The 72089-nt window shown below is 32.3% G+C and overlaps 1 protein-coding gene across 1 annotated transcript; it reads left to right on the top strand.

Moving 5' to 3' along the window:
- The first annotated feature begins 26771 nt into the window (after positions 1-26771).
- Positions 26772-56358, top strand: LOC134277254 (uncharacterized). The gene is made up of 6 exons (XM_062759572.1): positions 26772-26865; positions 27630-27710; positions 27860-27937; positions 28160-28177; positions 55504-55576; positions 56012-56358. The coding sequence occupies exons 2-6, from the start codon at positions 27675-27677 to the stop codon at positions 56131-56133; spliced, it is 327 nt and encodes a 108-aa protein (XP_062615556.1). The 5' UTR covers positions 26772-26865; positions 27630-27674; the 3' UTR covers positions 56134-56358.
- The last annotated feature ends 15731 nt before the right edge of the window (positions 56359-72089 follow it).

Below are 72089 nucleotides of genomic sequence, written 5' to 3'. Positions count from 1 at the left end.
AAAATGCACCCTTTAATTTATCGCTATACGTCCCCATTAAGGAGTTGAAGGGTTGGCCCCTAAATATTTCTTTTGCAAATAGCTCGAAAACGAAAGAGAATCTCTGAATAGTTGTTGAACAAAAAGTGTTCAAAATCATGAGAGCTTTAAGATGAGATCAAGAAAAAGGGACTGGGCACTCAAATTAAGGGCCGAGAGGGGCCAAAAATCATTTTTCGACAACTCTTTAGCAGTCAATATTTTGTTATACATTACTGAAGCTAAAATGTTTATCTCAACAATCTATAACTATACATTATGAATTGAATGTCGTATGGTGCATAATAAGGGACCATAAGGGGCCGGAATGCTAAATCTTTGACGCTTAATATTTCAAAAGTTGGAAATATTTTGATAAGTAATATTGAACAAAAGATGTTCAAAATAATGTTTTGAACAATATGCAACCTTTAATTTTTCGCTATACGTCCCCTTTACGGAGTTGAAGGGTTGACCCCTAAATATTTCTTTTGCAAATAACTCGAAAACGAAAGAGAATCTCTGAATAGTTGTTGAACAAAAATGTTCAAAATCCTGAGAGCTTTAAGATGATATGAAGAAAAAAGGGCTGATCCCTAATATTAGGGGCCGTGCGGGGCCAAAAGTCAAATTTTAAAGTCTTAATGTTCATACTGTTTACAGACTATGGAGGTAAAATTGTTTTTCTTCACAATCTTTATCATTATTTTAGAATGAAATTCTCAATCAAATTCTCATCTTATCAAGAATCGGACGGAAGACCCACTCGTTGCTCGCAACGAGATCGTATCTAGTTAAGGTCTTCCGTTTCAGACGGAAGACCTTATAGTGATTCTACTGTTTTTTCCACTATTTTTATTATTATTATTATTATTATTATTGTTTTTTTTTCTTACCGATTTTGTGTACACGATTTCTCGGAAACGGCTCGTTCGATTTTCATGAAACTTTCAGGACTGATAGAACATCAAACAAACCTGATATATAATTTTTTGTTTTGATGACGTCACTTCCGGTTTTGAGATTTCAGCGATTTAGTGATTTTCAGAGGGTCTCATTGTCCATCATTTTTCTCGAAAATGCCTTAAGACAGAAACATGAGATTTTCAGCGATGATAGAGCAACGTGTGCTCTTTTGTCACACACCACTCTTTTTCTCCGGAAGTGCCGCACGTCGGCGCTCGATATGGCTCGGAAAAAGTTCTATCAGGGAATTAGAAATTTTTGACACCTTTTCTGCAATATCTTCTTACATGTTAACATTTTGTAAAGACATATAGAACAAAACTTGTTGAGAATGTCACAATCTTTCGAAAGATATCAACAATAAGGGGCTGGCCCCTATAATAAAGGGCTGAAAGGGGCCGAAAGTTTTTCCTTTATATCTCAAAAAGTATTAAGAATTTGTAATACGTCAAAGAAGCAAAATTGTTAAAAATGTCAAGCTTTATCTAATGGGTCCGTCAAAATTCGTCCGGCGACGTCATTTCCGGTCAAACCGGAAGTAGTTAAAAATTGCTTATTTTTGCCGTTCTTGACAGGTTTTTGGGTAACATATGTCACTGGAAGCTTAAATCTTAATTTTCCGTCCGTTGACGTCACTTCCGGTCAAACCGGAAGTAGCCAAAAATGGCTTCATATTGCATAAATTAATATAGATTTGGAGGATTAAACCATTTTTGAACTCGATTACTCTTTTTTTTTTAAAAAAAGAAAGTTACAGATGCACTTCCGGTCAAACAGGACGGAAGACCTACTCGTTGCTTTGCAACGAGCTCGGCTCTAGTTATTATTATTATTGTTTTTTTTCTTACCGATTTCGTGCACGCGAGTTCTCGAAAACGGCTCACTCGATTTTCATGAAACTTTCAGGACTGATAGAGCATGAAAAAAACTAGATATATATTTTTTGGTTTTGATGACGTCACTTCCGGTTTTGAGATTTCCGCATTTAAGTGATTTTCAGAGGGTCACTTTGTCCGGCAGTTTTCTGAAAAAAAAAACTCAACACAGAAGCATGAAATTTTCAGTGATGCTAGAGCAACCTTTGGAAAAGTGAATTTCGTATATTAGAACCACCGGAAGTACGAAGTGCCGACGCTCGCTATGGACCGAAAATAGTCCTATCGAGAATTTCAAAATTTTTGACACATTTTCTACGATAACTTTTTACCTAGAAATATTTTGTTATAGCATGTAGAACAAAAAAATTATAGAATTCCAAGATCTTTCAGATGATACTTCGAAAAAAGGGCTAGCCCCTTTAATCAGGGGCCGAGAGGGGCCAAATGTTTTTCTTTTATAACTCAAAAAGTATTTAGAATTTGTAATACGTCAAAGAAGCAAAGTTGTTCAAAATGTCAAGCTTAATCTATTGAAGTCGTTAAAATACGTCCTCCTTCGTCACTTCCGGCCAAACCGGAAGTAGTCGGAAACACGTTTTTTTGCCGTTCTTGACAAGTTTTGGGGTTACATATGTCTTTGGGAGCATAAAAAGTAATTTTTCGTCCGTCGTCGTCACTTCCGGTCACTGGAAGTAGTAAAAAATGGCTTATTTTGAAGGTTTTGACGCAAAATTGAAATTTTAAAGTCACTGGAGACTCATTAGTTCATTGCTTTCTTTTGATCCGTCACTTCCGGCACTTCCGGTCAAAACCGGACGGAAGACCTACTCGTTGCTTTGCAACGAGCTTTGCTCTAGTTATTATTATTTTTCTCCATACCAATTTTTGTGCAGACGATTTCTCAGAGATGGTTTGGTCGATTCACTTGAAAATTTCAGAGATGATCTCTAATAATGTAAACCTTATTCATTTTTCTTAATTTTTGGAAATTTACTTCCGGTCACAAGTTATCGCCCTTTAATCGATTTTTTTATGACATTTTTGTCCGGACAAAAACTCAAAAACGATAAACGCTAGAACGCTGAAATTTTCAGGAGTAATAGACGACATATTGAAGATGTGCACCTATGTTTTCAAAATTTCCGGAAGTGCCTAGTATGGAAGCTCGGTAGGGGTCAAAATTTAGGACACGAATCATGACTGATTTTTTGAGACATTTTGCATCATATCTTTTAAACTATAATTATTTTGTTAAAACATATTGAACAATATTTGTGCAGAATAATAAGATCTTTAAAATGATATCAAGAAAAAAGTGCTGACTCATCACATGAGGGGCCAAGAGGGGCCAAAATTATTTATTCGATAACTCTTTAGCAGTCAATATTTTGTTATACATTACTGAAACAAAAATGTTTATCTCAACAATCTACAACTATATATTATGTTATTTATATCGTATGGTACAAACTTAGGGGCCACGAAGGGCCACAATTCTAAATCTTTGAAGCTTAATATCTCAAAAGTGGAAAATATTTTGATAAGTAATATTGAACAAAAGATGTTCAAAATCATGTTCTGAACAATATGCAACCTTTCATTTTTCGCTAAACGTCCCCATTAAGGAGTTGTAGGAGTGACCCCTAAATATTTCTTTTTCAAATAACTCAAAAACGAAAGAGAATCTCTGAATAGTTCTTGAACAAAAAGTGTTCAAATTCCTAAGAGGTTTAAGTTGAAATCAAGAAAAAGGGGCTGGACACTCAAATTAAGGGCCGAGAGGAGCCAAAAGACTTCAATCGATAACTCTTTATCTGTTAATATTTTGTAATACATTACTGAAGCAAAGATGTTTATCTCAACAATCTACAACTATGCATTATGATTTTTATGTCGTATGGTACATAATAAGGGGCCACGAGGGGCCAGAATGCTAAATCTTTGAGGCTTAATATCTCCAAAGTGAAAAATATTTTGATAAGTAATATTTAACAAAAGATGTTCAAAATCATGTTCTGAACAATATGCAACCTTTCATTTTTCGCTAAACGTCCCCATTAAGGAGTTGTAGGAGTGGCCCCTAAATATTTCTTTTTCAAATAACTCAAAAACGAAAGAGAATCTCTGAATAGTTGTTGAACAAAAAGTGTTCAAATTCCTAAGAGGTTCAAGACGAGATCAAAAAAAGGGCTGGGCACTCAAATTAAGGGCCGAGAGGAGCCAAAATTCTGAATCAAAATCTTATCTCATCTTATCAAGAATCGGACGGAAGAGATTTATCTAGTTGTTATTGTTATTTTTCTTACCGATTTTGTCATGCGAGTTCTCGAAAACGGCACACTCGATTTTGATGAAACTTTCCGGACTGATAGAGCATGAAAAAAAACTAGATATATATATTTTTTTTATGACGTCACTTCCGGTTTTGAGATTTCCGCGTTTTAGTGATTTTCAGAGGGTCACTTTGTCCGGCAGTTTTCTTTAAAACCACTCAATACAGAAGCATGAAATTTTCAGTGATGCTAAAGCAACCTTTGGAGAAGTGAATTTCGTATATCACAACCACCGGAAGTACGAAGTGCCGACGCTCGCTATGGACCGAAAATAGTCCTATCAAGAATTTCAAAATTTTTAACACCTTTTCTACGATAACTTTTTACCTAGAAATATTTTGTTAAAACACGTAGAAAAAAAAAGTATAGAATTCCAAGATCATTCAAATGATACCTCAAAAAAAAAGGGCTGGCCCCTAAAATCAGGGGCCGAGATGGGTCGAATGTTTTTCCTTTATATCTAAAAAAATATTTAGAATTTGTAATACGTCAAAGAAGCAAAGTTGTTCAAAATGTCAAGCTTAATCTATTGCAGTCGTCAAAATACGTCCGGTGTCGTCACTTCCGGCCAAACCGGAAGTAGTCAGAAAACGCGTTTTTTTTTTTTGCCATATTGACAAGTTTTGGGGTTACATAAGTCTCTGAGAGCATAAAAAGTAATTTTTCCGTCCGTCGTTGTCACTTCCGGTCAAGCCGGAAGTAGTAAAAAATGGCTTATTTTGAAGGTTTTGATGCAAAATTGAAATTATAAAGTCAATGGAGACTACTTAACTCATTGCTTTCTTTTGTTCCGTCACTTTCGGCACTTCCGGTCAAAACCGGACGGAAGACCTACTCGTTGCTTTGCAACGAGCTTTGCTCTAGTTTTTGTTCTTATTCTGCATTTTGCTCATTTAGTCTTTGTTAAGGACTTTCGTTTCCAACGGAAGACCTTCTACTGATTCTGAAGATTAAGATTATTGAGGTCTTCCGTTTCCAATGGAAGACCTTCTACTGATTCTGTTGGTAAAGATTATTAAGGTCTTCCGTCTCCAACGGAAGACCTTATTGTTTTCGTTCGGTTTCTTTTTCCTTTTATTATTCCAACCGATTTTGTGCATGCAAGTTCTCAGAAACGACTCGTCCTAATTTCAAGAATCTTTCAGATCTGGTAGGTATTGATCTGAACCTTATTGGAAAATTTTTTGCTTGATGACATCACTTCTTATCTCGAGATATTTAGGATTTTCTGATTTTCAGAGGGTCGGCTTGTCCAGGGAACTCCTCCGAAACGACTTAAGATATCGACTTAAGATTTTCAGTGAAAATAAAAGAAGGTTTGGTGAGTTGTATTGGGTCTTCATATCTTTTTAGCGCAAAAGGTGCCGGAGCTCGGTGGGGATCGAAAAAATGTATCAGAAATATCTCACAAAATTTGACACATTTTGTTTCATATCTTCATACCTGTTCATAATTTGTTAAAGCATATTGAAGAAAAAATGTGCAAAATAACAAATCCTTTCATTTGATACCAATAAAACGGGGCTGACCCCTCAAATTAGGGGCTCATGGGGGCCAAAAGTTTTTTATTTATAACTCTCTAATGATCGATATTTTGTTATATGTATATATTACTGAAGCAAAAGTAGTCATTTTAACAGTTTGCAACAATATCTGATAAAATTTTGATCATATGTTACGTAATAAGGGGTCACAAGGGACCAGAATGTCAAATCTTTGACGCTTTATATCTCAAAAAGGGGGAATATTTTGATAAGCAATATTGAACAAAAGATGGTCAGAATAATGTTCTAAACAATATCCATACTTTGAAGTTTTGTAAAACGGCCCCATTAAGGACTTGTAGGGGTGGCCCCTAAATATTTCCATTTAACATATCTCCACAACGAAAAGAAATCTCTGAAAAGATACTGAATAAAAATTTTCAAATTCACAAGACCTTTCATTTGATACCAAAAAATGGGGCTGACTCCTAAAAAAAGGGGCTCAGAGGGGCCAAAAGTCTTTTATCTATAACTCTCTATTGATCAATATTTTGTTATACATCACTGAAGCAAAAGTAGTCATCTTAATGATTTGCAACAATATATTATAAAATTTTTGTCATATTTTATGGACGTAAGTGTTGCAAAGGGCCAAAATGCTATATTTTTTATGCTTTACGTCTCGAAAAGGGGAAACATTTTTATCAGCCATATTGAAGAAAAGATGTTCAGACTATTGTGATAAATATCAGAAACTTTAATTTTGATGAAGAAAAACTTAATGTCTTTCTCTTTTAACTAATATCTCAGTCAAATTCACTTCTAATCTTATCGAGAAATTCAACGGAAGACCTACTCGTTGCTCGCAACGAGATCTCACCTAGTTAGGGTCTTCAGTCTTCAGCGGAAGACCCTTCTATTATTCTTCGGTTTCTTTTTAGGGTCTTCTGTCTCAGCGGAAGACCCTTCTATTATTCTATTGTTTCTTTTTCACTTTTATTAGGGTCTCCCATCTCCAACGGAAGACCCTTCTATTATTGTATTGTTTCTTTTCACTTTTCTTTTTCTTTTTTTTTCTTTACAATTTTTGTGCAGAAGATTTTTCGAAGATGACTCGATCGATTTTGTTCAAATTTTCAGAGATTTTTGTGGTTCTATCTGAAGTCTGTACCCCCATCTCAATTTTGAAAAAAATCACTTCCGGTCGGAAGTTATTGCCCTTTCAGTGAATTTTAGACGGTCTCCTTGTCCATAAGTAAACTTAAAAACGACATAAGCTAGAAAGCTGAAATTTTTAGCAATGATAGACGACACCTTGCTGAGTTGCACATTGGATTTAAAATTTTTCTGAAAGGTCCAATATGGAAGCCCGGTAGGTGTCAAAATCTAGGACACGAATCATGATTGAATTTTCGAGACATTTTGTATCATATCTTTTAAAATAAAATTATTTTGATAAAACATACTGAACAATATTTGTGGGAAATACCAAGATCTTTCATATGATATCAAGAAAAAAGTGCTGACTCATCACATTAGGGGCCAAAAGGGGCTAGAAGTCTTTTTTTCGAAAACTCTTAAACAGTCAATATTTTGTTAGACATTACAGAAGCAAAAATGTTAATCTCAACAATCTACAACCGTATATTATAATTTTAATGTCGTATGTTAAATAATTAGGGCCATAAAGGGCCAAAATGCTAAATCTTTGACGCTTTATATCTCAAAAGTCGGAAATATTTTGATAAGTAATATTGAACAAAAGATATTCTAAATAATGTTCTGAACAATATGCAACCTTCAATTTTTAGCTATATGTCCCCTTTTAGGAGTTGAAGGGTTGGCCCCTAAATATTTTTTTGCAAATAACTCGAAAACGAAAAAAGAATATCTGAATAGTTAATGAACAAAAAGTGTTCAAAATTACGAGAGCTTTAAGATGAGATCAGAAAAAGGGACTGGGCAATCAAATTAAGGGACGATAGGGGCCAAACTTCTTTAATCGATAACTCTTTAGCAGTCAATATTTTGTTATACAATACTGAAGCAAAAATGTTTATCTCAACAATCTTCAACTATATATTACAATTTGAATGTCGTATGGTGCATAATAAAAGGCCATAAGGGGCCAGAATGCTAAATCTTTGATGCTTTATACCTCGAAAGTGGGAAATATTTTGATAAGTAATATTGAACAAAAGATGTTCAAAATAATGTTCTAAGGAATATGTAATCTTTCATTTTTCGCTAAACGTCCCCATAAAGGAGTTGAAGGGTTGGCCCCTAAATATTTCATTTGCAAATAACTCGAAAACGAAAGAGAATCTCTGAATCGTTGTTGAACAAAAAGTGTTCAAAATACTAAGAGCTTTAAGATGAGATCAAGAAAAGGGGCTGGGCACTCTAATTAGGGGCTGAGAAGGGCCAAAGGTCTTCAATCGATAAATCTTTAGCAGTTAATATTGTGTTATACATTACTAAAGCAAAAATGTTTATCTCAACAATCTAAAACTATATATTACAATTTGAATGTCGTATGGTGCATAATAAAAGGCCATAAGGGGCCAGAATGCTAAATCTTTGATGCTTTATATCTCGAAAGTGGGAAATATTTTGATAAGTAATATTGAACAGAAGATGTTCAAAATAATGTTCTAAACAATATGCAAACCTTCGTTTTTCGCTAAACGTCCCCATTAAGGAGTTGAAGGGTTGGCCCCTAAATATTTCATTTGCAAATAACTCGAAAACGAAAGAGAATCTCTGAATCGTTGTTGAACAAAAAGTGTTCAAAATCCTAAGAGCTTTAAGATGAGATCAAGAAAAAGGGGCTGGGCACTCTAATTAGGGGCTGAGAAGGGCCAAAGGTCTTCAATCGATAAATCTTTAGCAGTTAATATTGTGTTATACATTACTAAAGCAAAAATTTTTATCTCAACAATCTAAAACTATATATTATGTTTTGAATGTCGTATGTGCTAAATATTTGACGCACTATATCTCAAAAGTGGGAAATATTTTGATAAGTAATACTGAACAAAAGACGTTCAAAAAATTTTCTAAACAATATGCAACCTTTCATTTTTCGCTAAATGTGCCCATTAAGGAGTTGAACGGTTGGCCCCTACATATTTCTTTTTCAAATAACTTGAAAATGAAAGAGAATCTCGTAATAGTTGTTGAACAAAAATTATTCAAAATCCTGAGAGCTTTAAGATGATATGAAGAAAAGAGGGATGATCCCTAATATTAGGGGCCGTGAGGGGGCAAAAGTCCAATTTTTAAGTCTTAATGAACAATGTCTGTTTACAGATTATGGAGGCAAAATCGTTCTTCTTTACAATCTTTATCATTATTTTAGAATGAAAATCTCAATCAAAATCTTATCTCATCTTATCAGGAATCGGACGGAAGACCCACTCGTTGCTCACAACGAGATCGTATCTAGTTATTCTTTTTTTTCTTCTGCTTACTAGACCGCAACTTTGAGGCCTCATATCTCACTCATTTCTCAATGGATTTTGCTCAAATTTTCAGAGATTATATACGTTAATAAACTCTATCAGAATGCTGACTAAAATTTCAAAAAGTCACTTCCGGTTTTGAGTTATCTCCCTTTAAACGAAAATTTATAGGCTTTCGTTTCCAGACAAAGGCTCAGAGACGGCTAAAGATGGAGCAGAAATTCTACTGATTTTAGATAATAGAAGGATTGAAGTTGTGCGCATTGTTTTTTTTGTTTTTCGATATCTCTATTCAAAATGGCGCTATTTAGGGGTCAAAAATTAGAACGCTCAAAAGAACCAAAAATTACTCATATTTTGCTTTTTATCTTCTAAACTTAAAATATTTTGTTAAAATATATAGAACATAATTTGTGCAGAATTAGAAGATCTTTAAAAAAATATATCAGAAAAAGGGCTTACCCCTAAATTAAGGGATCTAGAGGGGCCAAAAAATATTTTCCATATATCTAAAAAAGTATTGAGAATTTGTTATACATCAAAGAAGCAAAGTTGTTGAAAATGTCAAGCTTAATCAAATGGAGTCGTCAAATTACGTCCAGCGTCGTCATTTCCGGCCAAAGCGGAAGTAGTCGGAAAACGCATATTTTTGCCGTTTTTGATACGTTTTGGGGTAACATATGCGTCTGGGAGCTTAAAAATTAATTTTCCGTGCCTCTTCGTCACTTCCGGTCAAACCGAAAGTATCAAAAATGGCTTATTTTTGCATTAATTAACATAGCTTTAGAGGATTCAAAGCATTTTAGGGCGTTATTCTCATATTTGTTAAAAATGAAAGCTACTTCCGATCAAACAGGACAGAAGACCTACTTGTTGCTTTGCAACGAGCTTTGCTCTAGTTCTTATCATTCTTTTTCTTTTCTTCCTAGACGCCAACTTTGAGGCATCATATCTCACTCATTTCTCAATGGATTTTGCTCAAATTTTCAGACATTATAGACGGTAATAAACTCTATTAGAATGCTGTGTAAAATTTCAAAAATTTACTTCCGGTTATGAGTTATTTCTCTTTAAACGAAAAAATATAGGCTTTCATATCCAGACAAAGGCTCAGAGACCACCAGAGCTGGAGCAGAAATTTTACTGGATTTAGATAACAGAAGGATTGAAATTGTGTACATCGGTTTTTGTTTTTCTATTTCTGTATTCAAAATGGCGCTATATAGGGGTAAAAAAATAGAACGCCTAAAAAAGCGAAAATTTACACATGTTTTCCTTTTTATCTTAAAAACTGAAAATATTTTGTTAAGATATGTTGAACAAAAGTTGTGCATAATTGCAAGGGCTTTCATATAATACTATTTAAAAGGGGCTGGCCCCTATGATACGGGATTTAGGGAGCTTAAAAGTTTTTGCTTTATAACTCAAAAACGGTAAATATTTCGATCTGGATTATACGAACAAAATTGTTTTTTGACACCTTTTTAATCTGATGAAAATGTTTTGTGTTCGATTATACCGGGGGTATTGCGTAATATGTAGTTGAAAGCAGGCCAGGTAAACAGGTAGCGTTTTTCATTTGGAACGGAAATCAGACCTCTTCATGTGTATAATTTACACAAAATTCCTTTCAATAATAAACCCTATGGTATTTAATGTTAATTTTCTTCTAAATAGGGCTTTATACGTGCTTTACGGTTCACTATTAAATTATTTATAACGATTATTCCTTCTTGTTTATTTATTATTAATTAGTTTTATAGTGAACACGTCTTCATAAGCGGAATATATTAAATCTATCTTTCTACATTGATTATTATAACAATTATAAGTTATTTTAACTTTATGCATCGAATAATTCACGATCATTAGTTGTATACATTTGGCGATCTCCAAGATCGCCTAGATGTCTGTAACAGTTATGTAATCCAACGTGCGAATCCCACGCTGTCGATCGAGGTCACTAGTGTACCAGCCACCTGTCGTAAACAATGCAAGTGTCTGTGATCGTGTTTAAAATCTATTGTGTACAAAGATCTATCCATTTATAGAAAATCATGTTTTAAATTTATCGAATCAATAAGAATACTTCACCGATCTTTCATTTAATCTTAATTCAAAACACTGGTGCATAAAATCATTTTGAATTGTGATCGCTTTCTTTGGCCTGTTCGCGCAAAATTATTTCTCTATTCCGTGATAATGTATTTTATTTAAATTGTAATTGAAAAGGGGCTTCGGCAAATAATTATAATTAGTGATGGAAGTCTTGTGATACGTAATGTACTATTATGTACGTTCTATTTTTACCATCACTCTTTTGTTTCTCCATTATTTTTTTTTTCAATATTAATAAACATTGAACGTTAAAATAATACTTTAAAATATACTATTATTCACGTATTTGTAATAAACAGTTTACATCCAGCTTCGCTTTGTGTCTAAAATTTTTTAGACCTGTCCTAATTTACAAGCACGTGTCCGCAGATAGCAGCGGGTATGTCGATTTGACAATCCATTGTGTACTCCGATAGTTACAAATGGAAAATTGGGTTTGAAATCATGTCGACCCCTTTCATATCATTCAATTTCACTCTATTTCAGCTTGTTTTAATCAATTGTTATCGCTTGTGCATTTATTCATTTCAAGTTTTATGCCTTTTGATAGCCGAAAAAAAAACCATGAGCTAGGTTTACACCATTTTTTCCTGTATTTAACGAAGTTGTAATTGTTTAATGAATCTTAAACTACATGTACGCATGCATGATAATTGTAAGTGGAGTTAACGTTTCTAATTCACAGGGGGAAATCCATCATGACATTAGGCACTTTTGAGTTTGTAGTTATTTGCTACTAAACTTAAAATATTGTACAGAATGGTATACTATTTCGTCCAATAAACAGAATATTTTACATACCTGTACATGTACAATAACAGTACGAATTTAATTGATGCAAAGCATCAAATTGGCTGCAAGGAAAAAAATTCTTTCACATGCAAGAAAAGCACGTCAAGATATTCAAAGCTGAAATAGTTTTTCAATTCTATTTCAGGCTGTTTTCAAAGCAAAATAAAAAATAATTTTACCGCATTAATATTTTGCTCATAAATAAAATTTATCGTAGTTAAAAAAAATCATGTTCATTGATATATAAAAAGAATTTATTGTCATCATAATGAATGTGTAGGCCTGTCCGAGCCTCGATACCCTGGATCTTGATTACGTGAAATTGCTCATAGTTTCTGCAGAGCAGGCTATGCTGCAAACCGCAGTGCAAAATTAAAAAAAATATCTTCATGATCTTTGTGTCATTTGTAGATGTAGAGCAAATTCAAAACATTTTTTACTAGAAGTTGAAAAACTCCTCATTTTTTTATTCACCATGCACTTTAACCACATATTCTTTATCCGGAAAATCAGAGATTTCTTTTCAAATCTTACACACTCTCAGGCCTGGGTGTATCTGATGTAAACTCTTTTTATATGGCCGTAAACTATCGATGATCATGAGATATTAATGACAATGAAATTAAAACATATTTCAACATTTAATAAAGTCGAAGCAAGTTTTTAAAATATTTTACGCATGATTTTTACTTGTTATAATTTACGAATAATCTTATTGAAGTAATAAAAAAAAATGTCTCATTTCCCCATGTGCACCCTCTAACAAAATCACAAAAAGATTGGCCGCTACCGCAGCCGATAATAATTACATGTTTTATATGTATGAACTTTTACATAGAAGAGCGCCAAACATGTACATCCAGAGCTTTCAGAATACGATTTTATAAAATTAGAAAATTCGTTATTGCCTATTTATCATAAAATACAAATTCAACTCTTTCCTTAATTATTGAATTCCTATGTAACTAGGTACTTAAATTATCGATTCGCTCTGATATTTGGTTGTATAATGATTACAGTGTATATAAACGTCCATCTGGTCAGTTATTGTTGCTTGATGACGTCTTCTTTTCTCCTCTCACATTGGTAGCGCATATGAACAGCGGTATGAACACAAGCTCGTAAACAAAATAAACGGCAATTCACAAAAAAGGAAAACCAGAAGAAAAAAAGTGTCTGTAGAGATAAAAAAAACACAACTCATTAATTTGTTTTTGAATGACCCCATACGTGTTTTTTCTTTCTCCCATGCATTTCGACTATAAGGAAAAAAGATCACTAGAACCTTTGGTTATGTTGGACCTTCAAACGGCACTATAACCGAACAGCTAATATACAGCCTATCAAATATATCACGGCGTCAATAAAAGAATTATTAAGATATTTCAAAAAATACTAATTTCATTCTAAGAAAAGCCACGAAGATGTATACAGACATTCCAAAATAATGTTTCATGGACCGAAAGGTTGTTAAATTCCTCTCATTACTATAAGTATTCCATCCCTTAACCCCTTACATGGCATATACGCATTTCTACGCCTCTGACTTGAAGAACAAATAAAGTGTGAAAAAACATTCATAACGTTGTTAATAATAGACATATCAGAGTAAATCTTGCACCGTTGAAAAGAGAAAATAAATACGGAAAAATAATATACAGAAAATATTTTAATTGGCTGTACCAGTTTTTTGCCAGTTTGAGTAAAACTTTGATCACTATTTGAGCATTTTTGCCATTCTCGAAATCAATGTGGTAACACATTATATGTAAAAATGCTAAATTCTGGTACACGTTTACATCCCAATCCTACCCATCCCCCCCCCCCCCCCAAAAAAAATACTTAAAATTGGTTAGTAAAAAATGTACAACATGTTCATAATTTTCAATGTCCACAACAATACAATATTTTTTTTTATATATTTAACTATGCAAAAAACAAGAATGAAAATCATTGTTTAATTAATGGAAATTCTAGCATGATTATGGTGTATTTCATTGCCATGGCAACTGAAATGAAATTTTTATAATGATTTTCAGAAACAACACAATACCTGGTTTCAGAATATATGTATATATACATTGGTATGTACAAAAATTACCAGAAATACCCCCCCAAAATGCATTGAAATCTTAATATAAAGTCTAAAAATGCTTAAAATCTTTGCCATGGAAGGGGTTAAAATGAATACGATGTCTTCCTTCTTAGCAGAGAATGTCAGTCGGTTGATTTGTTTTTGTTCATGCATGTATACATGTAGTTTAGGGGTTGAATTCCGAGACTGAAAGTTACGACCTATTTTTATGTTAACCAATAATCATACATGACATGTTATGCCCTGCCATGAATATCCTTCCTACTTTCTGTCTGAGCTAAAGCTAAATCTGAACTGAGCTGAAGGCAAAGTGTGACAGAAGGAGAGACTGAAGGTCTCTCCTTCTGTCACACTTTGCCTTTAGCTCACTTCAAAGATCAGTTTAGAACAAACTATCAAAGATATTTTTATCAATATTTATATACTGATAGAAATTAATTAGAGTTATGCAATTGCATTAACATTCTTTTTAACTTGACTTTATATACATGTATATACCTCACTTTTTCTTAAATTAGTGTTTAGCTCAGTTTTAAACATACCATTCAAAATGGTGTTATCAAACTTCACATGTTCATGCATACTGATGAGAGCTATTTAATGGCATCATCATTTATGAACTTGGCCTTTCTTTTGACCTTGACCTAACTCTTTTTGTCTCAATTTTAGCTCTAACGAGAGTTAGTTATTGCTTAGCACAAGGTCATTTGGAAAGATCAAGGTCACACATACTAGTATTCCATTACAGTCTTTTTCCTAGCGAAACATTGTAAGTTGCTTCTCTTACAAGGTTTTTTACTTGTATATCTTTAGTATGTGGCGTTTGACCTCGACTCAAGGTTACGTCTTCTAGTCCGTAGCTCCACCGGAAGACCTATTCGTTGCTTTGCAACGAGCTCGGCTCTAGTTTTTATTGTAATTATATGCCACTAAATCAGGTGGGGGGAAACGTACATGTAAATTCTGCTAGAATAGTGATATCTTATCATTGTTAACAAAAAAAATGGGGGAAAACTGTTCAAATAGTAAAAAATGTTTTGAATATGTTACAGCAGCGATTGATACTAAGATAATTTTGTTTCTACATTTTGCACAGCGCCGTGTAGCGCTAGCACAGTAAACATTGTCATTATCACGTGATAAAGATCGACGGTATCTGCACGTGGATTGGTCGTTTTTTATTTTTCAGACTGTCTTCACAGGAATATAAATATTTTTTTTGAAAATGCTAATAAAGATTTTTATGCATTCGCTCATCAAATAGATTCTTTGTTGTAATAAAGTCAATGATAATTTGAATTGGAATTTATTTCATTGAAAATAAAAATACATGTATACGCTTCTCAAGAACTTAGTTTAGCTTTTAATATCTTGTACTTTTTGAAATGCTAAATTGTTTGCTGTCGATTTGGTGCTTTGCAGTGTGAAGTCTGAAAAAGTAATACTTCTAGTGTGATTTTTTGCGATATACTTTCATTTCATATGAATATAATTAGATACATGTATATATATTTTTCGGAAAACAAGAAAAAAACCGGAAGGTCCCTTTTTTAGAACATCGAATTTTACCTATCGCATAAAAAACGTACTTTACACATATCGTGTTTTATATTCTTCAAAGTGAAATACATCTTGCAATACAGGTGATGCATGTGTCTGGTTTCAATTTATATTTAATGCAGCCAACATTTACTTGATAATTGATAAAGTTTAAATAGATATTGTTTTTGTTCGATTTTCATCCGACTATATGTTTCAAAATATTCTCGACTATCGTCTCTATCACTTAGACGCATGTCTTTTTCACACATATTGGAGCAGTTTGATTATCAAGACTCATTTCCATTGTTTACTTTATTTATAACCCGGGCAACAATTGATGGTTACATCAATGTTTTCTTGTCATTAACTGATGTGAAAAGCTCATGTCATACTGTGCGCACTCTTCTACATTATGTCGATCCACTGTTTCTATTGCAAACACGGGTATCCTCGGCCTTTATATGAGCATAACGTATTTTCATTAAAAATTTATCGTCAACCATCATTATATGCTAGATAAAAATAGTGTTACTTTCTATTTTCGCTTCATTAGCAATTTACAATCCCCCGATGAACTCAAGAGATGTAAGCAGTGAACCATGAAAGAATATTTCCGATTTCAATATAATGGATACAATAACCCCTTATGACAATGTATAAATTTAACTTTTGATGTCTCTTCATCTCCATTTTCAAATATCTTTTTAAATTTTATTTCAGCCTATAATCGTACACAATAACAAATACATGGTACATAAGCTTTCCAATTGAAGTGAAGATTCATTAGAATTCCCGCCCCCGCCAAGTTAATTCAAAAACACCTTTTTCTGACTTTTTCACGAAAATATTTATATATCCAAATCGATATGTCTACATATTCATTTCTTCATATCGACAATGCAACATGTATATTGACAAGATAAAATATCTTGTTTCGATCGATTTTTCGAAATTAATATAATATTTCAGTCGATAAAACTTAAAGTAATAAAATCTATTAAACAAAAGTAGTTGCCTTCAATTATGTAAATACATCTCAATACAATTAAAAATATGTGCATAAATAAGATGGTATAACACTTCATATGTTGATAAGTCGATAAATTATAAGACAATATACAAAGTTATAACACGACAAGTGTAGAGCGAATTACGCTTCCGTACATAAAGATAAGATGTGTTCATCTCACATCATAATGCTCTCACCGTAAAATAAAGATAAATCCATATCACGTAATAATGCTTTGATATAATAGAAATATACATACTCAAAAAGGAATGGATTTTTGACTTCATGTAATGATAAGTTTAATTATAAAACACAATTTACTTGACGCAATGCAATTTTGACCTCGCATATTAAAGAAATGAAAAGATGTAAACGAAACATTCATTTCACGTAATAAAGTTTTAACACAATGTAAACACATTATCACTTCACATAGTGATTTTTTTACTTCAAGTTATGAAGTGCTGACATTATGAATGGATGCATTTACTTCATGTAATGCAGCATTGATATGATGTTAAAATATGTTTACATCATCTCATAAAAAAATGACATAACGTAAAGATATGTTTACATCACGTAATGAGAAATTGACATAATAAATGCAAAGTTGTATGCTACAAGGCAGTGATGGCGTTCCATAGTTTCACTTTGAACTTTTTTCATTCTGTATTTTATCCTTAAAAATTAAGTTTATGTTGCTTTATCAAAAAAAATTAATCTTCTTTTTAAATGATACAGGTTCTTAAATAAATAATGATGATATTAAAAACATTACAAACGCAAAGTTAGTCAGGCAAACAATGAGTCACATATAACTAAGACATTAGGTCCACTACTGATGTGGATTTTATGCAGCTTTTAACGCAAGGTGGCATGATGGTAAAATTCGGTTTGCTAACAAAAGTAAACCCGGGCCGGGAAAAAAATTGTGTTATTCGAGAATTTTACATTTGTCTGTATAAATAATGCATCAAATCGCATTCAAATTTTCAAATTATGTAGATATATATATATATATATATATATGTATAAGCAGTGAAATTGCCCACAAAATAATCATTATTTTATATTTTCTTGGAAATTATACTTGAACATGGAAAATGGGCAATCTCATGCAAATGCTTTACGTGTTTTTGACAAATACATGTGACTAAATAAATTGGTAAAGAATTCAGATGTTAAATATTATGTATGAACTTTTATATATGAACCATTTATATGCCTTTCATGAATTTCAATTGTGTCTTTGTTGCTTAAAAACACATCATTTGTTAGAAATTCTTAATTAAAACCGGATCCGATCATCCCAAACAGTAATTAAACTACAAAATGATTGTGTATTTTCTGTCACCTGAGAAATATAATCTTTTTTTTCAAATTATTTGATGGATGATTTGATTTCTGTTTTATTGATATTAAATTTTTTAAAATAGTTTGATTATTACACCCTAATATTGCATGGTTGTTTTAAGTACCACTTTTTATTCTTCCTTTCTTTATGATAACAAGAAAACATTAATGTAAGCATCAATTGCCGCCTGGGTAAACAATGGAAATGATTCTTGATCATCATGCCGCTTCGATATGTGTGAAAAAGGCATGAGTCTGAATGATGGAGACGATAGTCGAGAAGATTTTGAAAACTTCGGATGAAAATCGAACGATACTCTTAAACTTAGTCATTTCCTCAAGTAAATGTTGGCTGCATAAATATATATATTGAAACCAGAACATGCATCACCTTGATATTAAAAAATGTATTTCACTTTGAGAATATAAAACACGAACTGTGAGTACGTTTTATATGCGACATGTAAAGTTCGATGTTCTAAAAAAAAAGGACCAGTCGTATTTTTGATAGTAAATGATAAGCAACTTTATATATTAAATGTGAAAAACAAATACATGTATACTTTTACAGATTAACTTTATGGGAGTAAATATATTATGTATACGTATCTCGTAATTTATAAAAGGAAAGAACATTGTGATTAAAATCTTTTTAATGTAAAGAAAACCTTTCATTCTGAATAACTTCTCTCAGCTCAATCCACATACATCAACACTTAAACTTATATGTAAAGAGCAGCCCGGTCCTCCGATTTTTTTTTTCAAAAGATATAAAAAGTACACTAATTAGTCTAACAGTAAAGAGGTAAATGGAAATGGACTTGTGAAGTTTATGTTCAATTGTATATGCTTAAGATGTTTTAGGAAAGTGAACTTTTATCTGAAATCTGAAAAAATAAATAGTATATAAACGTAGATTTATGAAAATAACAAGATGAGCTTGTGTGTGAATTACTATGAGAAAGAAAGCTAAAAAAATCTCTTTTAGCGTAGGCCACAATCAAGGTCATAAGGTTATTGACATTGATGTCATTTGTAAAAAAAGATTAGTGGTGTGAGCATACCAAATATGAAGTCTCTATCTGTAAGTTATACCAAACGTACGAAAGGTTGATTTTAGCCATAAAGATCACATTCAAGGTCATTGACCTTGTTATTATTTGAAAGAGCTAAATTATTGGAGTGTGAATACTCAGTACAATAGTTCAAAAGTTATGACGAAAGCTTTAAAAAGCTTTTTAGCGTATAGATTAGAGTCAAGGTCACAAGGTTATCAACCGTGTTTTCATTTGAAAGATACCAATTAGTGGAATATGCATAAAAATGCGAAGTCTCTTTCTCTCACGGTTCAAAAGATATGGCGAAGGTTAATTTTGACAACAGATAAACAAACAAACAAACAGGACAAAAACAGTATACAGTACACCCCAGATCTATTGATCCAAACGTATAATTATTCAGAAGACTAAAGAATGGAGGCGTACAATGCGAGGACAATTCCCCGTTCTAAGAATAGACATTTAAATTCTAAAATTTCATGAAAGCTATATTTACTGTAGATTGGCAAATAATCACGATGGTTTAAATTTCGCTTTGTTTGCGATTTATCATGCGGGTATGTTAAGGAAGCATATAAGTCATTTCTCGTGAAATTTAGACTTTATAAAGAAAAATAAATTTGATAAATTACCAAAACCGCTGATAAACGTAAACTGTTATTAATTAGTGCATACAGATAAAGGAGTGTCTAATACAAAGACGTGCACCAAAGCCAGGGCATCACGTGATTTCTATTCACAGCGAAATTTTCCTTAATAAAAAAGCTAACAGAACGACAATACCCCGGGATTAGATTATGTCTTTGTTTAAATTATATAGTTGAAAAACATCTATTTTCCTTAAAAAGTGCTGCGAGAATCCCATTGTCCTGTCAGTAAAATAATTAATCCACTCATTCGCACGATACCTTACCCTATGTTTTAAAATTCATACTTGTGAACCGATATTTTTCGTAAAACCATGCATAACCTGGGATTCTAGCAGCACTTTCTAAGTTTGTCAGAAGGCAAACTTTCCTCCTGTACAAATCTTATGTTTTCAAATATGCAGCTTATTGTAATTTTGTAATTTTGTAATTTTGTACCAAATTTGTTTTACATGTTTATGTAATTATGATTACATAATCATAGGAAAAGCTATATTGTAGAGGAATCTTTGAAAAATTAAAAATTTCGAAATGCCTTTTTCGGCCAATAGCGAGCTTCGGTGCGCAGCAATTTTGGTGTATATGAAAAACGTTCAGTACATCTACATTTATTGCTCTTTTATCTTTGAAAATCTCAATTTTCTATCTTGAGCTGGGATTTTTATTTTTAGAAAACTCGTGGACAAACTCACCCTCTAAAATTCATAAAAATGTTAAAATATGAACCGGAAGTTATGTCATCAAAATTTAAACCACTATGTCTAGATTAGTTCATGTTCTATCAGACCTGAAAATTTCATGAACGCGGGTATGTTAAGGAAGTATATAAGTAATTTCTCGGGAAATTTAGACTTTTTGAAGAAAATTTAGTTTAATAAATTACCAAAACCACTGATAAACGAAAACAGTTATTTACTATTGCATACAGATAAAAGCAAGTCTAACGCAAAGACGTGTATCAACGCCACGGCATCACGTGACTTCTATCAATAGCAAAATTTTCCTTAATAAAAAGGCTCACAGAACAACAATACCCGGGAGTTTGATGATTTCTTTGAGTGTGTAATATAGCTGGAAAACATCTATTTTGTCTGAAAAGTGCTGCTAGAATCTCACAATCTTGTCCGTTAAATATTTATTCCACACATTCGCACGAAACCTTACCCTTTGTTTTGAATTTTAAACATTTGAATCGAGATTTTTCGTACAACCATGCTTAACTCAGGATTCTAGCAGCACTTTCCAAGTTTGTCAAAACACAAACTTTCAATCAATACAAATCGTATGTTTTAAAATATCCAGCTTATTGTTGTTCTGTTGCATTTTTTGGTCAAAAATGACGGACGATAAGCCGATCGGGATACGTAATATAGCTGACTGTCTTCAAAAGAGAATATAATCGATGAAAATAAATTAGCATACATGTTTAATTAATTGAACTCCATATGAATTTAACACAATATTTCCGATATTTCCTTTTAAACTCCATTTTACGTATCTTTGTACATGCTGTCTAGGCCAAATTCTCTTTACACGACATGATCAATTTCCAAGTTACTTGATGTACACATATGACGTCATCGGTGGTAGATTTCAATCATAATGACTGTTACAGCATAACAAAATAAAAACATTTTATTTTTGTTTATGTTTACACGTTTCTAATCATTCTCTAGAGTTAAATTACATAGCTAAATACCAATATTACGAAAACCTAAAATTGACGTCATTTTGCCTTCTATGACGTCATAATGCAGCACTGATTTAGCCAAGGTAGAATATTTTGTATGCTTTCTTATTCCCCCTGCGAAAATCGAGCGATCCGTTTCCGATAACTCGCGTGCACAAAATCGGTAAGAAAAAAAAGATTAAAAACTATGGAAAAGAAACCTAAGAATAATAGTAAGGTCTTCTGCTGAAGAGGGAAGACCTTAAATAGTGGAAAAGAAACCTAAGAATTACACGATGGTCTTCCTCTGAAGACGAAATACCTTAATAAATAGAATAAATAGGTAGGCAGGAGAAGAATGAAAGCAAGATACATATTCTTTTGGTGTTAATTTCCCTCCATATAAGCCATCCTGAATAATTCAGTTTGACTCCTTGTACACTGTATTTCAACTCGATATTTTATTGGCTACGTTAAATACTTACTTTCAATATGTCTTAACGTTTGTCATTATGCACCGAAGCTATAGATCGGGGAATTATATAATATTTTGATGTCTGTTTGTTTGTCTGCAGACTTTTACATTCGCCATAACTTTTGAACTATGAAAGACAGAGACTTCATGTTTGGTATGCATACTTTACTAACTAAGCTTCGTCAAATGACACCTAGATCTATGACCCTTGAGACATGGACTGTGACCTTTATGCTAAAGAAACTTTTTGTCTGCAAAATTTACCCTTCGCCATAATGTTTGAACCAAGAAAGGTAGAAACGCCTTATTTTTAAGGATACTAAACTAATTAAGCTCTCCCAAATGACCATGTGAAATTGACTGTGACCTTTATGTTAAAAGTACCTTTTTTGTCAGTAAACTTTAACCTTCGCCATAACTTTTGCACTATGAAAGATAGAGACTTCATATTTAATATGCATACTCTACTAATTAGGCTCTTTCAAAGGCATTTTTAACCTTCACCGTAACATTTGAACCTTAAAAGATAGCGACTTCTTATTTTATATGTATACTCCACTATTTGAGTTCAAACGACAGCAAGGTCAATGATCCTGTTACTTTGACCATTAACATGTACATGTATATGCTAAAAATATCTTTTTCGTACCTTCACTATGACATTTGGACCATAAGAGTTAGAGACTTTATATCTGGTATGCATACTCCACTGCACAATTTCTTTTCAAATGACAAAAAAGACATTGACCATTTGACTTTGAGTAAATGTATATGCTAAAACACCTTTTTTTGAATGTTGTTGCCGCCGGGCACATTGCGTTTCACAAACACATCTTGTTTTCAACTGAAATCAATTAAATCTCCTCTACTTTATAAAAATAATCGCTCTACTGCTCTCTGTTCCCAATAAAAGAGGAACCAGAGGATTATTTTTAATTGTACATGTATTACAGACATGCATGGCCCTTTTCTAATTGGTGTTTATATTGATAGGCTTTTGAATATCAATTCTGACATATGATAATCATTTAGAAAAAATGGTTATTGTTACGCGTATTTCACAAATTATTTTGAACGCTGGTTTTTATTGGTGGATATGTTGCAAATTTAAACTCAGTGCTTGACAACCACTTCCTCGCTCTCACCATCACAGCATTTCAAGACTTAAAGGGGCCGACTATAGTTCCCATTGCGCAATATTTCGCGCATCATCATGGTAGTAGAATGAAGCGTATTTACTGCTTTAATGCAACTTTTTTCGCTTAATAATTACAATTAAACAAAATTAAGAAATTATAGGTATAAAAATGTAATTACAATTTGATATAACTGATTTTTAACCAATTTTGCAATTGATAATTAGGTTGACGTCGTTGCGTTTTGACGTTATGATAAGCTGTAGCTCTTAAGGAAAGGGGTAATACAAATATTATTAAAGAAAAAGTAATTAAGGAGGAATGCCACACCAAATTTTTATTTTATAGATCTGTGAGTCAACCTTTTTAAACAATGGTTTCGGCATTGAAAGGCCGACATTAGCTCTCAATTATTTTATATAGAATTTTTTGTATTTTTTCAAAGAAAAATGAAAAAAAAAATATTTCCATCAAAATAAGCTGCTTTTTTGTAAAATTTTTGCTGTAAATTAATGCATCACATTAATATCTAATAAAATATGTGTAGGAAAGCCGTATAGTAATTATATTTTTTTTTTTTAAATATTTATGAAAATAAAACACATAATTTGCGAATACTTTTTAAATTTGTGGTTAAAATTTTCTTAAAACCAGTCACAATTGGGGAAAACATGTTCGTTAATTATATTTTTTAAAGAAATTGAAACGAAATGGCCAAAATTTAGAGAAATTATTTTTTTTTAATTTTGGCTGATCCCAATCAAAATTAAACCGATCCCAACATAATTGTATATTTATTGGAAATATATACATTTCCCCAAGAACACTAGTATGATTAAGTTTAATAAGGATTAAAACATTTATGAACTTGACAATAAAATAGATTTCTTCATTGTAAATACAGTAAATTAGCATTTTATTAATCTTGTATTAATTTTGATCGGGATCAGTTTAATTTTGATCGGGTTAGGTCCAAATATTTAAAAAAATAATTTCTCTAAAATTTCTCAATTTCGATTCAATCTCTTTTAAGAATATGTTTGACAAACATGTTGTCTTCAGATGTGAGTAGTTTTATGGTGATTTTAACCATAGGTTTAAAAAATATTCACAAATAATGTGTTTTATTTTCATAAATATTTTTTTATAAAAAAAAATTAAAAAGTCTAACAATCCTTTCTTTACATATTTTATTAGATATTAATATGATACATTCATTTACAGCAAACTTTTAACTCGAAAACATCTTAGTTGAATTTATTTAATTTTTTTCATTTTCTTTGAAAAAATACAAAAAAATTCATCTAAAATAATTTAGAGCTAATATCGACCTTTCAATTCTAAAACCCTTGTTTTAAAAGGATGACTCAAAGATCTTTAAAATAAAAAGTTGGTGTGGCATTCCACCTTAACATACGCTCTTGAAATTTAAAACATAGAAATTTGAGAATATCTTCAATATTTTTATTATGTTTTCATGTGAATCCATTGTGTACGTCAGATTTAGTAATACTCTATAAAATAGTAAAATTTGCTAATTCTTTGCATGATGAGAAGCCCCCTCTAGAAACAAGACGGTAGAATTTTGCGCTTCTTACATGTATTGTATAATGTAGTTTTACTCATCAAATATTATAATTTGAATAAATGTCTTTTGTAGTATTTGTATAATTTGCTTTAAAGTGCTAAAAATTGGCATTTTCTTATGTTATAATCCTATAGTAATTGTACCTGTATTTTGAGACGGTCCCTTAAAAATACCTAGACGGTAGATTTCCCCCAAACTTTGCATGAACACTGAATTTAATATAAGTTATATATGGTATAAAAATGAAGAGTTTCGCTGTTGTAGTTTTCACACAATAAAACTATAGTCGGCACCCTTAAATCTGTTCTAGAATCCTAACATAACTTCTCGCTTTAAATTTGTTTTCTTTGAGCTTGCCTGTAGAGTAAATTCACAATGCATCTAACACCCTTGTACTTCACAACAAATTTTAGCGATATCGCTACCGATGGAAAATTATCAAAATGGAACTTACATATTAGATTAAGTATGCGACCGTGTTTCAAAAATCGAATTTGGTTTGGAAACATTATATTTGAATTAAAAAAACTCAAATGTTAAAATTGTTTCGATATTTAAAGTATGAATATTTGAACTAAAATTCTAAATTTCTAAGAATCTGAAACGTTTCCAAGCTTATGTTTGGATGTTGAAGTGAATTTATGATAATCAAAAGACCAAAAAATAATCATGAACTTTATATTGTAAGCATAAGGCGTCAACTTTCTGAACAAACGTTAGATTAAAAATTAAAAAAAAATGAATGCAAAATCATTTTTCTTAATTTGAATTTTTAATATTTAAAGCAAAAAAAAAAAAAATAGATAAAATCCTGTCTGGAAATTTGATAATTACAATTTTTGAATTAAATATAAAATCTCAATATACCAAATCAGTTTTAGATATTAAGAAATTTGAACTAATTATTTATTTTTCAAAACTCTAAATCAATTTAGAAATTAAAGTTGTTAAGTGTTACACGGACCGGTATGTTATCACAATATAGTTTTGAGAAACAATTGTATTGTATTCATTGAGAAAACGATATTTTTGATGACTCAGAATTCACCAAGGACAGGACATTTTTATGCATATTGTCCCCGTCCGGTGTAACAGGACTGTCCCTCTGTCTGTCTAACAGTCTTTTCGACTTGGTTTTCCGCATTTACTGTTCAAAGCTCGCAGTTATTGAGCTGACTTTGGTACGTCAGTGAATCTTGATAAGGTACAGATCAACTTTGCATTTCATACCGCTTCATTGATTTTGAAGGAATTATGGCAATTTTAATTGTTATTTAATCGGGATCGTACTGCACTAAATCTAATGTTTCAAACAAGATTTTCATATTGACAATTATTGATTTGAAACTTGCTGACTAATTATTAAATTGATATAAGTCCTACGTATCGGGTTTAACGATAGAATGCGATCTTTGTTTAGACAATTTTATGATACTTTAACAAATTCTGTATTATAAAATGTCATTGTGTACCTCTGTTGTTGTTCATAAACAGGTAACAAATTCTTAGTATGTAATAAAACATACACAGATTATTTAACTTCGGTTGCTACATGTAGCTATTAACTTTAAATTTCTCACAATGAAAAAATAATTGTTACAAATTTATTCAGCGTAAAAAGTATTAGAATAAGAATCCCTGATACATTTGCATTGTCAATAATGTAGAGTTTCGAATATTTTTTTTTCACATAATGAATAGTGACAAACAACGCTTGCAGAAACTTTCAGTTTCTCTTCAGTTGACAAAATAAAGAACTGCAAATAAGTTAAATTCATAAAGTGGACATTACTACCACAAATATCTAAATTAAATACATGTATTGATTGTGGCACGAATTGATAGCATTAAACTGGGTTAAAACCAATATTTTATGAAAAAGAGAGTTTGCTACATGTACATGCAGCGTGTTTCTGTTGAATTGTGCAAACGATAAAACTGAATCAAAGTTGAGGACATGTACTTTACTGAAGTGGCTGTATCCATTAATCTATAAGTAAATTAGGCTATGGAAACTTTAGTGGAAAAAATTAATAATAGTACTAGTGACTGTGATGAATTTTGATAATTAATGTTTAACACGTCAAATATTTGTGGATCTGAAAAGTTTTATGAATTAAATTTATATTTGTTTCGTTTTAGTTTTGACATCATTTAAGTTGCCCTCTTATTTTCACTGGCATCCATGGGATATATATGACAAGGCTAACCATTGGACACGAAATTTAATAGACTCATGGGTAAGATGTCATGATTTAATTTGCAGCAATGACAAATGAATTATGGAGAAATGACTATTTGTCTTGTGTAATTTATATATGCAACGTCTTTCAGATATTATTCGAGTTTAGAACTTCCTATATACTTTACACTGAAGAGTTTTGTTCTGAAGCATTTTATGCGACTATCTGTGTAAAACAACTTTATCACTGATCTCAACTTTTTAAAGTTCAAATCTATATACATGTATAGAGTTGTGAATCAAATTTCGAAACTGCATTTTCTTTTTCTATCCCAGCCAAGGCATACTTTTTAATATTTTCATTGCTACATTGTATACTTTCTTTGCGAGAAACAAAATACCCCTGGGTTGATATCATTTAGGGTATGAATGCAATTACCATCTTGTAGTTGACATTAGTTGAAACATAAGTGCATCCCGTACTTATTAACCTCATCGAAACGTAGATAACACTTGTGAGCGGTTTTAAATTTCTATTAGTTGCTGATGTCCATTAAAATATGGAGTCATTAACTTGTATACCGGTATTTCTTATAAATGAGCGATCCAAAATCAAAAAGGAAACTAAATTACATATCAAGAATAAAAAAAAATGATGAAAAAATTGTATTCATTTTGAGAAACTGAAACATTTCTTTGCCCGTTAATGAAGCTTATTAACTTTTTACAGTCAGGAGATGAGGATGTGTACAGTTTTTATTTTCTCCTGACGGGTAATTTTTAAAAATTAAAACAGCGTTTTGATATTTTTTTTTACAAAAGGACAGAAAAACGCCAGACAGTCCAATTGCATCCCTTCTACAAACAATGATTTTTTACGACCGACAAGGAAAGCCACATAAGGTAGAGTAAAGTTTTAGATATCAGCATGGTTTAAATTTTTATATGAATATTTGCAGTCAAATAAATTGAATTGAATAATTATGTAACAATTTGTTTTAAAATCAACTGCGACAACAAAATGTGACAAATAAGCACTATATTTTCTTTAGCCTTCTGGAATAAACCTAGCTGCCAGGAGATCATTTGAATGTTCAGTAAAGAGGCCGCATTTACCGGTATATCCCGAGGTAAAACTTATTAATATAATTTCCAGCAATTCAAGGACATTGCATGTTAAAATTTATAGATATTATATGAGTTACTTAAAGTGTATATAAAGCCGCTTTATCTGCGTATAATAGTCACATTCTTTATTCCAATATATTTTTTTAACATTACTTTCAGACGATAAATCAGTCCAATGTTTTTTTTTTGCAATGGGTGATTTTTTTTCATTTTTCTGTTTTCAGAATCGGTCGACTAGAAGGGTAAGTAACATATCCCGAAGAATTGAATACATTTATGTTCATCTCTCTTAAATTCAAAAAGGCTTACACAAGGCTTACACCTCATAATTATTCATACAAACCAACAAAAACAATAAATTAGGACTAGATGATGGTGTCGTGTCAGAAGCATTTCATAGTTCTTTTGGCAATAACATTAAAAGGTAGAACCATATTCCAAGCAAATATGTCTTAGCTAAACAGAGATGAGGTTTTCAATATAGGTAGTGTAAACTTTAAGCTCTTTATCACTGTTTGTGAGTAGAATGTATCTGTAATACTTTTCACAAGGATATTATACAGTTATTGACTGGGTATGAGGGCAACATATGATTTGTTAGACCTGAAGGTCGCAGGCCAAGGGCAACATTTTCACCTTTAGGTCCAACAAATCATATGTTGCCCGAATCCCTGTCTATAATTGTTTTGTTATACCCTTCACTGCTCACTAAAGATTGATCAATTTAATCAATACACGCTATATTATCAATAAATTTAATATGGAAAATTATGGCTGTAGTAAATATAAATCATCAAGATGAGAAAGAAGAAAATCAATTATTCTATTGTATCTCAAAAATTATACACAAAACATACTCTTCCCCTCTTCCTTATCTTGCTGTAAGCAGCAACTCTTGTAGTTCTTAACTTCGGCTATTTTCGCATTGGACGATGATTATTAATTTTGACGTAATAGACAAGAGACGTTGCGGTCTAACAATTCTTATGTAAGACTGGTCAATATTGAAACATTTTACAATTTACATTGTTATACCCTTATAAATATCATTCTATATATTTATTACTAATAAAAAGTCCAACACAAAAACTGTTTATTACATCGGTCTAACAATTTCACTATTGACCGGTCTTACATAAGAATTGTTAGACAGCAACGTCACTCGTCTGTTACGTCACAAGTAATATCAATATCGGCGACTCGAGAATAGCCGAAGATAAAAGCTACAAGAGTTAACGTTATTGCTTACAGCAAGGTTAGGGAAGAAGAATATGTTTTGTGATGAATAATTTTTGTGATACAATATATAATTGATTTTGTTCTTTCTCGGCTTGATGTTTTTATATTTACTGAAAAAGCCATTATTTTCCATATAAAATAATTGATAAAATAATTGATAACAAAACAGTTATCGACTGGTATTCGGGCAACATATGATTTGTTGGACCTGAAGGTGAAAATGTTGCCCTTGGCCTGCGGCCTCGGGCAACATTTTCACCTTCAGGTCCAACAAATCATATGTTGCCCGAATACCCAGTCAATAACTGTATAATATGACTCTGTTTTGATTGCAATTTAGGTTAAGAAGTCATTATTATTTATAAGGCATCGTCATCATGTTAAATTGTAACATCGTAAAAAATATTTATGCAAATACACTGACATTACTGTCAATAGTTTTGCTTCGTTTGATATTGTAAAAACATGCAAAATGAAGAGAATTTGAATTGAAAACTGTTATCAATTAACAAATACAAAGCAAAAAAAAGGGGGGGGGTGCTGAGCTTGCGGATATAGGTAGCACGCATATGAAATAAATTTGTTTAACATTAATCTCGTTGATATTCGAGTAGTTTTAAACAAATCTAAGAAGGTTTTTGTAACTCATAGAAGTGATATAGAAATGATTCTTCTGGAATTTCAATCACTCAAATTTTAAAGAATTGAAAATGCATTTTAAACATTTTTGTGACGTATGTAAAACCTGGTTCAGTAAATTTCTTATTGTCCTGCACGCGGTCCAGTATTACCTGTAGGTGTCCAATTTAACTTATCGGACAGGTAAAGGCAACCTTCAAATAAGAACAAAGGGCAAGTTCAAATCATGTTTCTTCTCCCTAACCAAAATATTGTTACATGGGAAACATTAATAACATATAAACATTTCAAACAAATTGGTTAAAAATTGTAAAACTAATCATTGATTAATTAAGATTATTATGCATTTTGTGATTTTCGTCACATTTCGCTTTTGCGCAGCTTTCTTCATGGTTAAATTTTCAAATGTGGAGAACCCTGAGTCATTTACAGTTTTATTTTGCGGGCCTGGAAGTTCCAGAATTCAAGAAGTGTATTTTTGTAATTACACACATGTAAATATTCCTATTATTATATTACCAATTCATGGAATTATGCACTCTATTTACTTATAAAGGAAATATTTAAAAAATCATCAATAAAAGGAATTTTATAGTTTTCACTATAATCAATCAAAGTTCCAAAGTTTTAACTATAGTAGTATGTCAAAGATCTAAAGTTTTCACTGTAGTAAATCAAAGTTCCAAAGTTTTCACAATAGTAAATCAAAGTTTCAAAGTTTTAAGTTTGGTACTATACTAACAGTACCGACCGAACACAGCTAACACTAGAGCAGACCCTGGGTTCGCTTCCAGGGTTCACTCGGGGCCGTTTTGGGTTCGCATTCAGAAATTTTGGTACCGTTCTAGTGCGCCTTCTGTGCGCTCCGGGTTCGCTCCGCGTTCGCTTGGGCTCAGCTCTGGGTCAGCTAGAGCGAACCCGGCGTTCGCATTATGGGATCGCTTTACGCACTCATGCGTGAAGCGGACCCCGCATAATCTCTCCGCCATTAAGCCCGGTCCTTTGTATATTCCAATACAGGAATGGAATTGTGGAATCTATCATTTTTGTTTTGGCGGCGATCGATATATATACACTGTACATGTATACAAAAATGTCATATAGTGCCATTATGGAGAGACATTAATAATTTTTTCAAACTTCAGGTGTACATTCGACGTAGATTTATAATTGATTTCCTTGATTTCTCCAATCTCGAAATTTCGATCCAGAGAAATTCCAAGTAATTAATAGCTGGCTATTAGGCATTTATTTCTCTTTATTTATAACATGTATAACGTGAAAAAAAACAGAAGAGGAAGAAATAGGTGAATTGATTTTCAATGTATCGAATGGTGTACAAGTGAAACTGAAGAAAGCACCTAAATATAATACCTTTCAAATTCACGCGTGATGTAGTTCAAAATTATATTTGTTAATCCTTATGTTTTGTTCAATTGTAGTTTAAATATCTATATGTTAGGATATGTTTTTGTATTTCTCTTTTGTAGGGATTTTTACTGGGGTTCAATGAACAATTATTGTCGCAAACGTCTTAATGGAATCCTCTCTCTTGAATCACTCGAAACAGCAAATAAGTTAAAGAAATTAGGGGATGTGAAGCCCATTGAGGCCAATTTAGAAAGAAATGTTCTTATTGTGATTAAACGCAATAATTATTGCGATTAAATGCAATAAAGAAATTTCTCTCTCTGAGTGACTTCAACGGGCTTTCGTACAAGTATGTGTGTGGTATTTTTTTTTGCGATCTGCAGAAACAACTGAATAAAAGGTAAAATCAATACCCGGTAATTGAATAATTCAAAAATTATAACAATCTTACGGTTTTCGAAAAAAAGGTTGCATATCGCTGTAGTAGAGGTACTTTTATTTAAAATAATAAAAGTTGGAGTGATTTTAAATGGAATAAAATAAATAAAAGATATAAATAATATAAATTAAATAAACTAAATAAATTATTAAATAAGTTATAAATGATAGTTTTCCGTTAAAGCTTTATTCTTTCTATTCTTTACTAACTTGGGTATTTAGTTATATAGATATACGCCCCTTTGGATCCACACCTGTACATACACTTTTACATGACCACATACATGTACATATCTATTGGTCAGTTTTTGAAATGCTTAGTTTTCATTGGTTAGTGTTTTGGTCTTTGTGGTGTAGTGAGTTTTATTCAGTTTAGACTCTAGAATTCTGATTTTGAATAGAGAAGATATAGTTTACTTCGTTGCTGACTTTAAATCTATTTCCTAAGACTTGAGACCTTGGACAATTCCTGAAATGTATCTCCATATGTAACAAATATGTAAACTTGATTTGGAGAAAGTTCAGTTCCATAGATTGGACTTCGTTATTATATTCCATTATTCCAATCAGCTAAAGATATCATCAAAATAAACGTATAAATTATCAACTGGTGTTTTCCATCATACTGCCGGGAATACCCGCTACAAAATGGCGCCCAACGGAAAATCCACTTCATAGGCCTAGACTCGAGCAACCAGACCATTGGTGATTCCGGAATATCCGATCAACCAAGCTCTTTAGTGACACTGATCAGTGACTGCGAGTAATTCATTCGAATTTTCTCTATTGACATTTCACGTGAGGACCACCTGCGCAGACCATCAACAACGCTGGATTAAAGTAAATTTATTTGATTAACATTATATTTAGTATTTGTTTATTTATTTATTCAACAGGATACTATAGTTAGTGTATAAGTCTATAAGATAAATCTAAGGATTTGCTCAAATCTCAACTTATACTGTGAGAACAATATAAGAAATATTGGTGGAACGGCGGTTTAGGAAAATCTCAGGTGTGACAGAAATCCATAGCTAAGATTTAAGGTGAGATCATTATATATGTTGGTGGCCCTTAAGTCTGGTCACAAAGAGAACATAGAAAATCTCAAAAATACTTTTTAAAACATCGTGATGAACCTACTTTATGAATGAACAATATTAAGGGATAAACTCAAGAATAATTTTTTATCTTATTTAATTGCATTGAAATAAAAGATTAAGTCATCATTTCAACAAAGATAGGCTTATACACCCAGTATATTTGACATCGATGAATCTAGCACTGTCCATCATCTCTGATCAGTAGAGCTAAATAAAAAATGCAGCTACATGTATTAGGAGGACAATTTTTTTGGAACCTCGATCTTTTCACTGGCATCATGATTTCATTTATAAGGAATTCTGTGGAAGAGTACGCCAGGCGATGGACAAAACATGAAAAGGTTGACATTGGCACATTGTCTAAATTAATGGTTTAGTTGTATACAATGTATGGTTTAATCTCGCATTTAGGATTTCCATCCCTTAAATGTCCATCAAGTATGTAATACCCTGATATTAAATTAAAGCATTTTATAATGGAAAAGGATTGACCACGAGAAAACTTTTTAAAAGTCATTGATAAAGCAGTAGTTAATTAACAAAAACTGCATTGAAGACTGTTAGGACAAGCGCTCTTTTTTTTTTTAATAAAAATTCAAATAATTTGAATATCGATAAATACTGCGGTGGAAAGATGCATTGAAACATTAGAATTAGAATGATAATTGAGAACATTTTTTACCGGCTAAATTTGTTAGAATTAATTTTTATATTAGTTACAAAAAGGGGGAGAAAACGATTACCAAAATTCAAGGTCATAAATTAAGACACATCTCACTATACATACTAATAGTAATAAATGGGAATTATGTCTAAATAAACTGAGTATTCAATGCCTACATATCCTTACTTATGCAGCAATATACAGTACCAACTCTAACAAAACCTAAGTATTTATCAAATGATCATAAAAATATATATATATTTTACCACTCTTTTTATTCAGGAGTTAGGTTTTATTTTATAACACAAGTTATCAAAGGAGTATATTTATTTCAGATTCCCTATAAATCAAACAAACAATATGGATGTTATTTTGCTTGTTTAATATGGCGCTTCTGGCCGTGGTGATCAATTTGCTGGGGCTACCACAGGGCTGCCCCACAATCAACAATCAATACAACAAATGTTACGACCCAAATCGGGCGGATCATGCACTGAGTAGGTCACAAGTGCATGAACGTCACCAATGCAATAATCAAATTCAATCAATCAATTATTAATCAATCAGTCAATCAATCAATTCAAATATCAATCAAGTCACTTACTTGTCAATCAATTAATTATTAATCAATCAATCAATTCAAATATCAATCAAGTCAATAAACATTGGAATGAGCGTAAGAATATGTGTTGCACTTGTCCAATTGCATTGAGGTGCGACGGAATGCGCAAACACTAAGAATTCCAAACACGATAAGGCTGAAGTGGACGGTATTCCAAACAGCCAGTCATCACGGTATAGGTAAAACAGAGACTTCATCACCGCGACATTGGTTGATGCAAACGCTGTGCCCAACAGGCAGTCTTTGAAGAATACGTAATCATACAGAATTCACTAATGCAACACAAGTTGATGAAGACGCTGGACCAAACAGGGCACTATTGAGGAATATTGGAGCACACGATTATCACTGCGACATGGGATGTTGTGGACACAGGCCAAGCAGGAAGTCTTCAGCTACACTGACAAAACAAGAACAGCTGTATTTGTTCTAAAACAAGAGGAGTGTGGGTGGGGAAAATTAAAACATTGCAACAATTCAAATTCACAAAATTTTCCATGACCTTACCATCAAGAAAGGAAAAGGAGGAAACAACGAAGTATTAGACTAGTATATGTAAATGGACCTAAATTTCCCGGATTGATAGGTTGGGACTGAAGGTACATATAATTATATATCTATAAGGGCTTAAGATATCCGGAATGGAAGGACATAGGGTTACTGAAATAAACTCACCTATCCGAGACCAGGCTCGTATAAGTGGTATTATTTCAGATTCCCTATAAATCAAACAAACAATATGGATGTTATTTTGCTTGTTTAATATAGCGCTTCTGGCCGCGGTGATCAATTTGCTGGGGCTACCACAGGGCTGCCCCACAATCAACAATCAATACAACAAATGTTACGACCCAAATCGGATCATGCATTGGGTAGGTCACAAGTGCATGACGTCACCAATGCAATAATCAAAATCAATCAATCAATTATTAATCAATCAGTCAATCAATCAATTCAAATATCAATCAAGTCACTTACTTGTCAATCAATCAATTATAAATCAATCAATCGATTCAAATATCAATCAAGTCAAAAAACAATGGAATGAGCGTAAGAATATGTGTTGCACTCGTCCAATTGCGTTGAGGTGCGACGGAATACGCCACTTGCAAGGGCCATGACTCCTCGTGTATACTACGAGTAATCATGGAACTGCAACCGCCACCGATGGAGTGCCAAGAACCATGGTGACGGCGGCAGTACCTCAGCGCAAATGGTCACCATCGACCAGGGCCTGCTCATTCAGCAATAAAATATTTACAGAATAAGTGATTACACAAGATTTACAAAAGGAGCCAAGGACTTGTCCGTATAAAACAAATACTATTTCCTCTAGCATTGTTGATACTTACCGACACTGTATCTTTCCATTTGTTACTTGTATAATTTACTTAAATAGCTGTCACTCTTTATATGGCTTTTAAATCATTAAAATACCTCTTACCAAGTTTCCTTGCGTCACAAAGTAATATAGAACTTAGAAAAATATAACTATCTTTGCAAGTGAAGCTTATAGCTGTCTTAAAGGATTTTGTACTGAAACAAACCAAAATTGGAAATGGACAAGATACTGTCACGGTGTCACCTCTTCGCTTAAGGTACTAAGCTACTTTTAAAAACTTTTAAGAATAACAATGTGTCCTAATAACCCCCTCCCAACCGATCCCTTGATATACCTATCTATATAGATTAAGACCCTTCTGTAGTACTTCACAATTTATGAACCAACTATCGATTAGTAATAGGGAAAAAATAGAATACCAGTAAAGCGTGTAAAAATAGGTGAACACATTCATATAGTAGGCCTAATATTTGGACTCGAAATGGCGCAATCGGCTATTCGAATAATCGGCAACACTGATACCAGAAGGCTGACAAACTTACTATTGGATTAAACGGGATCCACTGTACATTTATTAATGTTTCAATAATATGCTTTTGAAAAGCAGGAATTTTCAAAATTATAATAATAACCTTGTCCTCCCTGTTGCATTCTGATGGAAAATGTGTAGTAATTGCTTCAGTAATTGAAGTGAGCGAGATTTAATATTCATCCTACAAAAATGACAAATATATTTTATAAACTATCCAATACTGTCTAAACCCGCCCACAATTTCTGTTAAAATGGGGGTTGACCCAAACGTCCCATTCAACCTCTCATACAAATCTTCGATTAAAGGAACCGTATATTTTAGATTTATATTGCGTCTTGTCAGACGGGCAATTTAACTCAGTTAAAACAAAAACAAGAATTGTAAGAATGTTGACTAAAAAATATTGTTCGAAGAGATTAGTTTCCCCTCAGAAATGATGGTAATAGTAATTTATATCAAGTTTACGTCCTTAACGTTAAACCTAGTAAATGCATATTTGGTAATTAAGGAAAATCCTAACTTAAACGAATCTGGTTTAAATTATTTTATATATGCCTTTGTTATGTTTACTTGAGATTGTTGATTATATGGAATTTGGTATATTGCTATATTCATGCGGAAATTAAAATTTGCTATCTGCAAGTTTGATTAACTCAAGCTAGGTCGATCATTGTATGCTGACACACAGAATGATACACCCAATTCTTAGTTGCCTTAACACTAAAAAGGAATTGTTTTTATATTTATTTTAGATGTATTATTCATTTCAAGAGAGCATGATTCTTTGTATATTTTTATTTTTAAAATTGGTAAACTTGATATTACTAAAATTGGGGTATACCTGTCCCAAAGACTGCTTTGTAAAACTTATGTTGATCTATCATGATAAAACATGTGCCTTATCAATTATGTTACCTAAGATATTATCCTATCCAATACAAAATGGCATAATATAAGCATAATATAATCATTTTAGAGTTAATATGATTATAAAAAAATTAAGGGATTTTGTGATGCAGTCTCAAGATCAATCTGTTGATTTTGTGTTTTGGTGCAAAACTACAATATAAAATACTCTACATTAAATTTTGGCAATTGAATTTTGAGGGTTATGTACTCTGAAACAGGTTGTAATGTATGACAATAAGCAAGCACATACAGTCCCTGAAACGTTCTACTTTCCCATTTTTTCCGTTCGCTCACCGTTTGTTCACCGTGCGTTCAGCGTTCGTTCACCGTTCGTTCACCGTTCGCTCTTCGTTCACAGTATTGCGTTCACCGTTCACCGTGCGCTCGCGTTCACTGTTCACAAAACGTTCACCGTTCCCTCTTCGTTCCGTTTACTTGCGTTCACCTTGCGTTCACCGTTCACTTATCGTTCAGTCTTCATTGTCATTCGGAACTCCGAAGTGAAAGGACTTATCTTTTTGATGGTAAGGATTTACTTGTTTTTTTTTAATTAAATAACTTAGATATCGTGTTTGAAGAATAATTATTTCATTGCAAAAAATATCTATGATATTTATTTTTCTATTATTATAACTCAGCTAATACTTATTTCATGAATTTTCCCTGGAAAATAATTAATACATTAAGTACCTACATGTATGTAGAACGATGCTAAAATATTAAATTAAAAAAGGGCAATGTACAAATGCTTCACGCACGGCATCAATTTGATGTAATTTTAAATTGGACAAATTATTAATGGATGTATAATTATTAATCCAAGTCTTATACAGGACAAGAATACATAGAAAAATTGCTTCTACAGTAACACGTATTTAAACTACATGTAGGTTTGAGAATTATGAACAGTATTGCAAATATTCAGTTAATTAAATTTCTTTAGAGCTAATTTAATTGATGGTGTGGTTTTAAATTTTAGAAAAGACCAACTGTTTAAAATAGTCTATTATTAGAGAAGAAAAAATCCTCCCTTCACCGTACCTAAACATATGTTTAAAAATATGTGTTTATTGCTATTCAGTATAATTAAGACACCCCCCCCCCCACCCGGTGCCTTTTCTCCTGAAATAAATTCTTATTGAGTTTTTTTTTACAGTATATTTTCATTAATATTTAATTTTTATTGTAACACAAGAAAATCAGTCTTAAAACCAACATCAAACAGTCATTAAAGAATAGTATTTTAGTATGAACTTGTGCCGACAGTAGTATTTTAAATTGGCAGGGAAAATGTTTCAAATTCAATTTAAAACCTAATCCTTCTAGATATATATTCGAATTATTTTTTTTTTCTGCAGGAATGCAAAAATCAGATCTAGAAATGGGAAATAGGGAAAAATATTAAAATTCCTTGGAATACTAGTGACTCTTTGCCTTCGGCATGTTCTGTGAAACGCGATTTCCACACCTCCACTGTGTCGAATTATTTTGATTGACAGCACAAGCACGCTACTACAAATGTAGCACGGACTTTCTGTGAACTGTGTGAACTTGATGATGGAAAATAAAAGCCAATGATTTCTGTCAAGTGGATTTGTAAATCTATTAAAAAAAGATTGCCTTTATTGCTTGGAATATTTAGGAAAAATAATTAGAATTTTTATTTGAGAATCGCGGGGGTTATCTCTCTCTCTCTCTCTCTCTCTCTCTCTCTCTCTCGTACATTTTTCTGTTCAATAAAACTATGACAATTCTATTCACCGTTCGTTCAGCGTTCGTTCACCGTTCAGGTGGGAAAGTAGAACGTTTCAGGGATTGTATGTCTTTTATGGCTTTTTAGTTGGTTTATGTTACCTGAGAACTTCCTTAAACAATGCTTCTTATACGATCAGTCACACATGCAAAATAGTTCAGATAAGTTGGTGGGCAATAGACATACATGTACCTGTATGTACATGTAAATGAAAATGGATTGGTCAATGTACAACAATTTTGAATAATAAAATTAGTTAAAGTAGTTCTATACTCGCACTACGTCATTTACGAATAGTAAAACCGGAACCGCGCTTCCTTTTTCCGAGATGAGATTTTTTAACTATATTGGTTTGACTTTTACTTAGCGTTTTAAATATCCGGTAATGATTTTGCTCGAAGTCGGTCGCCTCAACAAACACATATTCTACAGTTTAAGGATAAATTGATTAAAAAGAGAAGGCTGGGAACAACTTTCGGTTGACAGAAATAATTAGGTAATAAAACGATATTTCTGTGAATGATGCATGTTTTTATATGCCGCCCCGAAAACACGGACCATATACATGCTACATCAGAACATGTATCAAACTATCGGGGCGAATATTGTCGGCGGCCAAGCATTGCCAAGTTGAAGCTAATACTGATAATTCGGAAGAAAAGTAATGACTACGATTTGACTTAGACAATTTTACAAGTATGAATTTTACTTATCAAACATTACAAAATTTACTTTGAATAATAATTATTGCATAAAACGCATACCCCCCTCCCCCAACATGCTTACCCACGAATCCCAATGCGAAATTATCTTTTGAATAAGTATTTGACAAAAGTTGATTCACTTGCAGCACACTTTGTTACTTTCTGTAGCAAAATCATCCAGTTTCTGAGAATCAATGAATTACTTTCATTTTCATCGTCTCCAATTTAAAGACGTGTGTTTTATTTATTTATTTTTGAGTAAAATAAGATAAATTTTAAGGAAATTTGGTTTTGGCTATGTATAATTATTGTTTTAAATTATGTACAAGCTTGTTAATACAAGTATACACTCAATAAACAGTATTACAGAAATATGTGGCAATATATTACTTCTGGAAGAAAGAAAATAGGGGGGTCCATTTAGTGTAGAGCTCATTCCACGAAAAGTAATGCGTCAACATATAATTTTTTTAAGCTTATTATTTAATATTTCTTAAATATAATTTAGTAAAAATAATGCAAATTCACGAAGTTTGAGTCCATAATTTTTTTAAAATGACCGAGATTGTCCTGTGAAGCATATTTTCTCACATTAAATTTTGATACAATAGCCTAACAAAGTGCATCTATTTGTAATAATTCATGCAAAACAACGATATTATATTGTTTACTAACATGTTTCTACTCTATTTTGGGTATTAAAGTTGAATATTAAGACTTAAATTAATTCATATACAACAAAATCTAGGATAGGTAAAATTTCAGTATTTTACATTTCGGGGTATAAACTCTGATAGGCTATAGCGGAAAAGTGAACATGTTGACATATAATTTTTCTTGTGTGTATCCATTGCTGGGATGTATGTCTATCTTATAAAAGCAGATTTTTAAAGATTGAGCCCATTTAGTGCCGAGTATAGAACTACCTTAAATATCTGAGAATATAGAGTCTGGAGTATGCTGAAGGTCTGTGACATTGAATACATTAAAGATGTGTTACTGTTAAATACTCAATTTATTTCGACATAACTCTTAATTATCACCATTAGCATGTAAGGGTGGAATGTGTCCTAATTTATGACCTTAAATTTTGGTAAGAATTATTTCCCTTCCTTTAAGTTAATTAAAACAATTAATTTAAAATATTTTATTTTATTTTTCATTTTATTTTATTTTATTTTAATTTATTACTTTATTTATTAATTTATTTGCCAGTAATTGTTATTCTATTTTTTCTGTTTTCCTACATCTTTCCACCCCAGTATTTAATCAAAATATTCTATTATTTTTAGTATTTGTTTAAAGATCACTATCCCCCAATGCAATCTGTGTTAATTAAGTACTGCTAAGTTACTGAACTTTGTTTCTCCTGGGCAATGCTTGCTTGACTATAAAATGCTTTAATATGTCAGAGTATTACAACATTTAAGGGTAGAGAATTTAGTCCTATTAGAGATTCAAATTATTAATTATATTTCTATTTAAATGCTTATTTACAAGCTGTAATTTGCATTCCAGTCAATCCTATCAAGTTATCGAAAACTAAATCTGAGCAGAATGATTTATTTTCTTATCAATTTGTGAAGTATAATTTCATTTTTAAAGGACCAGTATGAAGCTTGAGATATCCTGAGATAAAAGTAACAGCTTCTTACCCTTGTGCGACTCTTACGCCTTGTACTAATATAATTTGCTCCTTGTTTGTGGCTGAACCCAGCATATCTATTCAAAGTCATATGAATGATCGATTATTGCTGCTTTATGCTACGGTTTATGAAGCCAAATTCTACATCTTTCTTGTGCTAGAACCTTTGTTACCCTGAGGCAAAAAGCTCACTCTAAAAAACTCTCAAAATTGTATTTTTATAGTCGTTGACCAGGTGGACAACAACACTTTCCATGGTAAACCATTGAGTATCCTCATTTCGAGAGACCCTTCTCCCCCTTGATAAAAAAAAGAAAATACACCCCCACCCCCCCCCCCCCACCCCCCCCCCCCCCCACCCCCGAAACAAAAATCAGTTCATTTAAAACTATGACCTTTTATTTTTTCGGTAAAACATTATCTGCGTATGCCTTTATGCATTTTCTTAAAATGTTCCCATAGACCAGCAAATAAATAAAACAATACCAAACTGCGTAACAACGATGATATTAACCAACATCCTTTCGGTACTTTCAGTACTTTGATTACTGCAGAAGTGAAAGTGAAGCAATCTCGTGAATGTTCTTTAGTCTGGGTTAGGGTTAAGGCCATTGAAAGACTATTAAATTTGGGCAAAAAGTGTAATTGCTAAGTACCTTCTTCAGGCTTCATAACATTGGAAAAATCTTTAAAAATCTTCTTTTCAAGAACCATTGGGCCAGAAAAGCTGAAAATCATGTGGAAGCATTGTAAGGTAGTGTAGATTCTAAATTGTTCAAATCATGACCCCCAGGGGTTGGGCGGGGCCGCAATAGTGGATCAAAGTTTTACATAGAAATATAGGAAAAATCTTTGAAAATCTTCTGAAACTGATGTGGAAGTGTAACGGGAATCCCGGCAATTATAATTTGAAGAACTTTCTGGTTTTATAATTTCTTTTATATCAATAATTATGTGGCTCTGAAATTAATATAAAATATACAATAACATTAGAATGGTACAATAAAATATAATAGTAGATATACATAGAAGTCATTATTCAAATAGTGTCATATATAAATATTTCACTCTAAGGAATGTTGTTACACTTTACATGAATAAAGGGCAATAACTCTTACAAGGTAAACATACTTTCCAAAATCGTGAAGAGTTATCTTTCATATATAACCAAAATAATAAAACAGTAATGCATACCGGTTTGTGGAACCAAGTCCATCTGACAAACTTGTATGGATCTTTTCACATGTTTCAGATATGGTGTTACACTGTATTAATAATAAATAAATTCCTAAAGATATGCTCTTTACAATAACTCTGTATTTACACCAAAATATTTCTTATGAAAATATTTACTTATATACATTTAATAGGATCTGAATATATTAACTCATATAAAAATTATCAGATTTATCAACATCTGATGTAGACATAAAATATTCCATACACCTAGTTTTTATAAAGTATCAAATTCTTAGTTTCTTATGTGTATCATAATTCATATTCTAATTTAGATTAAAATGTTAAAATATTAGTACTTACATGTTTGTACTGTCTCTGTCAGTAGGTAAGATTTCAAATATTTAACCAGGTCTAGCTTTCTACATCAGTACATGTCTAAAACTCTGAGATCTTTCAAACTGAGTAAATATCACTCACTAGACAATGTAAAACCCTTGACCAATGAAATGTAAATGTTCAACCAACGAATGAATATCTGTATGAAATGTATAGGTGGATCAAGAGGGATGGGTGGTAACACTTATTACCTTATTAGTAATAGAAAGAGTTTAGATTTTAATTTATTTAACTATCTTAAATTTATTTTATTTATTTATCATTTATTTAATTATTTAATAAAATATACATCTACTACAGACTCCCCCCATTAGTAAATGACGTCCTCGTCATGTCCCTAATGGGACATTACCTGTAACATGCAGCAACACTATTCTTACAAAACACTGCATTTACTCCTCACTGCATCTGAAATATATACAAATAAAATCAAATTCATTATTCTTTAAAATATCAAGCATTGTTTGCACAATTTTATCTTCATATTTTTTCATTTCCTGGGACTTCTTCAAGTCATGTAGAAATTCACATTTCTTCATCCATTCCAGTGAATGTTGTTGGGTAAACACATATTCTTGGTTGCTCATCCAAGCAGGTTTTCTCCTCTCCCTTCCACTTCTTCTTGGTATCTGTCTATCTTCCTCTGACCTCATGCTATCATCTCGATCCACATGATCTACTTCTGCATCTTGCTGCTGATGCTGCTCATGCGGAATCTCTACTTCAGCATTCTCCTGCTGCTGTCCCTCTCTAGGAATTACTTCAGCATCCTGCTGCTGATGTTGTTCCACTGGAATCTCTGTATTAGGTTCCTGTGTTCTCTCCTTACCCTCAACATTACCTGAATCCTGCTCTTCTTCCATCTGGTTCTGTATATCTCTCTGTACCGGTACATATACTACTTCCATTTCTTCATCTGAACTGCTATCCTCATCTCTTTGGGATATAACTTAATGAATATCCTCTTTCTCTTTACTCTGTTGTCTTGTTCTGGGTCTAGGCCTAGGTTTAGGAATTTCTTTTACCTTCTCGAGTTCTTCATGAGTTTTGTAATTGTTCAGCTGACTTATTGGGAAAAGTAGATTTCTGTGTAATGTTCTTATTTTACCCTTGGTTGTTTCTCTCTGGATCTGAAATACTGGAATGTTTGGATCTGGTTGGTCTAAGACTATATAAGGTTCTTCTTCCCATTTATCGGAAATTTTATGTTTCCCGTCAAAAGATACGATTTTAACTAACACCCTGTCACCTGTCTGGATCTCTGCTCCTTACTCTCTGATCATACCCTCCGCAGTACAGTTAAGGTGCGCAATGGAAATATCAACTAAATTTTGTGTTTAAAAATGTATTCGTAATCGGGATGGCGATTATTTTTAGTACATTATTTATATCAGATAATTGTAATTATGATTTATAACTACATATCGAGGACGATTATATTCTATATTTAGACTAGTCACGTGATGCGGCAGTCACGCGATTTTAGCACATTGACTTGAAGTATTGATGTTACATATAAATGTCACTAGTGCAAGGGCATAACCAAGATAAATTTCCAAGTTTAGTATATAAATATTTTCAACACGCATTATAGTTTCTCAAAAGTGCTGCGATCCTGTCTAAATTCTGCAATTTCATTGTTAAAATTATACTTATATGACCAAATGCTATATTTTTTGCTGGTCAGCGGCATGAAATATTGATATAATTAAATTGTTTTTAAGATTTCATCAGGATCGCAGCTCTTTTCAGATACCTTAATAGTTCTATAGTTGAAATATAAAAGCTTACTTTGATCCATAGAGTGTATGCCCTTGCACTAGATCGATTTATTAAGACCCCCCACATTACCCTCCTATGTACTTGCATACAAATATACGGCAGTGTCAATTAAATACGTAATGTACAGAGAATATATCAATAAAATAGTGAAGAAGACATTAAATTCAAGTTATTGCCCCATAGAATATCTGTAAATAATATTTTATTTAATTAGGGAATACAAATTTTGTTGCGAAAATATTACTTGATCTGTCTCTCACTGCATACAAACTACGTCACGTTGTAAGAAATGACGTCATATTGACAAGTGTATTGCGATCAGTGACTTGTTTATAACTTGTTATGTGGGATTTAACTAACGACAAAACAACACGCTGTAGTAAGTTTTTATGTAGTTTGATGATTCCTTACTGGTTAAATTAGCAGATAAACTCATTTTGTGGTATTTTAAAGAAATGTTGTATGACGTATATTGTGTATGATGTCATAGTCAAGTTTTCCCGTACAAATTAGGCTCCGCCTCCTTTTTGTAACCTTAACTGTGCTGCGTCCTTTCTGTTTCTCTTGAGCTCTCTTAGTATTCTTGTTGACTAATTCATATGCTGCCTTCATATTCTCTTTCAGGTCGTTGATATATTTTGAAGTTGACTTCCATTCTGTTTCTTAATTCCAAATTCCTCATCTATAGGCAATCTAGGGTTTCTGCGGAACATAAGGTAATAGGGTGATATTTCTGTTGACTCATTTCTGGTGCAATTATAAGCATGTACAAGGGGATTGATGTATAATTTCCAATTCTGTTTTTGGGATGGTTTCAATGTGCCTAGCATATCAAGTAGTGTTCTGTTGTATCTTTCACACTGCCCGTTCCCCAATGCGTGATATGATGTAGTCCTTGATTTCTTCATTCCTGTAATTTCACATAGCTCCTTGATAATCTGACTTTCGAAGTTTGCACCCTGATCCGAATGTATTCTACTGGGAATTCCATAATAATTAATAAAGTTGTTAAATAATGCTTCTGCAGTTGTTTTTGCAGTCATATTTCTCGTTGGTATAGCTTGGGCATATCTGGTGTAATGATCTGTAATGACTAGTATATGCTGGAATCCTACTTTACTCATTTCCAAGGTAAGGAAATCCATACACACTAATTCTAAAGGATATAATGATGTAATACTAACAAGTGGTGCTCTCTGATTGGTAGCTTTTCTGTGTACGCATCTGTTGCTGTTCTTAATCCAGTTGTCTATATCCTGATTCATTCCTGCCCAGTAGAATCTGTCCTTAATAAGTGCTGCTGTTCTTTCTCTTCCTGGATGTCCAAATTTATCATGAAGTTCTGATAAGACTTTGTCCTTGAATTTTCTTGGCAGAACTAATTGTTGATTTAATTTCTCTGCAACTGTTGTTTCCCTGAAAAGAATGTTGTTAATTAAATGAAGTTTATTAAAATTTCTAACCAATGCTTGTGATTCAAATCCAAATGGTAAATCTTCCAATCTCGGTTTCTGTTTGCGACTAACAAAATAAATCCATGTTTTAAGAGTTGGATCTGAACTCTGCTCTTGGTGCCAATTCATCTCCTGATCAATGATCTTTTGCGCTGACATGTTCTTGTCTATGACTGTTGAATCTACAGAAAAAGATGTTATGAATAGACCTGAATGTACCGTCTGACACACTGCTCTAATAGAATCCCTAGAAATAGACTGAAATTTATCATTAGAATTTGGTCTTCTTGATAGTGCGTCAGCATCCTGGTTCTGCTTCCCTGGCCTGTAAATAATGTTTAAGTCATAGGCAGATAGTGCTACCAGCCACCTATGTCCTGCAGCGTCAAGTCGTGCTGTCGTCAACACGTATGTCAGTGGGTTATTGTCTTTTAGAACTGTAAATTTGTTTCCGTACAATTAATTATTAAACTTTTCTGTAATTGCCCACTTTAAAGCCAGGAATTCTAGTTTATGTGCTTTGTAATTTCTTTCGGTTGGACTCAAACTGCAACTTGCAAAACTGATGACTCTCTTTTGACCATGTTGCTCTTGGTATAACACTGCTCCTAATCCTGATTGACTGGCATCTGTGTGTAATTCAAAGGGCAGGTTATAATCAGCAAATCCTAAAATTGGAGGAGAAGTCAAGAGTTTCTTGAGATGGTTGAAAGCTTCTTCCTGTTCTTGTTTCCATCTGAATGCCTTTCTTGCTTGTTTACGCATCTTGTCCTTGGTACATTTACTGTTGGTTTTTGGCATAAGTTCAGTTAATGGTTTAGAAATTTTGCTGAAATTTGGTATAAATTTTCTGTAGTATCCAATAAATCCAATAAATTTTCTGATTTCTTCTGGAGAACGAGGTGTTGGCCAGTCTAAAACTTTCTGAACTTTTTCTGGGTCGGTTCCAATGCCCTCTTCTGACACAATGTGACCTACATATTTTACTTTCTTCATAAAGAAACTACATTTCTTCGGAGACAACTTTAATCCTGCTTCTCGTAGTTTGTCAAATACCAACTGCAATCTTTGGATATGTTCCTCGTAAGAATTGGAAAATACAATCAAATCATCCAAGAAAATAAAACAAATGTTCAAATGAAGATCTCCTAAGCAATTTTCCATGAGTCTTTGATAGGTAGCTGGGCTATTGGATAATCCAAAAGACGATTACATCCGTAAAAGCCTGATGGTTCCACTGTGAAAGCTGTACGATCTTTGTGTTTCTCTAGAATTTCAACCTGGTGGTACCCTGACTTCATGTCCAACACAGAGAAGTACTTGTTTCCGGAAAGGGCATTCAGAATTTCATCGATTCTAGGTAAGGCATATGCGTCTTTCTTGGTTCGTTGATTTAGTTGACGTTAATCGATACACATCCGTAACTTGCCATCTTTCTTCCGACATATAACAACATTGCTGGAAAATGGTGAACTGGATTTTCTTATCACCCCTGAATCCAAAAGCATTTGTAGATGGTTTCTTATTTCCTCAAACATGGCTGGTGGAATCCTTCTTGTTCTTTGTTTGATTGGTGTCTGGTCTAGTAGATCAATTCTGTGTCTCACAGTGTTGTTGAATCCAATATCTGTATCATTCTTTGAAAATATGTCTCTATAATCTTGCAGTAATAGTTGAATTTTCTCTTGTTGTTCTTGGGTTAAGCCTTGTGATGATATTTTAACTCCTTGTAAGTATGAATAATCTTCTTGTCTAAGCTGAGTTGTTTTGTCAATTATAGCCACTGGATGTAACTCACATAAGATTTCTCTGGGATTGATGGTCACTGTTCTTGTAGTTAAATTGCTTATGTGGACTGGAATTTCCTGTCGTTCGCTATAGTTATATGAAGCAATTGTTGGTTCTATATCCAGGTCTACGGGAATTCTGGAGCAACTAGTGGCTTGCAGTAATGCGCATGTGCTCTGGTATGGTACTTTCCTATCCGTAAATCCTGTTATAACTACTTGGCTGTTTGGTGGTATGATGGTACGTTCTGAGGACTTAATAACAGCTAGCCTGAAATTTTGCCTAATCAATTCCTTTTCTCTAAGTTGCAGACTTCTGAAGGCTAAAAACCATGGTGTTGTTAGGGCTGTTTCTTGTAGAAATCTTTCTCCATTCTGTACATGTGTATTCTCTAGTAATACTTTGATGATATTAGTACCAAGTAATACTGGAACTCTGTTACTGTAGTTGGAATCTGGAACTATCAAAAATAACATGGCTGTGGTCGACTATCTGGAATTCCTAATAGTTTAATTTCCAGTTCAATGTATCCTGAGTATGTTAAAGCATTCCCATCAGCACATTCAATATTTATGAAATCTTCAATAGGATGGATGGTTTGTCTTTGTAAATAGTTTTCATAAAATTTCTGAGATATTGTTGATACAGTAGATCCAGTGTCGATAAGAGCTTTTGTTGTTATTTCTCCAGATATTATAATTTCAGTTTCTGTTGATTCTCCAATTAACTTTGGTAATCTGTTGGGGCTCTACTCTGACCTATCGTTTGCCCCTTGGCGAAGGTTGATATGCGTTTAAATATCCCCTCTTTATATAATCACCTCTGACTCGGTATCCTATCTGTAAATGGCCCTGCTGACCACATCTCCAGCATACTGGTATTTCTCCTTGTGGTCTACTAGTTGTCCATTGGTTTACAAATTCTGGTGTCAAAGTTGTCTGTTGATACTGGAATCTGTCATTCATTGGCCTTCTGAATCTGTGAGGGCATCTGTATCTTGGTGTGTAATTTCCTCGTACTATACTTCTACTCTGATGTTGATCATTTGCTCTTTCTCTTTTTAACGCTTCTAATTCTGTAGATAATCTGTTCACGGTGGTAATCAATTCCTCAGTTTCATTTGATTTCTCTTCCACATTTGTTCTTTTCGCTGGTATAGTGTTTGTCTGACACACTTTTCCTTTTCTCTCTGTCTTGCTCTAATATCCTCATAGCTCTCCTTAAGTCGTCAAATTCTGGGTACTTATCATAGAGATGACCGGATATGTCCTTTAAACTGGTTCTCATCCCTGACCAAAACAAGTTTCTCAGCATCTCATCATCTGGATTCACTAGTCCTTGGATGAGAGCTTTTGATAACAAGTCTTCTAACCTGCATCCCCAGGCAGATACATCTTCATTTTCCTGCTGTTTGGCACTATAAAAATTTGCCAGCAAGGACTCTTTCTCCTCAACTAAACCATAGATGCTATCCAGCTTGTACAATATTTCATCCACTGATGCATTGGGTCCTAACCTCATCAACACTCTCCTTGCTGATCCTCGTAATGATCGACGCATAGCTAAACAAATAATATTGTCAAAATACCCATCTGTTTGTAAACATTCAACTTCATACTTCCACTGATCATACAGTATATCACACTTTTTGTCACCAAAAAATATTGAAATTTTAGGGACACCACTAAGAGGGATATGTGATGGTGGATTGGGTTGGGTGGATTCATGGGCTGAAGTATTGGGAGGGGTAGATGGGTGAGATGATGGGCTTTGTTTGGGTTGGGACTGGGCTGGGGTTGCGAAACTGGGCTGGGGAGGGAAACTGACTTGTTGTGAAGGATTTGCAGACAGACTGGGTGATTCACTTTTCAATTTCTCTGCATATTGCAATACCCAATGTTTAAATTCTGCTGAGCTACCACTCTCAGGCTTAATCCCTAATTCTTTCATTATATCTGATAAATCAGACATCTCATCTTGAGTCATACTTGCCATGATGACCATAAATAAAGAACACAAATACAAATTCATATATCAATGAAAAAATAAGTCAGAGACTCAATAATGATAGATGTAAGAAACCGCCGCGTAGCAACAATGCAAAGAAACCGTAGCGTTTGTTCAACACACAAACACACACACACGCACACAAGTTGTTTATCACATCTTTAAACTGTTTGCTGGTTTTAAATTGTACTTTTACTTTTAGATTATATTTACAATATTTTAAATACTGGTTTAATTGTTTGTTTGCTCTTAAATACTAGTTTAATTGTTTGTTTACTCTTGTTTAATTCAACCTAATTAAATTGCACTAGGTTTATAATTAAATTAAATTATTTTTATGTTTAATCAAAGCAGACAGATATTAGTATAGTATGATAACACTTAGGGTATAGGAACCTCAAACAGACAAATTACTTGACCAGAAAATATTGAGTTGTTGTTTTGTACAGTATGTGATGATCAACAGTAACTATATATGTGTTGTGTTCACCAATGCACTAACCACCTGTCTCAAGACTGGGATAAGATTGATGAATTAACACTCAACCCGAATTTCCTCAGATCAATATACAACTGACACCTGTTATCAAGTTCTTACCTTTCAATAAACCAGGTCAATGTCAATGAAATGTTATAATTAGTGGTATGAGTTTTCAATAATAACAGATTATCTAGAACCCCTAAATACGCAAAGTAAACCACAAGCTTAAGGTAAACAAACTAAGTAATAGCAAAATTCAATACACAATGGCCCTAAATACAACACAAGTTTGGGTCAAATAAATGATCAAACACTGGAATAAATAATAAATATATACACTTTAATTAAAGGAGTCAAATATATTTACTTTTTCCAACGCTGTTAGTCCATGGTATCCGCGAATGATCATCAACGAAGGCCTTTGTAACAGTTAAACATGTGTACATTGTAAACAGAGAAAAGTCAGATTACTCACAAGTCAGTGTCACTGAAAAGCTTGGTCAGATATTTCCGGAAATGTTCACAGGTATGGCATGCACTAAACAAAATAATCGGATACTTCCAGAATCGTTGTACCACTTGGGATATGAATCGTCGTTGTGACGCGGAGGAGCCCTCTAAATGGGTTGAGGTTCATTTACGTATTTTTGTAACGGGAATCCCGACAATAATAATTTGAAGAACTTTCTGGTTTTATAATTTCTTTTATATCAATAATTATGTGGCTCTGAAATTAATATAAAATATACAATAACATTAGAATGGTACAATAAAATATAATAGTAGATATACATAGAAGTCATTATTCAAATAGTGTCATATATAAATATTTCACTCTAAGGAATGTTGTTACACTTTACATGAATAAAGGGCAATAACTCTTACAAGGTAAACATACTTTCCAAAATCGTGAAGAGTTATCTTTCATATATAACCAAAATAATAAAACAGTAATGCATACCGGTTTGTGGAACCAAGTCCATCTGACAAACTTGTGTGGGTCTTTTCACATGTTTCAGATATAGTGTTACACTATAGTAATAATAAATAAATTCCTAAAGATATGCTCTTTACAATAACTCTGTATTTACACCAAAATATTTCTTATGAAAATATTTACTTATATACATTTAATAGGATCTGAATATATTAACTCAGATAAAAATTATCAGATTTATCAACATCTGATGTAGACATAAAATATTCCATACACCTAGTTTTTATAAAGTATCAAATTCTTAGTTTCTTATGTGTATCATAATTCATATTCTAATATAGATTAAAATGTTAAAATATTAGTACTTACATGTTTGTACTGTCTCTATCAGTAGGTAAGATTTCAAATATTTAACCAGATCTAGCTTTCTACATCAGTACATATCTAAAACTCTGAGATCTTTCAAACTGAGTAAATATCACTCACTAGACAATGTAAAACCCTTGACCAATGAAATGTAGATGTTCAACCAATGAATGAATGGGTGTATGAAATGTATAGGTGGATCAAGACGGATGGGTGGTAACACTTAATACCTTATTAGTAATAGAAAGAGTTTAGATTTTAATTTATTTAACTATCTTAAATTTATTTTATTTATTTATCATTCATTTAATTATTAATAAAACATACATCTACTACAGAAGCACCCTGGGGTAGTGAAGATTTTAAATTGTTCAAATCATGACCCCCGGGGGCAGGGCAGGGCCACAATGGGGCATCAATTTTTTACATAGAAATATATAGGAAAAATCTTTGAAAATCTTCTTCTCAATATCCACTGGGCCAGAAAAGCTGAAACTAATGTGGAAGCACCCTGGGGTAGTGTAGATTCTAAATTATTCAAATCTTGACCCCAGGGGGTAGGGCGGGGCCACAATATGTATTACAAGGGGAAATTTGGTAAAGAACAATATGACAAAATATTCTCAGGTGAGCGATGTGGCCCATGGGCGTCTTGTTCCATTTGTAGTCATGTGTTATTCTACTTAGAAATGCAGACAAAAGCATTTGTAGTAGACGTTCGAGGAAACCTCAGATTCGAATCAGAATTTCAACGTAAATGCGACATGACAAGCCAACAATTCTTTCATATTTCTTTGATCCTTATGCTACATAAGTTTCGATCAACGAAACGCTCAGTCGACCTCATGAACGCCGATCTGCACATTGGAGACAGCCGCCATTTTGGTCCCGCTTCAGATTTAGAAACGCATATATCCAGAGTATGGATTGATAAATTTAAAAATAAATCATATACGAGGCATCTGCAGAAGGGACACTATTAACAATAGTTATATCAAAGAAAAGTGTTGTAAAACAAAAAATTTGAAAATTTTGACTTTTTAAAATAGCTTTCTGTAGCGTTCGGAGGTATTGACGACACACACAAGGGTTATTGTGCTCCAGTTCATATAACGCTGTAGGAAAAAAAAATACTAGCCCCTTGTTACCCTTAAATGCGCAATATATGACGTCAACAGTATAATATATATTGAAAAACATTAAGAGGAACATTTTTGTTTCAATAATGTATCACAAAATATTGATCGTTTAACAGTTATAATGCAAATTGTTCTCGACCCTTTTTATCCCTAATTTGATGCGTAAAAACTTTTTAATTAATAGTAGGGATGCCAACAAATATTCGAGTACTCGATTATCGTTCGATTAACCGACCATCGACTAAAATTTCTTAAGTCGGTTATTCGTTAAAAATGCGTTTCATCACAAGAATTTTGAATTTAAGGCAATAAACTTATTTTTACTTATTTCCTTTAATTGCAGATCAATATTTTCATCAGTAAAATTAAAGGAAATAAACTTATATTTACCTATTTCATTTAATTGCAGATCAATATTTTCATAAGTAAAATTAATGGTATGGTATTATAACTGTTCGAAAGAAATTATTTGTACGTCGATGTATCTTCGGCAAAGATGTCTCCAAAATACAGTATTTTGATAGCGAAAAAAGGGTAAACAGTGTTATCAAGGTTATGTGAAACAGAACTTGTATTTTGCAGTGTAACATCAAACATGCTGTATCATATGCCAAATCAGTCAAACATAATTATACACAGTCTTCAAGTGAAACTGTCCTAATAGTATAGTCCTAAGTTCTCCGCAAAAATGACAAAAAAGCAGATTGGAGAAAAAAATCAAACATGTTTATTAGTGATTGCTTACCTCATACTGTTGTAAATGGAGAAAACAATTGTCCAGTTTTGAAGATTCAAATTTAGATCTAACGTGATACAACCATTCAGAAAGAATAATAATTAAATAGCTATTACAAAATTGTAAATACATGTAAATCGGGGGTCAGTTATGAGAGTAACTAAACCGTGTTTTCTTTGTCTGATATTAATTTCATACATTCATTGATTATTTGCACAAAATTTCATAATCAAAATTTACCCCAAGCTTTCGGGCTCTCGCTCTCTCTTTGTTTTTATGAAAGACACGCTTTAATTGTTTACCTGTCAAAGGTCAATGACGGACACGTAGAAATTGGCTTCAACTATGAAGTACATGTACTACCGTTATGTAAAGCAAGGACAAATACGAGCGTTTGATATCCTGCATTTAGATAAAATGTGCAGCTAATATATTGATTTTGAAATTAAATACATTGGATACATATTGGTGTACAGTTTTTATTGCACTACGTACATGTTTACAATTAAGAAACTCGTTGAATAATGGTGAAAGCGTATGTTAAATATTTTAAACTAGTCTGTAAAAAGACAAACAGCAAAACTTTAACTTGAAATTATGAAGACCATATAAGTAATGATTCTTTTATATTATGTGTGAAATTTTGCTCGACAATGTCATCGAATATTTCTTTGTGCAAGAAATCCGTGTAATTTTTTAACGTTCCTCGTATGTTACATTGTATCAAATATTTCATACACTTTCTTAAATAACACAGCCTCGCATTTATTATTATTTTTTTTTTTGAAATCGTATTATTTGAAATTTAAATTTATTTCATAGTGCGAAATGTATTCGTGTATCAATAATATTTATTGTAACAATAATATTTTTCGTTGTAGATAAAAAAAACTATTAAATAAACGAAAAAATAGAAACCTGGCACCTGTGCCCAGACCTCCTTACCGATTGTGCTTAAGGTATCCGATCCATAAAATGTCTTATTTTTCTGACCTTAAATATACATCCTATATTAAATATTCTGAAACTTATTCAAAGCATTATGTAGAAGAAAAAGATTAACGAGAAATTTTCAAAAATATGATTACCCGAGCAGTAATTAATTAAGTAAGAATGCATTGAAGACGTCTGTAGTTTTTATTGCGCAATATTTCGCGAATCAAAGGAAAATGAAGTGTATTTACCGTTTAAATGCAACTTTTTTCGTTTAATCGATAAAATTAAATAAAATTTAGAAGGTTCAGATTTAAAAATGTAATAATAATTTCACATAATTTATTTTTTTTAACCAATTTTGCAATTGATAGGTTGGTTGACATCGCTACAGCGTATTTTTGACGTTATGATAACTGAAGCTCTCAATGAAATGGGTAATAAAAATGTTATAAATGAAAAAAGCAATAAACATATGCTTCCGAATTTTAAAACAGAGGAATTTGAGAATACATTGTATACCCATTATTTTTTATTATGTCTATATATGAATCTTGTGTGCCCGACATATTTTGTAGTACTCTATTTAACCGGAGAACTCGTTCATTTGGCATTTTGAGATGCCCCCCTCTGGTAACAAGAGGTAGAATTTTGTTTTTCTTACATATAATGTACAATATAGTTATAATCATCATAATTATTGTTTGAACAAAAAAGCTATTGTGGATTTTGTATAATTTGCTTTTAAATGCTAAAAATTGGCATTTTACGAAACAAATAATATAGTAAATGTACCTGTAATATGAGACTGCTCATTAAAATACCTGGAAGGTAGATTCCCCCAAACTTTGCATGTATACTGAATTGAATGTAAGTTAAATATGGTATAAAAACATGAGTTTCACCATTGTAGTTTTCACACAATGAAACCCCAGTCGGCCCCATTAAGTACTATGAATACCAAAAAAGTTTATGGAAAGATGCTTATTATTATGAACAATAGAATAACGATTAAAAATAGTTTTTCATCAGATAAAATCTTTTTTTAAATTAAATTTATTGAATAAATGCAAAAGGGGATAACTCTTCAAGGACGGGTCAAGGTCATAAAATTAAGACTCACTCCGCTCTTACATATAGAGACTAAAACATGAAGATTATGTTAACAGATACTGTGTATTCAAGCTATATTTATATCTGTTATGCATTCAAATTCATTGAATTTGAGGCTATTATGGATCACATACATTAATTTTACTCAATATGTTACATTATATCACATATTATATACACTACTTTCCAAAACACAGCCTAGCAGCCATTTTTTTTTAAATCGTAAGAGTTTATTTAAAATCATTTTATAATGCAAAATGCACGTATAACAATAATATCTATTTTTCTTTTTTAGAAAAAAAGGAACTATGCCAAAGGCGCAACTTTATGGGAAAATCGTAAAGTTCCATACAAACTTGACGAATCATGTGAGTAACATTTAATCAATTTAGTAATATCCCTAGAATATCTTATATGCAATTTCAGCCATTTTTACAGTTTCGAATGAAGAAAAACAAGTAAACCTTTTGACCCGTTGACTGTTTATTTTTTGTACATCAAAGAGAGAAGGAGTGATGGTGTTTGAGATTAAAAAAAAATGCATGAGTCCACGTGATGTTTCTTTGAACTATCATTGACATATTACTTTAGTTATATCTTAATTTGCAAAATGTTAAAGTAAAAACTGCCTTCTGAATCATAGTTACACACACAAAATTTAAGTTTATATTAAACGAAAGCTCGATTTATATTTTCTTTTCTTTAATTTATAACAGGCAAGAAAATAAAATGGTTTGTCCATCTGTTTTTTTTTTTTTTTTTTTTTTTTTTTTTTTTACAAAAAGTCATTCTTTTATTTGCAGTCAGCCAGGAAATGAAGGATAAAATTTTATGGGCTTTCAAGATTTTCAAAGAACTCACCTGTGTTCAGTTTGAAAAATATGAAAGTGAAAACGAGCCGTACATTCACTTAACTCACAGGTAATAATTTACACCCAGTAAGCATTCATGTAAAATACTTATATGTTATTGTTTTAAAACTTCAAGTATACACAGTGCAGTTCAGGTGCACAATGGAAATATCGACAATAATTTGTAATTAAAAAATGTATACATAAACTGGATGACGATTACTTTAATAAGTACATTATTTATATCGAATGATTGTAATTACGGTTAATAACTTCATGTTGACGACGATCAGATTTTATATTTAGACTTGTCACGTCATGGTCTGTGTGGCAACGCACTTTAGAAAAATTACGCACTTTGAAAATGTTTTTAAAGTGCGTTAAGAGTGTATATCAAAATTTTTTACCATGGGGACATTTAACGCACTTTGAAAAAAATGTATAAAACAAAAAATCTAGACTTAGATGTTAACTTAATAATTGAAAGAATCAATCTGTAATACTCATTAATTATATCTTTCGAAAACTTTTTTTAATATACATGTTTTGTTTTAACCCCATTGAGAACATGAAAACGAGTAGAATTAAGGTTTTTCAGCCCATTTCTTTTTTCTCATACGTAACCGTCGGTAGAAAATTGAAAGTGGACATCCAACAATTTCAGTGATTATATCATGTATATCTTTAAAAACATTTGTGTGCCTTGCACTCACCCTTCACCCTATTTTACACCGGGATATATGTATTTGCAAAACTAGTATGAAGTTGAAAACTTTCAATAAAAGATACATGCAAACTGGAAAAAGATAAGTACCGTAAAATATTTAAGAGAGAAAGAATTTTCAAAGTATGGAAAAATCAAAATCGCTCACTTTCGCACCCTGAAGTGATCTTATCACCGAAAATTTATCCAACAGGTTCAATAACTTATCATACCTAAGATGTGCAAGAATATTGACCAAGCAATACAATTTTTTTTTTCAAATTGCGTTAATATGGTTGATATTAACGCACTTTGAAAAAGATATTTTATTATTTAAAAGTGCGTTAATTTGGTCCCAAATTTGACGCACTTGAAAAAAAAAATCATAGTGCGTAATTCTTCAAAGTCCATTTTAACAGGGCTGTCACGTGATATAAGCACATTTTAACGCTTCCACATCGTCACGGGTGACGCAGTTGCCATCTCCACACAGCCAATCAGAATCGCGGAAAAATTGACCGCCATTAACTCCGACAAAAGACGGAGGCTGCGAGATAACATCGTTAAACGTTACTTATCCGTTGTATAGCAGAAAATTGTGAAGTTCCATGAATAGGTTAGATGTAATAATGATACGAGGTACCCGGGAAGAATAGACAAGGTGAGACGTATTCATTTCTTTAGTCTAAAACACGGAAAAGTAAGTGTTTATAATGCATCAACAGCTAATCAAGTCAGGTCATGTGCAAGACCGAAAACAACTGTCCTTTTAAAAATTGAGTCTTTCAGGTATATTTTTTTTCAAAGTTAGTGATAAAATAAGGTGAAACTAAAGCGACAAATGTTTGGATTATGTAATATCACGTACTATATCGTGATTTACAAACTTTGAACTAAATCAGTACTGAGACTATACATAGTCCTAAAGTGGATTCGATGGACTAAATTCAGATTCTCGAAAAATAGAATGCTGCAAAAACATATTGATATTCTGAATAATCTTTAAAATATTTATTTTCAATTTTTTTGTGATTGTATCCATACTAATCAATTTTGTGTATAGATTTTTGAATCTTGATTGTAGCACTTGTAGGTCATGATATGCTGACTGTATACAGCAAGATAGGCAACAGTCATCAAGAAAGGCAGACTACTTAGTATCAAGGTGTGTTGTAAGTTTACTGATTAAGAAAAAGTATTTGTTAAGGAAAAAAAAAATATGTTCTAAATATTAATCTAGTACATTATTCAAGAAGATATCAATGTATAGTGCTTATTATGAAAACTTTCAAGAGTAAAATGTTTCCTCAAAGCATCGATATCTTTTGAGCCACTTAATTATTCTTGGCATCAATGTTATTATGTTGTTGAAGACACAAGAAAATCAGTTCTTGAAGTAATATTTGAAGTAAATCAATATTTCTGATTTTTTTAATTCAATTAGGAAACACTCTTTTTACAATGAAGCGCATTGAAGTGGTAAAATTTTTCCGTACAAATGGATTGTTTTGAGCTATCTTTAGAACGTTTATTGTCATCTTATGACACGCCCATTTCTTTAGAAATTGATTAAACGGTCAATTTGCTTATTGGAATTCATGTAGAACAGGATTTCCATAAATATAATAGCCAATCAAATTGACGGTCTAAATAAACACCGAATAAACGCGTGTTTGACCAAAACGTGTATTGTGGTAACTTCAATAGATGTGATAAGCTCAAAAATATGTTCATATTCGTTGCATTTGAGTTTTACAGAAGCGGTGAGTCTCCATTTCTTTCTTCTAATTTTTTTAAAGCTTCATTTCAGTGTAACTCATGTTGTTTGTCGCGAAGAGTGGGGTGTCCTAAAACATTACGTTGAATAAATTATTTCGTATTCGTGTTTGAAAATATGGGAGTGTCATTATATTATAATTTACGTTCAAAACATGACTCAGAACGTTTCATCCAAACAGGAAATTTTATCCCTTCAATGCGCTTCATTGTAGATTTTGTTACATTTATTTGTGTTCCATACCTATAGATCTAAACTCACTTTTTTTTCTTTTTTAAGGATTTTACCAAAATCAGATACGCAGTCAAGATTAAGAACTATATTATTAACAGAAAGAATCTTAAGTCTACAGAACAGACTAAGTAATCGTCTATCAGCTTGAGAAAAACAAGACCCTCTTGCTAGTTAGAAAACAGCTGATGAAAAAAAAATCAGGATTGCTTGTGTATTATTTATACTTCAGACAAAACATTATTTAAAATTTTGCAGATTTTTTGACAACAGATCATTGAAAAAAGAGGTAATACTTATGAGGCTAAGTTAAAGACACATTTTTTGATTCATGGGTGTAGCAGCAATAGTTGATGTATCAGCGATTAATCATATGCCTGTGTTGACATAATGTGCATGTTATGTTTAAACGATAAGTGAGTCTGTTAGTGACAACAGGAGAAGCATTTAGCTCAGGAATTCTGATATAATACATAAATATTTATATATGTAATATTATGTTATCTACAACATGCTGAATACCTGTCAGTAAAGACAAGTTCAAGAATGTGACGAATAACAATTTAAAATGTGTACCACCGTCACTTTTAATTCTGATATATCTCATACTTATTAAAGCAAATGATTTATAAAGTGACATGACGCTACATTACAATAAGAAAACAAATGCTCCTACACCCAGCCTTAAACATGTATGCCCCTGCCTAGGGAAATTTGATAGAAGGAAAAAAAAGACTTTCACGAAAACAAATATATTTTTTACTATATATGAAATGCACAGTATCAATAAAGTTTTCTGTATACCCATACCTTGTCTTTATTTCTTCGATCTGCACATATTGGATCTTTCCATTGCTTATTTCATATTTAACCTCTATGATATTGCTATTACATACAAGATGTACTTGAGGGTAACATTGAAAATTTTCACTCCAAGAAAAGCCATGGTTAACCGAGATGTTGCTGAGTTTGACCATGGCTTTTGAGGGAAGAATATATTCAATGTTAACCTGAAATACAAGCTGTTTTATTATATTATACTAAATGTTTGATACGAAGAAATGTAACACCGATCGATGCACACATAAACTCTGCACATGTATTTTTTTTAATATCATCCATCAAATTGACTGTTGCTACGCTGGAGGGCATTATTTCATTGTTCAAAAAGAAAAAGTGTTTTTTTTAACAAATCATATTCCCCTAACCTGAAAGTATAAATCTATATATTCAAATATTGATTGAAACAGAATTATTTTGATTCCTCTTAGAGTGTGTCAATGCTAATGAAGACATTATGGTTGTTCTGTAAGGAAATCCTTTCAACCTAGCAGTTTGAAACACAGAATGTAACTTAATTGTTTGATTAAGGGTATGCGAATATTTGCCTCAATCCCATAAGTTTGTGCTTCACCTTTACTTTTAAAATAGGTGGAATACAATGAATGTTTTGATCATTAAACAGTCTTTCATAATGTGACTTCTATATACATGTACAATTTTGTACATGTAATTCCTAAAAACATTAAGAACTTCTGAAATGTATATCACAAAGTATATGATTAGAACCATTAACTGAGAGAAAATGAGTCAAAAATTAAATTTGAATGAAAAGCTTCAGTTATATTCTGAAGATGACAAAAACACTGCAATTTATTTAGTATTGTTTTAAGATACAGACCCAGAAAGATTTTTCTTTTCTTGAACTTAATGTGAAAAGTTAAAAACCTGAATTTATTTTAATAAAATGTTTATCATTTTAATTCAGGACCCTATTCTTACTGCCACCCAAAATGGAAAGCAAATTATTGTTAGACATTGTGAAAATTTATTGTAAGAGGGTAAGAAATATTGAGCATGTCCATTTCATTTTCAGCATAGGTACCTTGCATACATATGTAACACCATTGGAAATAAAGATGATGAATACAGATGAACAGAAATCAATACATATTGTTAACGTGTTTGAGAAAAACACGTGCATAAAATATTCATTTAATTTATCTTGGCCCATGACAAATTACAAATGCTTGAAATCATTACCAGTGAAATAAAACACAGTAGATTTTTTTTTAAATTTACATATGGGAATCATTTATACTCTAATTAATTGCGATACACATACTACAGAATCAGATCTGTTTCTTAGCAGTGTAGAGAGGATTCTAAAGCAATTTAATATTTTAAAAAAATAAATAATATTATCAGTTTGTTCAAATCAAAACTTTTGTTTGAGAAATTAAGTGGTGTGGCGAATAAAATGCTACAAAACACATCAAGTAGGCCTACAACAAAATATAATTTGTCCCATGTCGGTAACAGAGAATTCAACATTGGGGGAAATCTCGGCAGTTAAAATTGCAATGCTTACTAAACAAAGTTTGTCGATTCTATTGTCAACAATGACAATTAAATTATCTAGTAGACGTTTCCGATCTAACGTTACTCTGTAGAACGCCGTCCAACGACAGTTAAACTGGCCTTCAAGTCGGTTGCATAAAGACCTAGCGGTTAAAATCATTCTTCCTTCCCATTTCTACTTACTAAAATTTTGTGTTTGAAGCCTCAATTTTAAAAACTTGTAAGACTTTCTGTAAAAATTTGTGAAGAAACAAGTTTATTGAATTTTTTCTTCCATACGATTCTTTAAATCGCATCCATGTTTCCGTGAATTGAGGCTACTTATAAATTTCACTACTGCAAGGTCACAATCAAGTTAAAATTCTAAGTTTAGTTTATAAATATTTTCAACACAGATTGTAGTTTCTGAAAAGTGCTGCGGTCCTATAATTGGGTCATTTTAAAAAAAAGTTCCTTTTTTTTCTTTTGATCAGAATAATAGGAAAAACATTTTTTTTGCCTGTTGGTTAATATACATGGTAATATAGCTTATAAGTTATTTTATGATCATCTCCCTGGTGTTTCATAAAAAAAATATTGTATGCATTTCGAGTAAAATTTAACAATAAAACCATGTCACTTTAATATAAATTTTATAACGCGCTTAGTTAAATGATAGGGAAAATATTATCCTGTGAAGATATGTACAAATTTTGCACCTCATATTAATTGAATTCATTTACAGATTAATTTAATATGATTGTTTTACTTATGCCGCCCACTAAATACTAGTATTGTGCATTTATCATTCAGGAAGTGACATGTCCCTCAAGTTTATGTCATTCCTGTTACCAAAAAGAAAATGTAAAAATATTTAATTTATCTTCATGATCCACAATAAATTATTATTTTCTGTTGTATCAAGTTTATGAGCGCCATGATTTGAAAGTGAGTAAAGAAAGGGTTCAAATGTTGATAAGTTACTCTTATTGGTAAAGTATAATGAAAATATGTCCTATCTGTTACCTTTATAATATGCAAGTACTCTTTAAATTGTTTATTCTGCTAGAACAGTTAGATTAACTAAGTTACAAAGAAATGGTTTCAATGTCTCGATGATGCAAAAAGAGTACGTTATACTAAGTAACGGGTGATTTATATGAGAAACGTCCATCCTGTTAGTGTCATTCCTGTTACCATTAATATGGTAACAGTAAGGAAAACTGGACTTCATATCTTGAGTTTTAACAATAAAAACAATTACTTTTATTTTTCTACGTAATATACGTTTAATAACACATGTTAAAAAACTTTGTAAATCAAATTGAAATATGTTAGTGCTTCAAATAGTGCCATTATAATTTAATATGCACTCTTGTAACAGAATGGACAGAAATTGTAACAGGAGGGACAAATTATCATGGTATTTATATACCTACGAGGGGTTATCAAAAAGTTCGTGGACTAGCGCCATCAAATTAAAACCGCTTTAGGCACATCAATGAATTTTAATATATCTAGTCAGCATCATCTTTTCTATCTAAAGAATAAACCATAAGTCATAAATTTTATTTTTCAATAAATTAGTAATGTTTTTGTAAGCAATGGTATGTCCAGGCGGCGCAACCTTGAACACGACGTTTTTGCGACCTATGTATAACTGAGAAAAACTCTTTTAATATGATTATTTGACATCCAATATTCCCGTTAATTCAGGTATGTGTCGGGACACAATTGTTCCATAAAATATGATATTTTCACTTCATTCTGGAAGTTCTATGAAATTTTATCGTAAATTTTACATATAATGTCCAAATAAACGAGGCCTTGAAAATGACGTCAAAAGGGGGGAGGGGTTTCTTTTTTCAACATTCTATCAAGTTTTGCCCCTGAAAAAAACTTATATAAACCTAAGAAATAATTAAACTGGCTACAGAGAAATAATATGCATCCAGAATTCTTGTCTTTTAATGTCAAAATATATTCAGAGAGAAAAGGGATACACTCTTAATGTCGATTTGTAGTCAAAGTGTGAAAAATCAATCGCGTCGAAAAATGACGTTGATCATATGTTGTAGGTATTGAGCTCCCAAAAGCAAAATATGTTGGCACAATCAAGCGAGGATCTCTTCCAGTGTAGATATTCATTTGGAATATTATATTCATTGAAAGCCGCTGTTCAAGACATTGTAAAGTCATAAAAACAAGACGGGATTAAGTCCTTACTCAGCTCCAGGGAATCTCATCCAAAAAAGTACATGAGGTAGAAGAAGAGGACATTGAAAAATCAATGACGTTGTTGAACGTCATGAAAATAAACGACGACAGCGCCGGGTGATCATATAATGTCGTTTTTATTTTATAATAATTTGGCAAATAATGAACGTATCAAGATAACATTTTTTAACATTTTTTTTTATTTTTTGTTGTTTTATGTTCCATATAAATTTTGAAAGCACAAACTACATAGTACTAATTTTATAGCCTCAGTCCACGAACTTTTTGATAACCCCTCGTATTTAAATTTGATCGTTTGTTTTCTTTAAAATTATGAAAAATTCTTAGTTTAGCAACAGCATAGAGTACCTTTAATAACCAAAAATTGAAGTGATAAATATTTTAATAGCACTTTACATTTAAATGTCGTAGCAGGATGGACATAAATGTCTTTTATTGTCTCGAATTTGCCAGATTTGGCAAAATCATGTTGTTATTCTACATTTCTTTCTCTTTACTTAACCAATAAAGTTTAAAAAAGTCAATTTTTATTTAAAATGTAAATTTCATTTTCCATCCTGTTACACTGTTTTGTCCATCCAGTTACTGTTTTGTCCTTCCTGTTACCCGAGTCCTTACTGTTACCAGTATGTTTTCCTAGTTTAAATTGTTTTGACAGGGCACCTGTTTAAATAACATGCTGTAATACTAATTGTTTATTTTAATCACAAAAATAATGTACAAGAATGTTTTTTTTCAACTTTAGCATATATACATTCTGCAATAAGGCTTTTCATGAAGAGAAACCCGTAGATTTTGCTTCTGTTTGGTATATGGTAGTTTGACATGCTTTTAAACGCTCATATATTCGATGAATGTCAGACATCTTGGCATTCAATGATAATTGTTTTCATTTTTTAAAGATGTTCAAAAGATTATTTGATGAAAATTTTGAAATAAAGTTTTACGGCTCTTTTTATGAAAGTAACAGGAAGGACGTTAAAGTTTAAATGACTAAATTAAAATGTCAATTTTTTTAAAAGAAATATTTTCTTTTATGCAATGCAGTGGATTTTAGTAGTTTATTACTGTATTATTCAAATGAAGCTGAACAAAATCATAGTAAAACCACTTTCATTTTTCAAAAATATGTCATTCAAAAAATGATTTTTTTTTTAAAATGACCCATTTAGATTCTACAATTTTATTGGTAAAAAGGGTTATATTTGCATGTGTGACAGAATACTCCATTTTTTGCTGGTCAATAGCAGTGAATATTGATAAAATAAAATTATTTTCAAGATTTCATCATTTTGATTTGTAAAGGCTTAAAATGATTCATTAATTTATGGCCTTGAACTGGATCGATTTATTTCGACTCCAATATTACCCTTCCGTGCTCTTGCATACAAATATACAGCAGTATCAATTAAATTTATACAGAAAAAATATTAATAAAATCGTGCAGAAGACATTACATCCAAGTTAATGGCCTATAGAATATCTATAAATAATATCTTACGTAATTATAGAATACAATTTCCGTTGAGAAAATAATACATAATCTGCCTCTTACTTCATACTAACTGCGTCACGTTTTACGAAATGACGTCACATCGACAAAAGACACGACAAAACATCATGCTGTAGTAAGTTTTGATGTATTGTTTTCTACGGGTTAAAATAGAAAATCACCCATTTTGTGTCATTTTAAGAATTGTTGGTTTTGTATAATGTCATAGTAAGTTTTCCTGTATAAATTAGGCTCCACCCCTTTTTGTAATATTAATTGTGCTGCCTAGTTTCCACTTAATTTACACAACCTTAAAAATGTTGGAGAGAATACTCGTAATCGACTATTATCCATTAAATTGATTAAAGTCCTTCCAATCATGGTACCGTTGAATAGAGATACACCGACATCATATACGAACGAATGTACATGTAACTCGTCCTAACTTCCCGTACCTCGATAGTTTTCTTGGGACCAGTGATTGCTCTCATATGAAATTTAAAATAGGAAAAAAAGAAGTGAATGTGTAAAATACAATAGATACTGTAGATTGGCAAATAATCACGATGGTTTTAATTTTGCTATATTCGCGATTTATCATTTTTCCGCGAAATAAAAGGTATAGTGAATGCTATTATTAAAATCTATACTTTTAAAGAAATTTATTGTTTAAGTTTCAATCTAAAAGTTTTATTATCTAATCTAGTATACTTTTACAGAAATTTATTGTAAAAATCCGTATCTGAATGCTATGAAAACCACATAAACTCTTCTCCGTAAAATTTATCAAGGGACATTACATGTAAATTAACAACGCAATAATTGAAAAACTTGTCGTCATAATGAGCAATCATATTGAACAACGAAATTTTTCAGTCTGTCATAATAAGATCATAATTAATATGATGTATTTTCAATCAATATATACAGTGAAATACTGTAATAACGACATAAGTTGGTATGGTTCAGAGGATTAATTTACATTTTTACATTAAAACGAGAGCCTCCTTCAAAGTGGACGTGATATTGACTTTAATGTTAAAAAAAAAACGTTTTTTTTTAACGTTCTTATGAAAATTATTATGCATCTTTCTTGAGTATGATTTAGGTAATAAACAGGCGCGGATCCAGGAATTGTCAAAGCTAGAGGGGGTACCAAAAATAGGCAGGGGGTCTGGGGCAAAGCCCTGGTGGGGGGCCAGGGGGCGAAGCGGATTCTTGAGATTTTATGGGGTAAAAAAGAGGTCTACCAAGTAGACATATTTACCATCGTCGGAAACCCAGAAACATATTCTTACAGGTAATGTACATGTCATATGTGAAAGCCATATCTCTTCTAAATCAAAAGTTAAGGAAATACAACATTTTTAACTCACCTGAACCGAAGGCTCAAGAGAGCTTTTCTGATCACATTTTGTCCGTCGTCAGTCCGTCCGTCCGTCACATTTTCGACTTCTTCTCAAGAACCAATAGGCCATATTTAACCAAACTTGGTACAAAGAAACCTTAGGTAAATGTGAGTTTAAATTGTAAATATGAAGGACCAAGTCCCCTTACAAGGGGAGATAATCAAGAAAAGACAAAAATAGGATTGGGTCATTAAAAATCTTCTTCTAAAGAACCACTAGACCAGAAAAGCTGAAACTTGTATGGAAACATCCTTGGGCAGTGTAGATATTAAATTGTAAAAGTCATGACCCCCGAGGGTAGGGCGGAGCCACAATAGGGAATCCAAGTTTTACATAGAAATGTACAGAACGAATCTTTAAAAAAATCTTCTTAAGAACCACTGGACCAGGAAAGCTGAAACTTATGTGGAAGCATCCTTGGATAGTGTAAATATTGAATTATTAAAATCATGACCCCCGGAGGCAGGGCGGGGCCACAATAGGAAATCCAAGTTTTACATAAAAATGTTTAGAACAAATCTTTAAAAATCTTCTTCTCAAGAACCACTGGGCCGGAAAAGCTGAAACTTTTGTGGAAGCATCCTTGGGTAGTGTAGATATTAAACTGATAAAATCATGACCCAAGGGGGTAGGGCGGGGTCACAATAGGGAATATAAGTTTAACATAGAAATATAAAGAACAAATCTTTAAAAATCTTCTCCTCAAGAACAACTGGGCCAGGAAAGCTGAAATCTATGTGGAAGCATCCTGGGGTAGTGTAGATATTAAATTGTTAAAATCATGACCCCGGTTTAGGACGGGGCCACAATAGGGAATAAAAGTTTTACATAGAAATATATAGGAAAAATCTTTGAAAATCTTCTTCTCAAGAACCACTGACCCATAAAAGCTGAAACTTATGTGGAAGCATCCTGGGGTAGTGTAGATTTGAAATTGTTCAAATACTGACTCCGGGGTAAGCGCGGGGCCAAAATGGACAATCAAAATTTTACATTGAAATATATAGGAAAAATCTTTAAAAATCTTCTCAAGAACCACTGGGCCAGAAAAGCTGAAACTTATGTGCACAAGGAAGCATTCTGGGGTAGTGTTTATTTCAAAATGTCTAAATTATGATCAGTGGGGTTGGGTGGGGTCACAATATGTATTACAAGGGGGAAATCGGGTAAAGAACAAAATAGTCAAAGCTTCTCAGGCGAGCGATGTGGCCCATGGGCCTCTTGTTTAAAAGTATGTTGAAGATGATGATCAATGTGAACACCTAATTATTTTTAAATTTCTAAATTTTCAAGGGGACGTCCGAAAAGTTGTAAATGAAAATTAACGTGTTCTAATTTAGATTTTTTTTGTTGTGGGGATCCGGGTTAGAATAGGTCCTCAGTACCCTCTTGCTTGTCGTAAAAGGCGACTAAATGGGGCGGTCCTTCGCATGAGACCGTATAAACCGAGCCCCGTGTCACAGCGGGTGTGGCACGATAAAGGTCCCTCCCTGCTCAATGGCCCCGAGTGCCGAGCATAGGCCTAAATTTGCAGCCCTTCACCGGCAATGTTGACGTCTCCATATCAGTGAAATATTCTGGAGAGGGACGTTAAAGAGTATACAATCAATCAATCATCTTTTGGTGTGTTCCTATCAACATACACTTTGTTTTATCAGTATTAACATGTATAATCATCTTATTTTGTTGACACAATTTTTGCATTTGAGAGAGTTCATGATAAAGAGTTGTTTCAATACCTGAAATACTATTACCATGAAGATGCATTGTAGTGTCATCAGCATACATAACAATAGAACAATGTTCAGCAGACAATGGTAAATCATTTATATACAACAGAAACAACAAAGGACCTAAAATTGAGCCCTGTGGCACACCTGCTATAACTAGCAGGTATCCAGATGTATACGCACCAATTTTAACACTTTCAGTTCGATCATATAAGTATGATTGAAACCATTTAATTGATATTGAATTGAAGTAAAAGCATTGAAGATTTTAAATTAGTATAATTATTATGATTAACAAGATCAAATGCTTTGCTAAAATCCAGATAAGTAATGCCAACAAAATTTTCTTGATTAGAAAGGGGAATTGCCCAGTGTAAAAGTCAAGTTGTGTTTTATTAGTTTTTATTATTAGTATAAGTTGTTCCAATTACAATCATGTGAATATTTGGTATACATTCATAATACACTTCATTTTTAAGGATCTCTGTGTTGTCAACTTGATCCCATATCTTAGCTATAGTATTTTAATTTTATATTTATCTGCTTATATTATTTAACATCCAATTAAAATATACATGTTTGAGTATAAGGACCCCATTGGAAATAAGCCATTGGCTTTCATGGGTTATCCTTGGTATACAAATATAATCTTATGTGAATCAAATTTATTAATTCATGTCTTTCAAAAATGATTGATTCTGATATTTTATATTAATTATATTGTTTAATGCCATCTTTTATATATATATATCTTAAATTATATTGTGAATATTGCAACGTATGTGTAGTACTGTATACCAAATAAATATCTATCTATCTATCTATTGCATGCAACAACTTATCAGTTAGTTTTGTGAGAGCTGTCTGGCATGAGTGAAGTTCTCGAAATCCATATTGTGCTTTCAGTAATAAATCAACGTGAGAAATAAAGATACGATTATTTTCTGCCACATGCTCCTCTAAAACTTTCGATATAGTTGGTAAAATTGGGATTGGGCGATAGTTTCCAGGGTCTGATTTATCGCCCTTTTTAAACAGGGGAATTACTTTTGCGACCTTTAACTGTGAAGGAAATGATCCCTTGATAATTGTAGAATTTATTAAGTGTGTAAGAATTTTGGATATTATACTAGCTGAAAGTTAAAGCAATATAGGTCCAAGAATGTATATTCCAGCAGATTTGTTTACATCAAGTCTTCTTAACATTTCGAATACCTTTTCTTTATAAATCAAATGAATTCCAAAAAAAAGTCTTGACCTCCAAGTTTCGTCTACGTGTATATCTTTTCAATTTGTCTGATTTAAAAGTAGTAAACGAAAGATTATCTAATAATTTTGTCTGAATTTGGGCAAAATGCTCATTAAAGGCAATTGCAATATCCTTTAAATTATCAAGATCTAAACTGTTTAATATTATACTGGAAGGAGACGAGTTTTTGTCTGGTTTTGAGGCCAGCTGATTTAAGTGACCTCACATTTCATTTGAAGTTGAAGTATTTTTAATTACTTTCTTTATAATATGTAGATTTTGCATTATTTATTGAAAATGTTACTTTGTTCCTTTAAAATCGTAAATTCTCTATGTCTCCTTGTTTATGAAATTGATCTCGTAAATTCCTAGCATTATTTATTTCAAGAGTTAACCATTTAGTGCGAAATTCTTATTTCACACGCTTTGTTTTTAACTTTTGCATGCTTATTGATTAAAGCATTGAAAATATCATTAAAAAGTTTTAAATGTCATTGGGATCAAAATGTGCATTGTTTAAATCATGCAAAAAGTTTGTTTCATTAAAATGTTTGAAGTCACGATATTGTATTTCAATATTTTAACCTTTTCGATGCATGCTGTTAGATCTTCCTGTGGCACATATATACTCAACAAAAAAGAAATGCATATTCAGATTAAATGATAATTTAAGTTTTCAGTTTAATCCTTATTTTTTTTAAAAAAAAAAGTGATTTTAGAGGCTTCTGATAAAAATTTAACATATCCTGTGTTGTGAAGAAAAAAATGAAGTTTACATCATTGTCCACGCCTCAAAATTCTAGGGGCATCCCGTCTTAACCAATGAATATGTCCTTTGCGACGTCTACGCGCTGGTGGATTTTCAAAGTACGGATGCCGTGCACGAATGCCAGCTTTTTTCAGTCTCTTGCGAACATTTTATGCACTTTTATGCTGATTTTTTTCATCCAGCAATTGTAGCATCAGTTTTACAGCAAGTTGTAAATCGCATGAGGTGCTGAAGGGGGAGGGGGGGGGGGGATTCTGAACGTCCATCCTGGGTTTTATTACCTGTGTCTGGCCAATTCTTGCATGGTCATTTGACGTTAGTTTAACGGTTCCAAAGGCCGTTGATGTATTCTAAATGCAGCTGCAACTTCCTGTTGCGAAGCTCCGTTTAGTGTTATTGTTGGCCTGGTTGTGTTCATCTTTGTTTTGGCGTGGCATTGCAACATCTATACTGCAATCAAATCTAAAATATGGGTTTAATAGGAGCGTTAATAGTTTCTCTAAATCCAAAATATCAACGAAAATAGACATCCGATTTAGAAGAAATCATGAAAAACAATACTTTCAGAAACACATTAAATCAAGGGAGATAATTCAACACTTGGGTTTTAAAACCCCATGTTGTCCTTTATGTAGGTCACAGGTATCCAATAATATAAAAGATAGATATTCCATTTACATTTTAAAAATTTCTTTGACCAGTAAAACGATAGGCGTTTCTTTTTTTGTTGAGTATAGGATAATGATCAGACATCGCTACAGGGGGTACTGCTATTTCACATATGTTAGCAGAGTGCGTAGTACTAGTGTAGAAATGATCAATAAGAGTTTTAGAGCTATTATTAATTCTTGTTGGGAGTTAATTAATTGTGCTGATCCAAAATCTACAATTGCAGATGACCAACTCCGCGGGGGTTCTTTGAGCATATCAATATTGAGATCACCTGCAATAATCATTTCCTGGTTGTCACAGCAGGTGGCGCACTGTAATTCTCTGACAATATCGTCTACCCATGACCAGCAGGAAGGGGCAGATGGTGGACGGTAAACTGGACAATAAGGCATAGGTTTAGAATGTTTAAGATTAATTTCAAGTCACATCGTCTCAATATTGCTAATTTCGAACTCCTTGCGGCGTTTATATTTCAAATCATTTGAAATATATGTAACAAGTCCACCACCAGCCTTTCCTACTCTGTATATTATTTCAAAACAATATTCTTTTAAATTTATAATACAATCATTAATATTTTCATCAAGAAATGTTTCACATGAGGAAAATATATGAGTGTAAAGCTCATCTTGTAAATTCAAAACCAATTCATTTAATTTTGGCAAAATGTGACACACATTCAAATAAATAAAATTTAGACCATTTTCTGTTAAACCAAGATTTGGTTTACATGTTTTGTTTTATTTCATTTTGAGTATCTGGTTTTGGGGAAGAATTTCTCGGACTTGTTTGGTTAAGATTTGAAAAAGAGTTTTCCTTATTCAAACAGTATCTATCAGTTCTGATGTAAAATTTAAATCATTTGAGCAATTATTATATTAAGAATATGTGCTAATTAATTCGTTACAAGCAAAACAGAGATTATTCAAAATAATTTTTGACATTGATTATGGGAGAGCTATTCGATTCATTGCCGTGGCCCTATCTGTACAAAACTTCTGTTTGTGACCTTGCTCACCAAAATACCAAAAGCAACTTTGTTTCTATGTCGGCAGTTACGCGAGGAATGGCCTTGCTCTCCACAGAAGTAGTATGTCTGCACAGATGATGGCCTTTGTTGTTTTAGGATTTTTACATGAGTATTGTACAGCTTGAGAAGCAAGTAAGTACCACGATCAGACAAGTGAATGCCATCTCTCCAAAAGGAAGGGGAATTCCAGTGCTTGAATGATTTGCTGGCCTCCATAAGCGTAGCACCATACCCCTATCAAATATATTTTATGCACTCATTAATTTCAGTAACATCCGCATCACATCTTGGAAGTCCTTTGTCGTCACCATTTTGGGGGTTTTTTTTGTGTGTGTGGGTTGCGTGTTTTTATACGGAACTTGAATCTGTATCTGTTGATGTACTGGTTGG

This window comes from Saccostrea cucullata, unplaced genomic scaffold, assembly GCF_032062105.1.
Source record: "Saccostrea cucullata isolate Sc308-1 unplaced genomic scaffold, CSIRO_AGI_Scuc_v1 ctg338, whole genome shotgun sequence".
Taxonomy (NCBI): Eukaryota; Metazoa; Mollusca; class Bivalvia; order Ostreida; family Ostreidae; genus Saccostrea; species Saccostrea cuccullata.
The sequence above is the reverse complement of the archived record's forward strand: the minus strand, read 5'-3'. Positions and strand labels throughout refer to the sequence as shown.

What these genes read in the sequence shown, in the direction of transcription:
- LOC134277254 (XM_062759572.1), top strand. Translation starts at nt 27,675, where the DNA reads ATGATTTTTTACGACCGACAAGGAAAGCCACATAAG. An exon ending in GACAAGGAAAGCCACATAAG is followed by an intron (nt 27,711 to 27,859) that starts GTAGAGTAAAGT and finishes TATTTTCTTTAG; the next exon opens with CCTTCTGGAATAAACCTAGC. An exon ending in ATACAAACTTGACGAATCAT is followed by an intron (nt 55,577 to 56,011) that starts GTGAGTAACATT and finishes TTTTATTTGCAG; the next exon opens with TCAGCCAGGAAATGAAGGAT.